This window comes from Heptranchias perlo, chromosome 23 (assembly GCF_035084215.1).
Source record: "Heptranchias perlo isolate sHepPer1 chromosome 23, sHepPer1.hap1, whole genome shotgun sequence".
In the NCBI taxonomy this organism is placed as follows: domain Eukaryota; kingdom Metazoa; phylum Chordata; class Chondrichthyes; order Hexanchiformes; family Hexanchidae; genus Heptranchias; species Heptranchias perlo.
The window spans coordinates 7,853,637-7,925,725 of record NC_090347.1 but is presented as its reverse complement, the minus strand read 5'-3'; the positions used below and the strand labels follow the sequence as shown (position 1 = coordinate 7,925,725).

Below are 72,089 nucleotides of genomic sequence, written 5' to 3'. Positions count from 1 at the left end.
AATGGGTTCCCAGCTTAGAGTGCAAGTGAGTCTCTAGTATTACTATTAATATTACTACTGTTATTAGAATCATAGAATGGTTACAGCACAGAAGGAGGTCATTCGGCCCATCGAGCCCGTGCCGGCTCTTTCCAAAAGCAGTCCAGTTAGTCCCATTCCCCTGCTCTTTCCCCACAGCCCTGCAAATTTTTTCCCTTCTAGAATTTATCCAATTCCTTTTTGAAAGCCATGAGTCAATCTGCTTCCACTGCTCTTTCAGGCAGCGCATTCCCGGCTATAGTGCTGAAGACATGTGCTCCAGAACTAGCCGCGCCTCTAGCCAAACTGTTCCAGTACAGCTACAACACTGGCATCTACCCGACAATGTGGAAAATTGCCCAGGTATGTCCTGTCCACAAAAAGCAGGACAAATCCAATCCGGCCAATTACCGTCCCATCAGTCTACTCTCAATCATCAGCAAAGTGATGGAAGGTGTCGTCGACAGTGCTATCAAGCGGCACTTACTCACCAATAACCTGCTTACCAATGCTCAGTTTAGGTTCTGCCAGGACCACTCGGCTCCAGACCGCATTACAGCCTTGGTCCAAACATGGAAAAAGAGCTGAATTCCAGAGGTGAGGTGAGAGTGACTGCCCTTGACATCAAGGCAGCATTTGACCGAGTGTGGCACCAAGGAGCCCTAGTAAAATTGAAGTCAATGGGAATCAGGGGGAAAACTCTCCAGTGGCTGGAGTCATACCTAGCACAAAGGAAGATGGTAGTGGTTGTTGGTGGCCAATCATCTTAGCCCCAGGACATTGCTGCAGGAGTTCCTCAAGGCAGTGTCCTCGGCCCAACCATCTTCAGCTGCTTCATCAATGACCTTCCCTCCATCATAAGGTCAGAAATGGGTAAGTTTGCTGATGATTGCACAGTGTTCAGTTCCATTCACAACCCCTCAGATAATGAAGCAGTCCGTGCCCGCATGCAGCAAGACCTGGACAACATCCAGGCTTGGGCTGATAAGTGGCAAGTAACATTCACACCAGACAAGTGCCAGGCAATGACCATCTCCAACAAGAGAGAGTCTAACCACCTCCCCTTGACATTCAACAGCATTACCATCACCGAATCCCCCACCAGCAACATACTGGGGGTCACCATTGACCAGAAATTTAACTGGATCAGCCACATAAATACTGTGGCTACGAGAGCAGGTCAGAGGCTGGGTATTCTGTGGCGAGTGACTCACCTCCTGACTCCCCAAAGACTTTCCACCATCTACAAGGCACAAGTCAGGAGTGTGATGGAATACTCTCCACTTGCCTGGATGAGTGCAGTACCAACAACACTCAAGAAGCTCGACACCATCCAGGACAAAGCAGCCCGCTTGATTGGCACCCCATCCACCACCCTAAACATTCACTCCCTTCACCACCGGCGCACTGTGGCTGCAGTGTGTACCATCCACAGGATGCACTGCAGCAACTCGCCAAGGCTTCTTCGACAGCTCCTCCCAAACCCGCAAACTCTACCACCTAGAAGGACAAGAGCAGCAGGTACATGGGAACAACACCACCTGCACGTTCCCCTTCAAGTCACGCACCATCCCGACTTGGAAATATATCGCCGTTCCTTCATCGTTGCTGGGTCAAAATCCTGGAACTCCCTTCCTAACAGCACTGTGGGAGAACCTTCACCACACGGACTGCAGCGGTTCAAGAAGGCGGCTCACCACCACCTTCTCAAGGGCAATTAGGGATGGGTAATAAATGCTGGCCTTGCCAGCAACGCCCACATCCCACGAACGAATAAAAAAAAATAGAAAAACAGAATATTTTTAAATAATGAGAAACTGTTAAATGTTGGTGTTCAGAGGGATTTGGGTGTCCTTGTACACAAAACAATGGAAGTTAACATGGAGGTACAGCAAGCTATTAGGAAGGCAAATGGTATGTTGGCCTTTGTTGCAAGGGGTTTGGAGTACAAGAGTAAGGAAGTCTTGCTGCAATTGTACAGGGCTTTGGTGAGACCTCACCTGGAGTACTGTGTACACTTTTGGTCTCCTTACCTAAGGGAGGATATACTTGCCTTAGAGGGGGTGCAACGAGGGTTCACTAGATTGATTCCTGGGATGAGAGGGTTGTCCTATGAGGAGAGATTACATACATACATGCTACAACTGTACAGGGTGCTGGTGAGACCACACCTGCAGTACTGTGTACAGTTCTGGTGCCCTTATTTAAGGAAGGATGTACTTGCATTGGAGGCAGTTCAGAGAAGGTTCGTTAGGTTGATTCTGGGTATAGAAGGGTTGTCTTATGAGGAAAGATTGAACAGGTTGGGTCTATACTCATTGGAGTTTAGAAGAATGAGAGGAGATCTTATTGAAACATACAAGATTCTGAGGAGACTCGATAGGGTAGATGCTGAGAGGATGTTACCCCTCATGGGGGAATCTAAAACTAGGGGGCATAGTCTCAGAATAAGGGGTCGCCCGATTAAGATGGAAATGAGGAGGAATTTCTTCTCCCAGAGGGTCGTGATTCTTTGGAATTCTTTACTCCAAAAAGCTGTGGAGGCTGAGTCATTGAATACATTCAAGGCTGTTAGACAAATTTTTGATCAGCAAGAGAGTCAAAGGATATGGGGAAAGGGCTGGAAAGTGGAGTTGAGGTAAAAATCAGATCAGCCATGATCTCGTTAAATGGTGGAGCAGGCTCGAGGGGCCGAATGGCCTACTCCTGCTCCTATCTCTTATATGCAAGGCTGAGATCGATAGATTTTTGGACTGTAAGGGAATCAAGGGATATGGGGGATCGGGTGGGAAAGTGGAGTTGAGGTAGAAGATCAGCCATGATCTTATTGAATGGCGGAGCAGGCTCGCGGGGCCGTATGGCCTACTCCTGCTCCGATTTCTTATATTCTTATGTTTTGCTGGCCATAAACGTCCCAAGTCTATGAGCTTATCCACCATTCCCATCCCCTCACCATCCTTCATTCTTTCTTCTGTCTCCCTTCATGTTTCTGCATGTCTCTTCCTCCTAATATAAATGCAATTCTGATCTTTGGGAGACTGATGTTGAAACCTTACTTTCTCTGCCTCCCTCCACACTTATCATTATGGAAGCAACCAAGGATGCAGTGAGAATGGGAAGTCACAAGTACAGTTCTGTCCCGGCCTGTTCTGAGACCTTCAGGCTCACAAACCCTAGAGGGCTAAAACACCAGGTGCAGTATACCCACTGTCAATGGTGGGTATGGGACGCTCCCACTTTTGGACTCTCGATCTTCTAAAGGCGTGCACTGTAACATGATGATTCCCAATCTCACTCCGAGCATCCAACACCCACCAACGTGCTTCATGGGGTCATTGGTCATGATGCTCTCCGGTTTGTGTGTGCCTGGCCGTGAAAATCCCGCAATTCTTAGGAACCCTATTTAGAAACTGGTCTCCAAAACACCTATCAGAGTAGCACAGAGTTCACACAATCATAGAATGTTACAGAACTGAAGGAGGCCATTCGGTCCATCGTGCCTGTGCTGGCTCTTTGAAAGAGCTATCCAATTAGTCCCACTCTGCTTCCCTTTCCCCATAGCCCTGCAAATTTCTCTCCTTCAAGTATTTATCTAAATTCCTTTTGAAAGTTACTACTGAATCTGCTTCCACCGCCCTTTCAGGCAGTGAATTCCAGATCATTACAACTCGCTGCGTAAAAACATTTCTCCTCATCTCCCCTCTGGTTCTTTTGTCAATTACCTTAAATCTGTGTCCTCTGGTTACCGACCCTCCTGCCCACTGGAAACAGTTTCTCCTTATTTACTCTGTCAAAACCCTTCATGATTTTGAACACCTCTATCAAATCTCCCCTTAACCTTCTCTGTTCTAAATAGATCAATCCCAGCCTCTACAGTCTCTCCACATAACTGAAGTCCCTCATCCCTGGCACCATTCTAGTAAATCTCCTCTAAACTCTCTCCAAGGCCTTGACATCCTTCCTAAAGTTCACAGTGAATTGCTGTCATTCAGATCAGGAATCAAAGAAGAAGAAGAAATCTTGCATTTATATAGCGCCTTTCACCACCTCAGGACATCCCAAAGCACTTTACAGGCAATTAAATGCTTTTGAAGAGCAGTCACTGTTGTAATGTAGGAAATGTGGCAGCCAATTTGCGCACAGCAAGATCCCACAAACAGCAATGTGATAAATGATCAGATCGTGTGTTTGTTAGGTGTCGGTTGAAGGATAAATATTGGCCAGGATCCGGGGAGAACTCCCCTGCTCTTCTTCAAATAGTGCCATGGGATCTTTTACGTTCACCTTTTACGTGACTTAGCTGGGGAGAGTGAGGATTGTCACCAAATGTCGCACTCTATGTCACAGCCTGTCACAACACAGACACACAGAGGTATCCTGCCAATAACACATTCCACGAAACCCGAACAGTAACTGCAACCATTTCTAAAATTCCCAAGCACAAAATAAACTAAATACTGAAATGAATCTCGCCCATGAATAGGCAGGTTAGAAAGCACATTAATTGTTTCAGGGTAAGTTCATGAGCAGGGCCTAAATTAACCTGACCCAGGAGGCTGATGCAATGAGCTTGTGATAAGCCGACGAGAACACAGGTCATGACCGACCGATACTGTGAACTTTACACCAACTTATATCACCCTTCACAAACCTTTCAGCAGATGTTGATCGTAAGATATGTCTGTGTGATAACGATCTCAGTTGGTGGGTTAATCACTGGAACAGTCCCACGTAAATAAATTATTGAAGCGTTAAATTAATGAAATAGAGGATGTGAGTGGGTCTCTTATTTCTCAGTAAATAAACGAATTAATATTCCACTTATGCTAATTGAAAAAACTTCCTCAGTTTGCTCTCCTCCTCTCTTGAAGCTTCATGGGCACCTGGTGCCCTGCTGTACCAACCAAATACCCATTCTTCATACAACAGTATAACTTAATATAATACATCGTGACACATTCACTGTCCATTGACGGCTGTGCCTTCAGCTGCCTGGGCCCTAAGCTCTGGAATTGCCTCCCAAACCTCTCCATCTCTCTACCACCCACTCTCCTCCTTTAAGACGTTCCTAAAAACCTATCTCTTTGACCAAGCTTTTGGTCGCCTGTCCTAACATCTCCTTATGTGGCTCGGTGTCAAATTTTGTTTGAAAATTGCTTTAAAGGGCACTATATAAATGCAAGTTGCTGTTGCTGTTATCCCAGTTAGAGCAGTCTGATATCCATCTATTTCTTGGGGAATTATTCCATGTAAACTCATTCTTCTAATTTTGCTCCCAGGTTTCTCCTCTCCTGAAGGGATCCATCTCAATAGCGATAGTCGCCCACTACTGCCTCCATTCTTGATGGACAAGTCTGAACAGTGAGCAGGCTATTTGACCATGAGGAACCTCAGATAGCAAGCCTGATTCTATCCTCCTCTTCTGCCCATGCACAGCAGGGGTAGGATCGCCAACCCTCCAGGATTGCCCTGGAGTCTCCAGGAATCGAAGACTAATCTCCAGGACACTGCTGCGAGCAAAACCCGGGAGAAAAATCAGAGGGGCAATAAAAAAAATTGTGTTTTTAAAGATTTTTCTTTCACCACATTTGCTTACTGGTTAGCAAAATATTGATGTGGAGATGCCGGTGATGGACTGGGGTTGACAATTGTAAACAATTTTACAACACCAAGTTATAGTCCAGCAATTTTATTTTAAATTCACAAGCTTTCGGAGGCTACCTCCTTCCTCAGGTGAACGATGTGGACCTGAGGAAGGAGGTAGCCTCCGAAAGCTTGTGAATTTAAAATAAAATTGCTGGACTATAACTTGGTGTTGTAAAATTGTTTACAATTAGCAAAATATTGGACATAGGGGAAAAAAGGCTGTTTGACTGACGGTCAAGAATTATCCAATCGGGGAATGAAGAGTCTGTTCACTTTCCGATTGGCGTAGGAAGGAGGTCTCCGTGAGGATGGGCGTGTCGGGCGACCAATGGCGGGAGTGTGGAGGCGGGCCGGTTGGCGGCAGGAGGTCATGTGATGAAACCTCCAGGAATACGTCCAACTGGAGTTGGCAACCCCAAGCCATGAGAATGAGAAGCCCTGCCGAGTCCGGGGGGGGCGACTGAGGACCAGTGTGGCACTTGTCCACACTTGTTCACCACTACCACACTAGTTACTGAGCTATGCTGTGGCTCAGTGGGTAGCACCCTTGCCTCTTAAAGCATGAAAGTTGTGGGTTCAAGTCCCACTCGAGAGACTTAAGCGCACACAAAAAATCTAGGCTGACACTCTAGTGAAATACAACACTGTCCCTATCCTACAGCAGAGCCTAATCTTGGATTTCCCCCCCCCCCACCACATTGGGCTGGGACTGTGTGATGGTTGGTGTGCAATGACCACCCCATGTTAAACAAATCCATACACAGTCATCCTCAACACTAAGATCAAGCTAATTCAACTGAAAACCTGGGACCTCCTGGGCCAGTCCATGTGAAGCACTGTGTTTACCCACTAGACCATCGGAGGGAGGGAGGGAGGGACGCTCTGCTGCGTTGGACCATTTTTGCCTGTTCTTCCTCCCGTGGTGCCTGAGGCTGAACACGAACTGCAACCGTGAAGGGAGCAGTGCCCCCTGCTGCCAGGCCGGTGCCAATGCCACTCCAGTGAGCAGCAGAGGCCTGTGGACAATGGCCCCGAAGATTTCTCTTCTGGTCAAATCCTTCAAACAGCAGAGTTAATGTAATCGCATACTCAGAGCCCGAGCTCCTCTGGTGTCAAGCTCGTTGCATCGGCCTCTGGTGGCTCAGTGAGTTTATCCACTGTAATATACAGTCCGCAAACACTATAATATACAGTCCGCAAACACTATAATATACAGTCCGCAAACACTATAATATACAGTCCACAAATACCATAATATACAGTCCGCAAACACTATGATATACAGTCCGCAAACACTATAATATACAGTCCGCAAACACCGTAATATACAGTCCGCAAACACTATAATATACAGTCCGCAAACACCATAACATACAGTCCGCAAACACTATAATATACAGTCCACAAATACCATAATATACAGTCCGCAAACACCGTAATATACAGTCCGCAAACACCATAACATACAGTCCGCAAACACCATAACATACAGTCCGCAAACACTATAATATACAGTCCGCAAACACCATAACATACAGTCCGCAAACACTATAATATACAGTCCACAAATACCATAATATACAGTCCGCAAACACTATAACATACAGTCCAGAAACACTATAACATACAGTCCGCAAACACTATAATATACAGTCCAGAAACACTGTAATATACAGTCCACAAACACCGTAATATACAGTCCAGAAACACTGTAATATACAGTCCGCAAACACTACAATATACAGTCCACAAACACTATAACATACAGTCTGCAAACCACTATAATATACAGTCCAGAAACACTGTAATATACAGTCCGCAAACACTATAATATACAGTCCGCAAACACTGTAATATACAGCCCAGAAACACTGTAATATACAGTCCGCAAACACTGTAATATACAGTCTGCAAACACTATAATATACAGTCCGCAAACACTATAACATACAGTCTGCAAACCACTATAACATACAGTCCAGAAACACTGTAATATACAGTCCGCAAACACTATAATATACAGTCCACAAACACTATAATATACAATCTGCAAACACTATAACATACAGTCCAGAAACACTGTAATATACAGTCCGCAAACACTATAATATACAGTCCACAAACACTATAATATACAATCTGCAAACACTATAATATACAGTCCGCAAACACTATAATAAACAGTCCACAAACACTATAATATACAATCTGCAAACACTATAATATATAATCTGCAAACACTATAATATACAGTCCACAAATACCATAATATACAGTCCGCAAACACCGTAATATACAGTCCGCAAACACCATAACATACAGTCCGCAAACACCATAACATACAGTCCGCAAACACTATAATATACAGTCCGCAAACACCATAACATACAGTCCGCAAACACTATAATATACAGTCCACAAATACCATAATATACAGTCCGCAAACACTATAACATACAGTCCAGAAACACTATAACATACAGTCCGCAAACACTATAATATACAGTCCAGAAACACTGTAATATACAGTCCACAAACACCGTAATATACAGTCCAGAAACACTGTAATATACAGTCCGCAAACACTACAATATACAGTCCACAAACACTATAACATACAGTCTGCAAACCACTGTAATATACAGCCCAGAAACACTGTAATATACAGTCCGCAAACACTGTAATATACAGTCTGCAAACACTATAATATACAGTCCGCAAACACTATAACATACAGTCTGCAAACCACTATAACATACAGTCCAGAAACACTGTAATATACAGTCCGCAAACACTATAATACACAGTCCACAAACACTATAATATACAATCTGCAAACACTATAATATACAGTCCGCAAACACTATAATAAACAGTCCACAAACACTATAATATACAATCTGCAAACACTATAATATATAATCTGCAAACACTATAACATACAGTCCACAAACACTATAATATACAATCTGCAAACACTATAATATACAGTCCACAAACACTATGACATACAGTCCGCAAACACTATAATATATAATCAGCAAACACTATAATATACAGTCCACAAACACTATAATATACAGTCCGCAAACACTATAATATACAGTCCGCAAACACTATAATATACAGTCCGCAAACACCATAAAATACAGTCCGCAAACACTATGACATACAGTCCGCAAACCACTATAATATACAGCCCACAAACACTATAATATACAGTCCACAAACACTACAGTATACAGTCCACAAACGCTATAAAATACAGTCCACAAACACTATAATATACAGTCCACAAACACTATAATATACAATCTGCAAACACTATAATATACAGTCCGCAAACACTATAATAAACAGTCCACAAACACTATAATATACAATCTGCAAACACTATAATATATAATCTGCAAACACTATAATATACAGTCCACAAATACCATAATATACAGTCCGCAAACACCGTAATATACAGTCCGCAAACACCATAACATACAGTCCGCAAACACCATAACATACAGTCCGCAAACACTATAATATACAGTCCGCAAACACCATAACATACAGTCCGCAAACACTATAATATACAGTCCACAAATACCATAATATACAGTCCGCAAACACTATAACATACAGTCCAGAAACACTATAACATACAGTCCGCAAACACTATAATATACAGTCCAGAAACACTGTAATATACAGTCCACAAACACCGTAATATACAGTCCAGAAACACTGTAATATACAGTCCGCAAACACTACAATATACAGTCCACAAACACTATAACATACAGTCTGCAAACCACTGTAATATACAGCCCAGAAACACTGTAATATACAGTCCGCAAACACTGTAATATACAGTCTGCAAACACTATAATATACAGTCCGCAAACACTATAACATACAGTCTGCAAACCACTATAACATACAGTCCAGAAACACTGTAATATACAGTCCGCAAACACTATAATACACAGTCCACAAACACTATAATATACAATCTGCAAACACTATAATATACAGTCCGCAAACACTATAATAAACAGTCCACAAACACTATAATATACAATCTGCAAACACTATAATATATAATCTGCAAACACTATAACATACAGTCCACAAACACTATAATATACAATCTGCAAACACTATAATATACAGTCCACAAACACTATGACATACAGTCCGCAAACACTATAATATATAATCAGCAAACACTATAATATACAGTCCACAAACACTATAATATACAGTCCGCAAACACTATAATATACAGTCCGCAAACACTATAATATACAGTCCGCAAACACCATAAAATACAGTCCGCAAACACTATGACATACAGTCCGCAAACCACTATAATATACAGCCCACAAACACTATAATATACAGTCCACAAACACTACAGTATACAGTCCACAAACGCTATAAAATACAGTCCACAAACACTATAATATACAGCTCACAAACACTATAATATACAATCTGCAAACACTATAACATACAGTCCACAAACCACAAAAATATGCAGTCCACAAACCACTAATATACAGTCCATAAACATTATAACATACGGTCCGCAATAAATAAATCATTACCTGTTTTTAGAGTTTATACCAAATTTACCTGTGAGGGTTTATGTGATAGAGTTGGGATTATGTGAGAGATGGGATCATATGATAGAGATGAGGTTATGTGATAGAGTGGGATGTTATGTGACAGAGTGGGATGTTATGTGACAGAGTGGGATGTTATGTGACGGAGTGGGATGTTATGTGACAGAGTGGGATGTTATGTGACGGAGTGGGATGTTATGTGACAGAGTGGGATGTTATGTGATAGAGTGGGATGTTATGTGATAGAGTGGGATGTTATGTGACAGAGTGGGATGTTATGTGACGGAGTGGGATGTTATGTGACAGAGTGGGATGTTATGTGACAGAGTGGGATGTTATGTGACAGAGTGGGATGTTATGTGACAGAGTGGGATGTTATGTGACGGAGTGGGATGTTATGTGACAGAGTGGGATGTTATGTGACAGAGTGGGATGTTATGTGACAGAGTGGGATGTTATGTGACAGAGTGGGATGTTATGTGACGGAGTGGGATGTTATGTGACAGAGTGGGATGTTATGTGATAGAGTGGGATGTTATGTGACAGAGTGGGATGTTATGTGACAGAGTGGGATGTTATGTGACAGAGTGGGATGTTATGTGACGGAGTGGGATGTTATGTGATAGAGTGGGATGTTATGTGACAGAGTGGGATGTTATGTGACAGAGTGGGATGTTATGTGACAGAGTGGGATGTTATGTGACGGAGTGGGATGTTATGTGATAGAGTGGGATGTTATGTGATAGAGTGGGATGTTATGTGACGGAGTGGGATGTTATGTGACGGAGTGGGATGTTATGTGATAGAGTGGGATGTTATGTGATAGAGTGGGATGTTATGTGACAGAGTGGGATGTTATGTGACAGAGTGGGCTGTTATGTGATAGAGTGGGATGTTATGTGACGGAGTGGGATGTTATGTGACGGAGTGGGATGTTATGTGACGGAGTGGGATGTTATGTGACGGAGTGGGATGTTATGTGACAGAGTGGGCTGTTATGTGACAGAGTGGGATGTTATGTGACAGAGTGGGATGTTATGTGATAGAGTGGGATGTTATGTGACAGAGTGGGATGTTATGTGATAGAGTGGGATGTTATGTGACAGAGTGGGATGTTATGTGATAGAGTGGGATGTTATGTGACAGAGTGGGATGTTATGTGATAGAGTGGGATGTTATGTGACAGAGTGGGATGTTATGTGATAGAGTGGGATGTTATGTGACAGAGTGGGATGTTATGTGATAGAGTGGGATGTTATGTGACAGAGTGGGATGTTATGTGATAGAGTGGGATGTTATGTGACAGAGTGGGATGTTATGTGATAGAGTGGGATGTTATGTGACAGAGTGGGATGTTATGTGATAGAGTGGGATGTTATGTGACAGAGTGGGATGTTATGTGATAGAGTGGGATGTTATGTGACAGAGTGGGATGTTATGTGATAGAGTGGGATGTTATGTGACAGAGTGGGATGTTATGTGATAGAGTGGGATGTTATGTGACGGAGTGGGATGTTATGTGACAGAGTAGGATGTTATGTGACAGAGTGGGCTGTTATGTGACAGAGTGGGATGTTATGTGATAGAGTGGGATGTTATGTGATAGAGTGGGATGTTATGTGACAGAGTGGGATGTTATGTGATAGAGTGGGATGTTATGTGACGGAGTGGGATGTTATGTGACAGAGTAGGATGTTATGTGACAGAGTGGGCTGTTATGTGACGGAGTGGGATGTTATGTGACAGAGTGGGATGTTATGTGATAGAGTGGGATGTTATGTGATAGAGTGGGATGTTATGTGATAGAGTGGGATGTTATGTGACAGAGTGGGATGTTATGTGACAGAGTGGGATGTTATGTGACAGAGTGGGATGTTATGTGACGGAGTGGGATGTTATGTGACAGAGTGGGATGTTATGTGACGGAGTGGGATGTTATGTGACAGAGTGGGATGTTATGTGACAGAGTAGGATGTTATGTGATAGAGTGGGATGTTATGTGACAGAGTGGGATGTTATGTGACAGAGTGGGATGTTATGTGACAGAGTGGGATGTTATGTGATAGAGTGGGATGTTATGTGACGGAGTGGGATGTTATGGTGATAGAGTGGGATGTTATGTGACGGAGTGGGATGTTATGTGATAGAGTGGGATGTTATGTGACAGAGTGGGATGTTATGTGACGGAGTGGGATGTTATGTGACAGAGTGGGATGTTATGTGATAGAGTGGGATGTTATGTGACAGAGTAGGATGTTATGTGACAGAGTGGGCTGTTATGTGACGGAGTGGGCTGTTATGTGACAGAGTGGGATGTTATGTGACAGAGTGGGATGTTATGTGATAGAGTGGGATGTTATGTGACAGAGTAGGATGTTATGTGACAGAGTGGGCTGTTATGTGACAGAGTGGGATGTTATGTGACAGAGTGGGATGTTATGTGATAGAGTGGGATGTTATGTGACAGAGTGGGATGTTATGTGATAGAGTGGGATGTTATGTGACAGAGTGGGATGTTATGTGATAGTGGGATGTTATGTGACAGAGTGGGATGTTATGTGACGGAGTGGGATGTTATGTGACAGAGTGGGATGTTATGTGACAGAGTGGGATGTTATGTGACGGAGTGGGATGTTATGTGACAGAGTGGGATGTTATGTGACAGAGTGGGATGTTATGTGACGGAGTGGGATGTTATGTGACAGAGTGGGATGTTATGTGACAGAGAAGGATGTTATGGTGATAGAGTGGGATGTTATGTGACGGAGTGGGATGTTATGTGACGGAGTGGGATGTTATGTGACGGAGTGGGATGTTATGTGACGGAGTGGGATGTTATGTGGCGGAGTGGGATGTTATGTGACAGAGTGGGCTGTTATGTGACAGAGAAGGATGTTATGTGACAGAGTGGGATGTTATGTGACGGAGTGGGATGTTATGTGACGGAGTGGGATGTTATGTGACGGAGTGGGATGTTATGTGACGGAGTGGGATGTTATGTGACGGAGTGGGATGTTATGTGACGGAGTGGGATGTTATGTGACGGAGTGGGATGTTATGTGACGGAGTAGGATGTTATGTGACGGAGTGGGATGTTATGTGACGGAGTGGAATGTTATGTGACGGAGTGGGATGTTATGTGACGGAGTAGGATGTTATGTGACGGAGTGGGATGTTATGTGACGGAGTAGGATGTTATGTGACGGAGTGGGATGTTATGTGACGGAGTGGGATGTTATGTGACGGAGTGGGATGTTATGTGACGGAGTAGGATGTTATGTGACGGAGTGGGATGTTATGTGACGGAGTGGGATGTTATGTGACGGAGTGGGATGTTATGTGACGGAGTAGGATGTTATGTGACGGAGTGGGATGTTATGTGACGGAGTGGGATGTTATGTGACGGAGTGGGATGTTATGTGACAGAGTGGGATGTTATGTGACGGAGTGGGATGTTATGTGACGGAGTGGGATGTTATGTGACGGAGTGGGATGTTATGTGACGGAGTGGGATGTTATGTGACGGAGTGGGATGTTATGTGAAGATGCTGGAGTTCTAACGTTATAAATTCTATCACACTGCCACCTACAGGTGTCACTGGTAATTGCGCTAAAATGTGGACACTTTTATAATGGGATTTTCCGTAAGAGAAAGTTTATGTTGGAGTTTTGAATGAAACACCTGCCCCAGGAACCAAATTTAATTGATTACAGATTATATATTTAAAATAAATTCTATTTGGTTTTCAGGCCAGTCATACTGCAAAGCAAGGAGGTCACCTACAGTTAAAGCTTCTCCACCACCAACAAGGCACAAGTCAGGAGTGTGATGGAATACTTTCCACTTGCCTGGATGGGCGCAGCTACAATGACCCTCGAGAAGCTGGAAAGAGAAAGGTCTGTGAAGAGGACGATGCAGGTGCTGAATGGTTTGACGGCTGAAGTGGACTGAGATTTAGAAACTGCTGCAGCTGAACCTCGTGCTGCAGCTTTGACTCATTCTCCCTCTTGTTTTGATGGCAATGCATTACCACATCTGGACCACTCAGAGCTAAGGGTGTCACGGACGCCAATCTTGTGACCACGAGCGTGCGGCAACAAACAGCTGTCAGCAGAGTGACCAGTTGCAATTTTATCGATGTTAGCATCACAAAGCAAAATTGACCAGTAAAAATTGGTTGGCCCGAATTGGTCCAGAATGGTCATTCCTCTCCACCTCTCTCACATACACAGTGGCAAAGAAAGACTCTTTTATAGAGCCTGTCACAGCCTCAGGACATCCAAAAGCACTTTACAAGCAATGAAGGACTTTTTGAAGTGTAGTCACTGTTCTAATGTAGGAAACGCGGCAGATAATTAGCGCACAGCAAGATCCCACAAACAGCAAGGTGATAAATGGCCAGATAATCTGTTCTCCTGCTGTTGGTTGAGGGATTAATGTTGACCAGGACAACTACCCTGCTCTTCTTCAAAATAGTGCCGTGGGGTCTTTTACGTCCACCTGAGAGGGCAGACGGGGCCTTGGTTTAATATTTCATCTGAAAGACGGCACCTCCAACAGTGCAGCACTCCCTCAGTACCGCACTGGGAGTGTCAGCCTGGATTTTGTGCTCAAGTCTCTGGAGTGGGTCTATGAACTCACAGCCCTCCGACTCAGAGGCAAGAGTGCTGCCACTGAGCCACGGCTGACAAATGGCAAAATCAGGGCAAATAAAAATATTGTGTGTGGTGTTCTCCAGTCACAGAAGACATTAGTGAGTCAGTGTTAGGCAGGATGTTGGTACTCAAGGGTCAACTGGGCTCAAAACGAGCAGCCAGAGGAATTCTGCTCAGTCTGATCAATAACATTATTAGGGGATCAGGCTTATTGGGTCTGAAATTCCTTAGACCAAAGCACCCATGACCTCTGCTCATGACCCTGCTGGACTATCAAGGGACCCAGCTGCTTTAACCAGCACGTGATCAGGTGTCACATGATTGGACATCACGCGATCGGATGTCACATGATCAGACGTCACCCGTCGGATGTCACGTTATCAGACGTCACGTGACCAAACTCCAGGAATATGTCCAACCAGAGTTGCCAGCCCTACCTCGATAGGGCCCTTACAGCCAAACGGAAGAAAAAAACTTTTCACCCCCCCATCGCTCTGGGGGAAGGAGACAAAAAAACAGACTGAAATGGTCTCCCGTGTGAGTGCATGTCTATCACACATATTGCAGGGGTTTGTAAAAAGGCGAGTTTTTGAAACTGTGATAGGACAAGGTCCCAGGTGTTTTGGTGACTCAGGTGTGGTTGCTTACAGGGAACTGAATGTAACAGCCTGCTAACCAGGTGTGGCAGCAGAGTAAGGTGGTGCCTGGTGTACAGACAAAGGAGGAGAAGCTTTGACGTGGAATGTGGAATGTCAGGTAACTGCAGAAAAAAATCTCCTTCCTCACCGTCGGCATGGTGATGTGCCAGAGAAGCTACCAACAGGAGCAAGAGGCTCGCTCATAAATCTTGATTGGCAGGCCAAGCAAGGAGGGGCAGTGTCCTTTGCCTCCTCCCGCCCCCCCACACCCAGACTTTAAGAGGGAGAAGCTGGCACCACGGCCCCAATATTAATGGGGAGCCTGCTGATGGCAGCAATCGGGAAGGGGGGTTGTGGAGGTCGGGTCTGGGGGAAGGCCAAAGTCTTCCTTGTGAGGCCTGGGGGAGATGGTGGAAGGGAGTCGGGGGGGTGGGGGGGGTACTCCTGCTCCTCCTGACCCCACAAGGAGCTTAAAACCAGGCGGAGTTGTAAAACTTACCTGGGACGCCTCTGGCCAGTTGGCTTCTCTGGCTATGTTGCTGTTGCCAGGCCGACAATGCGCGAGAGACTCCCCCCGTTGTCTTAATGTTAAAAATACATTTCGGTGCCAATGCTATCATCGGGCTGCGACTATCGCATGTTAATTAGCACCCACCCCCACTCCCGGCCTGCTTTTAGCGGGAGCCTCGTCCAGGGCCTGAATCATTGCTGTAAATATTATGGCAGCTGGGAATGGGGTTGGGTTGCACGATTCTGATATTTTAACCCCACACCTGACCCTCTCCTGCACGTCAGGGGTGGGGGTTAAAATCGAGGCCCAAGTATTAATGGTCGGTATCACTCAAGGTCAGCATAAGACTGAGGAGCAGGCATTCAGGGTAAGCAGATCTGCCAACTCCCCCACATTTCTAATCAGCACCCCCCCACCGCCCCTGCTTTTTTTATTAGACTTACATTTAACTGAGCAGCTTAGTTTATTGGTATATTATCAGACAGAATAAATGAAGGATTTCTCGTGAGGCAGTCAAAGCAGCTTTCAGTTTAAAGCCAGTCGTGTTATTTTGGTGGAGGATCTAACGATTAGTGTTGGAGAACACTGCAGCCTGTATTTAGAGTGCAGGTCATTTTTGGGTTTTTTTTAATGTTGAATTACTGCAATTTAGCAAAGTGCAAGCAGCGAGGCTACTTTGCTGCTCTCCTGATGGCTCGATGTGTAAAAGCATTGCCGATTGCTGAACTGGGCCAGCCGACTTAGGGTAGGGTGGCGTGGGGGGCAGCCACGAGAAAACTCAAGCAGGGCAACGGTCGGGACAGAAGATAGACTGATCCAGGGAGACGGGTAGGATGCTGCGAGGCCTAACAGAGGGTAGGGCAACCACGGAGGCATAACCGTGCATGCAAAGTACTTCATCCCTGGGTTTGCCGGCCCCCGGGAGGTCAAACATCAGTTCCGGGAGACTCATAGCAGTGGGTGAGCACAGGACGAGGCTGAGGTGTGATGCCTCCCTTACTCGAATGGCCAGCTGATACCCACTGTCTAGACTCCCACATGCAGAATGGCCATTAGGGAGAGGTACCAGAGACCGGCCGATGCTGGTAGAACCATCAATCAGTATATCCTGGTGTGGAAACACAGGAATTCACTAGTGCGAGTAACAATAAGCCAAAAAAAAAGGTTTACTGACAAAGTCCCTGTAATACCTGTACTACACCACTAGGTGGGTCAAGAACACCCTATGTTGCACTGGTTACAGCTTAATAAACATTAAAAAGAAATAAAAGTGGGGAAATGATATTTATTTTAATCAGGGTAAATGTTTATTTCTCCACTACGCATTTGTTCTTTTATTTCAGGCGCCAGTGCTGCTGTGACATCTTCTTCCTCATTAGGATTGTTTGCAAGCAATGTAACAGAGGACTCAGGCTCCTCACACCTGACCCCCTCCAAACCAGGGCTTCTACCAGACACCGTCCAGTTACAGGACTGATGTACACCCCCAGAACAAACTTTACTGACCGTGGTCATCGCTGGGCCAGGATTTTTGTGCTCCGAAGCCTTCCCAGCTGAGCTGACATGTACAATGGAATGTAAAATTCCAAGTGAACCTCCCTCCTGTAAGTGGCTTCCCGTTGTCTGTCATACACTGGGATACTGGAGCTATTTCCCAGTTCCTATGCCGACTCTCAGTGAAGTGCTGATGCTGGACCTCTGCTACCCATTTCAGGACCGAATCACAAGAGTTTTGTACAACTCCACCTCCCGTGGACAGTAGTTTTAGGCCTAACATTTTTCAATCTCCTCTCCTGGAAGGTTACTATCAGTTACAGAGTCTGCAGCACAGGAACAGGCCATTTGGTCCAACTTGTCCATGTCGGCATTTATGCTCCACATAGGCTGAGATGAAGTAAGGTGGGAGGATGCCTATCAGCATAGCTTTCTATTCCTTTCTCCCTCTTATCTAGCTTCCCCTTAAATGTATCTATGAACATAAGAACATAAGAAATTGGACCAGTAGGGCATACAGCCCGACGAGCCTGCTTCGCCATTCAATAAGATCATGGCTGATTCTTCCACCTCAACTCCACTTTCCCGCCCGATCCCCATATCCCTTGATTCCCTTACAGGCCAAAAGTCTATCGATCTCAACCTTGAACATACTCAATGACTGAGCATCCACAGCCCTCTGGGGTAGAGAATTCCAAAGATTCACAACCATCCGAGTGAAGGGTCTCCTAATCTCAATCCTAAATGTCCGACCCCTTATCCTGGGAATTTGTCCCCTAGTTCTAGACACTCCAGCCAGGGGAAACATCCTCTCAGCATCTACCCTGTCAAGCCCCCTTAGAATCTTATATGTTTCAATGAGATCACCTCTCATTCTTCTAAACTCATAAGCCCATTCTACTCAATCTTTCCTCATAGGACAACCCTCTCATCCCAGGAATCAATCTAGTAAACCTTCGTTGCACCGCCTCTAAGGCAAGAATATCCTTCCTTAGGCAAGACGACCAAAACTGTACACAGTACTTCAAGTGTGGTCTCACCAAAGCCCTGCACAATTGCAGCAAGACTGCCTTACTCTTGTACTCCAACCCTCTTGCAACAAAGGCCAACATACAATTTGCCTTCCTAATTGCTTGCTGTACCTGCATGTTAACTTTGTGTTTTGTGTACAAGGACACCCAAATCCCTCTGAACACTAATATAATAGTTTCTCACCATTTAAAAAATATTCAATTTTTCTAATTTTCCTACCAAAGTGAATCATCTCACCTATCCCCACATTATACTCCAGCTGCCATCTTCTTGCCCACTCACTTAACTTGTCTATATCCCTTTGCATCCTCCTCACAGCTTACTTTCCCACCTAGCTTTGTATTGTCAGCAAACTTGGACACATTACCCTCAGTCCCTTCATCTAAGTCATTAATATAGATTGTAAATAGCTGAGGCCCAAGCACTGATCCTTGCGGTATCCCACTAGTTACAACCTGCCAACCCAAAAATGACCTGTTTATTCTTTCGATTTTCTGTCTGTTAACCAATCCTCAAGCTATGCTAATATATTACCCCCAATCCCACGAGCCCTAATCTTGTGTAACCACCTCATGTGTGGCACCTTTTCAAATGCCTTTTGAAAATCCAATTATACTACATCCACTGGTTCCCCCTTATCTACCCTGCTAGTTACATCCTCAAAAAACAGATGTCAAACACGATTTCCCATTCATATGCTATTTACCTCAATTACTCCTTGTGGTAACACATTCCACGTTCTCACCATTCTTTTGGTAAAGAAGTTTCACCTGAGTTCCCTATTGGATTTTAGTGACTATCTTATATTTATGACCTCTAGTTTTGGACTCCCCCACAAGTAGAAACATTTGCCCAGATCGGTTAGCCTAGTGTAAGGGCAGGGTTTCAGTGCAGAGCCTGAATCCTTTATTCACCCAAAAGACACACTTTCCAACAGTCATCACACAATAGCAATCAGGAGCAGTAACTCTTGTTTCATTTTCCAACCACCTCTGTTTCCAACACAGGGACACTTAGTTTTAGGTGCTGCAGTTGACCTCTCACCCTGCCTGAGATCAGGAAACACAGCACAGACCAGGGTTTGAACCAAGGACCTTCGTGGGCTGTCTGACTCAGTATTGTTTCCGGCACAGAGCCATTGTGTGCTTAATCATAAAGCAGCAGGGTTGTTATTTATTCCTACTCTGTAGGAGAAAAAATAAGAAGTCATGGCCAGTTGGCTGTGGTCCAATGGAATATTCATAGGAACTAAATGAGGAGGCCCTGGCATTATTTCTCATTTTAACCATGCCCCCGGCATTGCTCGCAGGTTCGTTTGGGGACTGGAGCTCACATGTGACGTTCAGTTGCAAACCAGGCCTGTTCCTTTAATCTCATTGCTCCAAATAGGCAAGTTGAGGTAATTGAAGTTACTTATAAACTGCTGAGGGCACTTGTAACTGCTTATAAATTCCAGACTAGGTTTCTTTGTTACAGATACAGAATCATTTTTTTTTTAAAGTGTGAATCTGGATGTAACATGTTAAGATTATTGTATGTATAAAATAGAGGCTGAGGTCCTGTGGTATTAATTAGTGAGTCACAGATTTTAATAGGTTATTAAGTACTTGGTATTTAAAAGGGTCTGAGGAAAGGGATCAAGTGGATAGTTTTTTTAGTGAGCCAGCAGTCATGACAAGCCAACTGGCCTCCTGCGCTGTAAAATTCTATTCTATGAATTCAAATTCAGCTTCCAGCGAGGTTTATGTCACTTGGACAAACAATGAAATACTATTCAACCTTTCCATTGAGAAGAAATACATTTTCCAAAAGCAAAACAGATTGTTTTTTTTTTAAAAAGTTGAAAAGCTGCACAGGTGGTGTTAATTTGTATTCCTACTAGAAAAGGAGCAATTGTTACCATTTTAAACATGAAGCTGGGCTAAACAAAGCTTTGCAAGTTCAATTAGACATTGATCAGCAAAGATTTGGATCCTCACTAGGCAGAGGCTCTTCCAGAGACACCATGAACAGCACAGCTCCTAATTAATTGTTTAGTTACCTTATTAGCTTTATTTTTTTTTAAAAAGGGGCATTTGATGAAAAATATGCAAACTTTTTTTGGGGGGGGTGGTAGGTAAAGACCCTGAAAAGCTACATCCAAATGACGTATGAAGTTTGATGTAAACACCTTTAAATATTTGTAATCTTAAAAAGTTTCCAAATAAATTACCATTTTCACTTCACTTTTTGTTAGTAGGAACAGAAAGGCAAATTCCTTTTGCTGGAAAATTGGACTTGCTTTGTCAAAGGAACTGAATTACTGTTGTCAGCACACTCCAATACTGCAATGGACAGACGTGGTCTAGCTTTAAATCAGAAGTGACTGTTAACCCCAAGCAAGCAAAAAAAAAATACAAGAGGATTTATCCCAATCAGTGGTTGCTCTAAACTGCTAAAGCATTTTAGACTTGGGCCACGTAAATATACTTCTGATAACTCTAAGCAGAACCAGTGGATGAATTAGTGTATGCTATTCAATGAGACAGCTTAAATTTAGCTGTATGGTGGCTTAGTAATGACATGTTGAACTGTTTGGTGAAGCTGCTGCAAGTTGCATGCGGCACGGTTTGGAACGACATTCATACAATCCCTTTTAAAGGAAAAGACCAGAGTGCTCATTAAGGTGAAGGAGTTATTTCAGTGATGGGGAGTGGAATACTCATTTTTGTTGTCCAGTCTCAGCATAAGTTAGATACACATACCGTATCCCTCAATCTCAAAGCAGCATCCCCTGCTGCATCAGTCACGTGTAGACCAGATACAGGTGATGGCTTCCCTTCCCTGAAGGGCCATTTAGTGAACCAGTTGGGTTTTTACAACAGCCAGCTTTCTCTGTCATTTTATTTTTCTGCTGCCAGGCCAGAAATGACCAGATTTATTGAATTCACAACTTGCAATGGTGAGATTTGAAATCACGACTCAGGGTTGTTAGCCCAGTACCATAACCACAATACCACCAACCTCACCAAAATGTGCGTTTACATTGACAAAAAAAACCAACAAGTATTTAGTCTGAATATTTTATTATACTTGCTGCGAAAATGACGGCATTGTTCCTTAACCTGTTAATGTCCAGTCTACACAGGAGTCATGAAAACATTAAAAATCCATTATTGTAAAAGGAGAAGAGCAGGGGTATGGCAAGACAAACAGGTAAAATCACATTTGGTCCCAGTTCTAACCTCAATGGCTACAGATTTCCAATGATATATGCTTCGATCACCATTTCTCAAAAGGTGTCACAGGTTTCTGATTTTAATAATGGAGCTAGTCAAATAAAATTAGCTGGATAACAGAGCACTTATATGGAGAACACCCAGGAACAAAATACTGATGCAGATTGATGTGAGGCACAATATACAAAGAGGCATAAATGCTATTTTCCACCATCTCTTTCCAACACTCTGAAGGCAATTTAAAAAAAGAATATTTATAACAATGCTTCATTTTTTTTGCTGGCACTTCTCCCATCTACTGTTGAAATGGTGGTCAGGCAGCTCCATTTCGCAGCAGCTACTTCTAAGCCTGTACAGGGGTCCCTCCATTGTATTTCTACAACACACCAAGAGACAGCACCAAAAAAAAAATCCCTCTGAACTGTAGGCCTTCAATACTCAATTTTGCACACCTGAAATACTACTCTTAATAGGCGTGTATTCACTTCAGAAACGTCAGCACTGATCACACTAGCTCTAATGCAGCGCTATCTCACCCACACTTATCTAGTCAGACAAAATGGGTTCTGGATCCATGCTACTGATATAAAAGACTACTAAAATTCTAACATGATCTTTTTTTCCCTCTGCGATTATTTCCAAAAACAATTTTAGCATACGTAAGGCAACATGGTTACACAGAATAAAAATTACAGGATTTATTTAAATCTGAGAGAAAGAGAACTGCCTCTAAAGATTTATATTATATTCTTTAGCCTGGTTGAAACATTGTGATCACTTAGATTTCCAAGCTTAGCATTGCGCTTATGAAATAGACGAGATAAATGGTCAAATCCTCACCATGGGATATCAAGACGTCAAGCTGAGTCTGATTTACTCTTCGCTTCCTCTTTAAAAAAAAACTGCAGCCTGCTCTTTCCCCCCTCCAAAAGGCAGCTGTTGGCAGAACTGAAAGGGGACGAATTAAAGTGAGATTGGGGAATGAAACATGTAGCCATGCCTCTGACCTGTGTCTTACAAAAAAAAGGTTTGATTTTTTTTGTCGATGATCTCACTGTGCAGTATAAATCTAATAAATTTTTTGTTCCTTTTCAAAAAAAGATAACTTTGGTACAGGAGGTGTATTTTTTTTGTTCCCTCTATCGGATGGACTACGGCTGGTCTTGCATTGATTAATCCTTCCATTCCTTCTTGATGTTGAGCTGCCACTCCCAGTAGAGGTGCTTGTGCTGGTCATCATCGGTGAAAAGGGATTTGATAATATAGGAGCCCCTCGCCAACATTCCTTTGGGTGCTTCTTCCTGTGGTGTTAGGAACTCGTATTCGGTGTCACGGGGACCATAGCTCCCCACCATGTAATCAGTCTGGTCAACTGTTCAGAAATTCACAAGAAAAAGCAGAATTTTAATGAGTTATTTACTTTCTCACACCAGCAGATCTGCAACCACCAGCAGATCTGCAACCAAATCCAACACAAGTCTGCTTCTGATATGCAACTCCCACCTTCCAAGTGTGAAAAACAGTTACTTAAAACATGGGACAATTTCTTTCCACCCTCCAAGCTTGCACTCCAAGGCCCACTATTGGCCTGTTTCACTACCACCTCTGCTGCCTGAGTTAGTCTGTGTAAATTGCAAGCTCTTGGGCCTACGAATGCACTATGACACGTCAGAAATCCATCCCATTTGTCATACAACTTGCATTTGTATAGTGCCTTTAACATAGTGAAATGTCCCAAGGCACTTCACAGGAGCAATTAACAAAATTTGACTCAGCCAAATAAGGAGATATTAGGACAGGTGTTAGGGAGTGTCCTAAAAGGAGGAGAGGTAGAGAAGCAGAGAAGTTTATGCAGGGAATTCCAGAGCTTAGGACCCAGGCAGTTGAAGACACGGCCACTAATGGTGCAGCAAATAAAATTGAGGGTGCGTAAGAGGCCAGAATTGGAGGAGCCCAGAGATCGGAGGGTTGTAGGGCTGGAGGAGGTTAGAGAGATAGGAAGGGGCGAGGCCATGGAGGAAATTGAAAACAAGGATGAGAATTTTTAAAGGGAGGTTTTCCCAGACCGGGACCCATTGTAGGTCTGCGAGCACTAGGGTGATGGGTTAGCGGGACTGGATGCGAGTTAGGATACGGGCAGCAGAGTTTTGGATGAGCTCAAGTTTATAGAGGGTAGAAGATGGGAGGCTGACCAGGAGAGCATTGGAAGAGTCAAGTCTAGAGGTAACAAAGGCATGGATGAGAGTTTTAGCAGATGAGCTGAGGTGGGGAGGGGGGTGGAAAGACGAGTGATGTTAGAGGTGGAAGTAGGCGGTCTTGGTGCTGGAGTGGATATGGGGTCGGAAGGTCATCTCAGGGTCAAGTAGGACATCGCAGTTGCGAACAGTCTGGTTCAGCCTCGGACAGTGGCCTGGAAGAGGGAGGGAGTTGGTGGCTAGGAAACAGAGTTTGTGGCGGGGACCAAAGACAATAGCTTCAGTCTTCCCGATATTTGGTTATAGAACTAACAGAAGGCCTTAGAAAAGTCCATTGTATTTTGACCACTTTAATGGGTTTACTACAGACAGAATCCATACTTAACTAATGGAATGTAGCCTAGTAACCTTTTGAAGGGACAAAACCTATTACTGGAAAGCAAGCGCTCCTGTAGATACTGAGGGGACAGGCTTCCAACTTCATTCTGAAGTTGGTCAACTAGTGTAAAGGTGACTGCAATTAGATTTGAATGGATTGGGGTCCAGCATTTGAGGTGGTCAGGCTAAAGCTGGCCATTGTGTGTGAGTAGACCACAGCCTGTGACATTTGGACTCAAGGAATTCAGTGTGCATAGGAGGCTGCCCAGTCAGCACCAAATATTCATCAATTCTCTCCCAATTTTTCCAGATTCATCGAGAGACAAATTCCTGAAGACCCCCATGGTGACATGAAACTACATGTACAAGTTTTATGTTGCAGATGCTGGTCCAGGTTTAGTCTTATTGAATGTTAACAGAGAGTTGCAGATCTTATTTTTGTACTTCAGAGAAGCCGTAAAGTAAATGTGTAATCATATGAAGTCTTCTATACTGATTGCAATCTATGTTTAACTATAATAAATCCAATTTGCAATTTAGTCTAAATCTCACAATCTGACTGTTTATTCTTCCACTATTCATTAACAGAACATGATTGCACGTGCGTCAATCCGGTGAGTTAATTACAGTAACAAGGGTTTCTGGTCAACCCTTGGGTAATGCTACATTAACCAGATATCTCACACTGGTTCCTGGGTATTAAGGGTTCAGTTACAGTAGTGGTCTTTGACCCAGAATGAGAAATATCTAGTGAAAGTAAACAAGCAGTTAGGAAGGCAAATGGTATATTGGCCTTCATTGCAAAAGGATGCGAGTACAGGAGCAAGGATATCTTATTGCAGTTTTACAGGGCCTTGGTGAGACCACACCTGGAGTATTGTGTGTAGTTTTGATCTCCTTACTTAAGAAAGGATATTCTTGCCAGAGGGAGTGCAGCAAAGGTTCACCAGACTGATTCCTGGGATGGTAGGAGTGTCGTATGAGGAGAAATTGGGTCGACTCAGCCTGTATTCACTCGAGTTTAGAAGATTGTAAACAATTTTACAACACCAAGTTATAGTCCAACAATTTTATTTTTAATCCCACAAGCTTTCGGAGGCTTCCCCCTACCTCAGGTGGTGTGGAAATGACATTTTCGAATCCTTCGCATTTTAAAATCATAGAACAATGCCTGGTGATTACTGCCCGTTGCCAAGGCAATCACAGTGAGCAGACAGAAAGGTGTCACCTAAAAAGGCCACCGAATATACAAACCCCCAAAAAAAGGAGAGAGATAAGGAAGACAGTCAATGACCCGTTATATTAAAAACATAACATTTGTTCGCTGGTGGGGTTACGTGTAGTGTGACATGAACCCAAGATCCCGGTTGAGGCCGTCCTCATGGGTGTGGAACTTGGCTATCAATTTCTGCTCGACGATTTTGCGTTGTCGTGTGTCTCGAAGGCCGCCTTGGAGTATGCTTACCCAAAGGTCGGTGGCTGAATGTCAATGACTGCTGAAGTGTTCCCCGACAGGGAGAGAACCCTCCTGTTTGGCGATTGTTGCGCGGTGTCCGTTCATCCGTTGTCGCAGCGTCTGCATGGTCTCGCCAATGTACCATGCTCTGGGGCATCCTTTCCTGCAACGTATGAGGTAGACAACGTTGGCCGAGTCACAGGAGTATGAACCGTGCACCTGGTGGGTGGTGTCCTCTCGTGTGATGGTGGTATCTGTGTCGATGATCTGGCATGTCTTGCAGAGGTTACCGTGGCAGGGTTGTGTGGTGTCGTGGACGCTGTTCTCCTGAAGGCTGGGTAATTTGCTGCGAACGATGGTTTGTTTGAGGTTGGGTGGCTGTTTAAAGGCGAGTAGTGGAGGTGTGGGGATGGCCATAGCGAGGTGTTAGTCATCATTGATGACATGTTGAAGGCTGCGGAGAACATGGCGTAGTTTCTCCGCTCCGGGGAAGTACTGGACGACGAAGGGTACTCTGTTAGTTGCGTCCCGTGTTAGTCTTCTGAGGAGGTCTACGCGATTTTTCGCTGTGGCCCGTCGGAACTGTCGATCGATGAGTCGAGCGTCATATCCCGTTCTTATTAGGTGTCCATCGCGTTCCTCCTCGTCTGAGCAGACCCTGTGTATTCGTAGGGCCTGTCCATAGGGGATGGCCTCTTTGACATGGTTAGGGTGGAAGCTGGAAAAGTGGAGCATCGTGAGGTTGTCCGTGGGCTTGCGGTAGAGTGAGGTGCTGAGGTGCCCGTCTTTGATGGAGATTCGTGTGTCCAAGAAAGAAACTGATTCTGCGGAATAGTCCATGGTGAGCTTGATGGTGGGATGGAACTTGATGTTATCGTGTAGTCTCTTTAGTGATTCCTCGCCGTGGGTCCATAGAAAATGTCGTCGATGTATCTGGTGTATAGTGTTGGTTGGAGGTCCTGTGCAGTGAAGAAGTCGTGCTCGAACTTGTGCATGAAAATGTTGGCGTATTGGGGTGCGAATTTGGTCCCCATGGCTGTTCCGTGTTTGGGTAAAGAACTGGTTATTGAAGGTGAAGACATTGTGATCCAGGATGAAGCGGATGAGTTGTAGGATGGCGTCTGGAGATTGGCTGTTGTTGGTGTTGAGTATTGATGCTGTCGCAGCGATGCCGTCATCGTGGGGGATACTGGTGTAGAGTGCAGAGATGTCCATCGTGGTGAGAAGTGTTCCTGGTTCAACAGGTCCGTGGGTACTGAGTTTTTGTAGAAAGTCTGTAGTGTCGCGACAGAAGCTGGGGGTTCCCTGCACGATGGGTTTCAGGATGCCCTCGATGTATCCAGAGAGGTTCTCACACAGGGTTCCGTTGCCTGATACGATAGGACGTCCGGGTGTGTTGGCTTTGTGTATCTTTGGGAGGCAGTAGAAGTCTCCCACACGGGGAGTACGTGGGATGAGAGTGCGTAGGATGTTTTGAAGGTCTGGATTGAAGGTCTTGATCAGTTTGTTGAGCTGATGGGTGTGTTCTTTGGTCGGGTCTGCGGGTAACCGTCTGTAGTGTTCCTGGTTGTCCAGTTGTCGGTATGCTTCTTTGCAATAGTCTGTTCTGTTCTGTATGACGGTGGCTCCTCCTTTGTCCGCTGGTTTGATGACGATGTTGCGGTTGGTCTTGAGAGCTTTGATGGCGTTGCGTTGTGCTCGGGTGACATTCTGGACTGTCTTCCGAGTGCGGCTGATGAATCTGGCATAGACGCATTTCCTGACAGCTTGAGCATACATGTCAAGCTGAGGGCAGCGACCCTCTGGAGGAGTCCAGTGAGACTCTTTCCTCTTCGGTTGCTGTATCGCGAATCCCTGTCTGCTGTTCCGGATCGTTGATTGTCTCATTGGGTTCGCTGCTGAAATTTTGTGGTTTAGAAGAGTGAGAGGGGATCTCATTGAAACATAAAATTCTGACAGGGCCAGACAGACTGGATGCAGGGAGGATGTTTCCCCTGGCTGGGGGGTCCAGAACAAGGTCACAGTCTCAAGATACGGGGTAGAACATTTAGGACTGAGATGGAGAAATTTCTTCCCTCAGGGTGGTGAGCCTGTGGAATTCTCTACCACAGAAGGCTGTGGAGGCCAAGTCACTGAATATATTTAAAGGAGCTAGATAGATTTCTAGACACAAGCCATCAAGGAGTATGGGGAGAGTGCGAGAATATGGTATTAAGATACAGGATCAGCCATGATCATATCGAATGGCAGAGCAGGCTTGAAGGGCCGAATGGCCTAGTCCTGCTCCTATTTTCTATGTTTCTAAGCCTAAAAATATAACATGCACCTTCAGTTGGGATAGTTGGGACCCAGTTATACTCCTCTGAACTGACACCCAAACGCGCCACTGATTCCTCCGCATAGTACACATCATTGTGGCCGATATTTTGTTTTACGCATCATGAAAACCCCTAAAGAAAAATAAATATTGGGGGAAAAAAACAATGCTGGGAAAGATTTCTCTTTCCAGAGGCAGAGAGAGCTGGTGTATTTGCAGCATTCATTTTCATTTCAGATTTGCAGGAGTGTTTAAGTCTATCAGATATCCCAATTTTGTAAATCCAACCCTCGAGTAATCAGCACAAGATTCAAATCAGGGCAATATTAAGTGACTAGGAACTCTAGATGCATCAAAAAAGCCTGCTGGTCTGGTGAGATTTGGGTAACACTCAAAAGCCTTCAAACTACATACACAGGGGGTGGGGTTGAAAATGCAAACCAAGATGTATGAGTAAAGGAGTCTTTGCCAAAACATATGTATATTATTTAAGTTTTAAAAAGCATGACCTGCTTTACCTGAAATGACAAAGTTGTTGCATTTGAGATACATTATTTTGGGACAAGGAAGTAGAAAGTGTCTGTACCTAGTAGGGGAGGGGAGAGGAGGAAGAGACTGTTTTTTGGAAAGTGTACATGGACAACAAAAAGGAGTGGAGCTTTAAAAAAAATTGATTTTCATAGCAAGTACATTATAGACAGACCCTTAATTACACATTGAGAGCGTGTTTCACACTTTACTCACTTCTTATTCCTTTCCTCATTGTTGTTTGAACATATTTCAGCCCAGAGACGATTTCTTTATTAACCTGGAGAAATGGAGAGGTTTCAGTAAACACATGGCCCCTCAGCTACTGATGCAATGGATACTAATCCTTGCAGTGGTTTAACTCATCACAAGTCATGTACGTAAAACACGCACTCACTTCTGAGAAACGTTTGTGCCTAACAATCCACCTACTTTTCAACAAACTGTTGTAAGCTTCATTTGTCCACTGGCATGAAGCACAGCCATCCCAGTGCTGGTACAGAAATGGACTCTCAATTAAAACTGTACATTAAATAGTGGACACAGATGGATTTCGAAGTGGTAATCATCATCGCCCCTCCTCCCACCACAGGGATAACAACTTGTACTGGGCTACAATGGCACTGGGGCCAGCAACCCAACTGGCAGTTTCTTAAGTGAGTTTTGACAAGTGGCAGCAGGCTCAGAGCGTAAAGGGGCACCACTGCAAGATCTGATCCTGTCCGCACATTTCCACTTTGCAGCAGTGCTAAGTGGATAGTCATCAGAATCAGGAATCACGACTAGGGAGGAGAAAAATCAGCCAAGAGGCACCACACTGTCAATTGTAGCATCCCTATCGAGATGCAATAGAAATCACTCATACTTGGGTTTACTTATGAAACCATCTGAAACTCTTAACTGAATTACTGCCTTGTAACCAGAATACTCAGCCTTAGATTTATACAACAGCAGTTTACTAACCTGGACTATCAACATTACAAAAATCAAATACACCCTAGTAAGGGAATCACATGGTATACAGGCAAGGAACGCCCCAGTTCAGTCTCTGGTCTGCCACAACTTAGCAGAAGTCAGTTGGGGTACTACAATTGGCCTCAGCACCCCTGGGTTGGGGTCTTCTGTTGCTGACTGCTACCTAGTAATGCCTGTTGGATGTCAGCCAAGGGCATGATCAGGCTCAGCCATGATGCTGCCCATGGTTAAAATGCCTGCCAATATTCACCATCTTGATTTTCCACATGGTTTGCCTCTTTGGGCAATGCACCACAATGGTATTGGCAGCCACTGAATTGCAACACAGCATAAGTCACAACCTACAGGCAAGCAGCAAAAAAGGGTGTTTTTTTTTTGGGGGGGGGGGGGAAAGAAGAGGGGGTAAGAGAAAACCCACAGATGCTGCAAGCTGAGAATTTATACTCTGTCGGTCTGTTTAAGCCTACATGGGTGTGACCAGTACATATATTAAAGTAACCTACATGCCAACAGTAAACTGATTAGGTGGATTTCATTTATAGTAACTGCCTAAATTTCCTCACTGGGTTATTTTGATTTTTCTGCCAGTTTTCAGAGCTAGTCAATTTTCTTTCATACAGGAAGGATATATTAACAAAGGGAGAAGTCTAAAAATAGAACCAAGCAGTCATAATTCTGAATTCCAAACTTCCTTAGCACAAAATGGAGGCAACTCCACAAACATACAATGGAACCATTTGTTTAACTGACAAAGCTGACTTAACATTTGCAAATCTGTTCATTTTAAACCAAGGAACTGCTTGCCTGGTGGCTCCAGGCGTAAAGGTATTCCCAGTGTTGTACTAAGGGGGCAGGGGCTGCAGAGGGAGAGAAGTTGGAAGCTACAGGCGATAGCAAGTAAACATTTTCTTGAATTCACGAAGCCAGGTACAGCACAGCAACATTTGAAATACACGGTGATTTCAATATCGCACTAATGATTTCAAATACAGAAACAAACCTTGAAGCTGATTTTTATCTTGTATTCAACACCCTCTTTCAGTACAAAAGGCTGCTTTTTAAAGTTGTCAAGGTCACCTGAAAAAAGACATTTAGTCACACACAAAAGCAAAAGGATTCCCATTATTTAAAAGAAAGTAAATTTTAAAAATGTTTTATTTTACACTAGTACAATTTGGACGTATGTGTAAACAACTTGTACTTATATAGTGCCCCTGATGTAGTGAAAAGTCCCACGGCACTTTAAAGGCAGGTGCCAGAAACTAAGCAGAACATTGGAAAGGCATAATTGAAATATATATATTTTAAGGAGGCTTTTGAAAGTGGAAAGAGAAGTGGTCTGGCAGGGCACTTTGGGATGGGAGTTTCCAACAGGGTATGATGATTGAAGGCTTTGCCACAGAGTGGAGCTAAGGAGGAGAGACAGATGACCGATCAGAAGAGTAGACAGTGTGAGCTAGGACAGAACTGGAGATGGTTGCATAAGTGGGGCAAAGCCATGAAGGGATTTATAGATGAAAACAAGGATTGAGTGCCAGTGAGGGTGAGCACAGGCAATATTGCAGAGATAGAAGTAGATAGTCTTGGTGAATGATCAGATGTGAGCTTTGAAGCTCAGCACCAAACATGGATCTGTAGGTCTTTTGTACACATTCTAAACATCTCTTCTGTTATGGACTTCAGCAACTAGCTTCTGACTGATAGTGTTTGCTGAAAATACTGCAATCCATATCAATGTACCAGGTGACTGCTTAAAAGAAAGTACATTCTACTGAATTGTCCCACAATCCTGCATGTAATAAAGGTACCTATCTCTACACTTAACAGCTCTTTCCTTTTATTGCTACACAAAATGTATGCTCCCAAGCCACCTTGAACCAGCTAATCCAGGGAACGAGGCAACTTTCTGCATTAGTGGCTTGGATTCAGAAATTCAATGCTATCTGCTTAAATCACAGGCAACAAATGAAGTGGGCAATTGAATTTGATGAGGCAACTCAGGAGTACAAAATATGTTAATGAAAAGAACAATGACATGTCATTTAATATGAACAAGTGTAAAATACCATAGGAAAGAAAAATGGGTGGCACGATGCGGCCATGAACAGTGTTAAAATAGGTAAGGATGAAAAAGATCATGGGGTTTTACTAGACACGACATTCAACACCAATCATTGTGGAACCATAGACAAAGCTAACTGCTGATCTATATCTATATAGAATGATGATCTAAATAGCCAAAACAGTACACTGGAGTGGAGGAAATCATCCTAAAACTGTACAGTGCTCTGGTAAGACCACACCATGAGTACTGTACCCATTCTTGGTCACTAAGACACAAGGGAGATTTTCAAGCCCTAGAGGGAACGAGAGTGATCCCTATTGAGCTGTGAGGAAAGACTGGAGAAACGTACAATTGTCAGCCTTGAAAGATTGAAGGATGACCGTATATAAAACAGCAAATGATAAAAAGGTAGACCTGAAACACCCTTCAAATTAAATACGATAAGGGATCAAACTAGTAAAAGATAAATAATTTTTGACACTATTTTGAAACATACACATGGACAGTTGTGCACGTTTAATGAAGATCTCAAGTAGGAAGCTTTACTCACCTGTTAAATCCAGGACCAGGGCCTGAGGTGAACTTGCACACACCATTGTTAATCTAATCACCTGGACATTTGGAACATTGGGGTCTGCAAATAAAGAACATAATAGACAATTTAATAAAGACTGTGCTTTCCAAACACATTTCTGGAAAGAACAAAGCAAATTAAAAAAGGTCAGAATAGGACTAGTTAAGATTCAAATATTACCGTTTCTCTGATGTGGGTTTAAAGTTTTACTCTAAAGAGTGGTATTCTCATGGAATTTGTATTTTAAGTTGTTCTGCATTCAACTCCATATGAAAACATTCTGATCTTGTACTACTGAAGGCTACCTGATCTACAATGCAGAAGAGATTCCACTTGCATTCAGACGACTCCTCCACAAACATGACATTTCATCCTATATAAAAGTTCCACATATAAATGTTTGTGCCTTTGATCAACGGCTCTCTTTAAACTTGTGTTAAATAAAGAGGAAGCACAATGAAAAGCAATTACTCAGCCATTTCCAAACTAGTTAAAATAACAGGCTGTGGGATTTGAAATATAGTTTACAGAACTTATGGGAGATATTCTGAACATGAAATTCTATCACCGCTGTGACAACACAGCCACCTTACATCTGAACTATAATTTTACCATGAAAACATTCAGCTTTCATGTTCTAAATCATCTTCATACTAGCTTTTATAATGTTAAATCTCCCACTTCAATTAAAGTAGCAATTTTGGATCTCAAATTTGACGAACCAGTTGTGAAACTTAGTATTTCTTCAGTCGCCTCCCTAACCTTCCCCTTGAACTCCTGACCATTGTCTGATCGCACCACATCATGGGACATTTTGTTACTTTAGAAGCACTGCACAAGTGCAAATTGATGATGTAATGGTGAAAATCTCTCTTTAAAGCTGAGAACCAGAGTGCTGTGCACTGCGGCAAGACAGTTAGAAACTGTTGACCAATACAGTAATGCAAGCTGCCAGCTTTTAAAAAAAATTACATGCTCCACTTTCCTGTAACTGTAACTACTAAAAACAACCAAAAATGTGGTTTAAGCACATTAAGAATTCAGTTTGTATTAGGTCAAAGTTCATTTTTCTTGTTAATGGACAAGTTCCAGGAAATGCAACTAAAGGATTTTAGTCATATTTCTACACTCAGAAAATTTTAACCACTTGCTACAATGCTCAGTCACCAACATAAAGCTATAATGGAATTGCTATGTGCAGCTGAAAATAAATTTGCATATTAAAATTTTGTGCACACCCGTGTTGACGGAGGTCACCGGTTACAGTTACTGGCTTAGTACAAAGAGGACAAGTCAATTCTCAACTCGCTTTATTCGTGTCATTAGATCATATACATATAGCTTATACCTGGAGTACAGAGCAGTTAAAATTATTCTGGCTTCATGTCAAGTTAATACAATACAGACTACAGTTTATTCTAAGGTTGGTTCTCTTAACCCAAACCCTGCATATACTGTACCCAGATTGCATATATATATCGAACAGAATTTTCTACAAAATATTAAAGCTCTATATACATAATGGGATTTAATGCAATTGTTGAAAATATGAAACTCCAGAATCCATGTGCAAGATACCAAGAGTAAAACCACTTAGTAAACAATGCTACCTCAAGATACTCTTGTTTTCTGATTTTGTACATACTCCTAATTTGGGACTGTCACTAGGTGAGACAATAGCACTGATTGACTTAGTTACCACCGACCACCCTTTCCCTTCTGAATTCTGACTGACAAGAGCTCAGACGGGAGAAGTTGCACCATCATCCTTTATGTCCTAGTACTCTAAATCCAAGAACACATTGTTACAAGGCAAGATGGCAATCAAGCATGGGACAAGAAAATCATTGTCACTTAAATCTAACCCTTGCACAGACCATACAAAATGTGCTCCATTAAGGAACCTGCTCAATCTGTTTAATCCTGAGGAAAGTTACTGTGCTGTTTTCCCTTTCCTCCTCCCACTCGAATGTGATCAACTGTATTTCCCATCATATTGAAATATAACTGACAGTGACCTCAGCAGCTGACAGTGTTAAGCAAAAGCTCGAGACTGACATCATGTAATGTGCACAGCTCAAGTTGGAACGCATTCCAGCTCTGAACTGCCATCTAAAGAGTCTCTGGACTGTGCTCTATTCATGTTAATGTTAAAGCCAAGAATTTATTCAGGTCATTGTAACCTAATAAGGAAAAGATTTTAACTGTCCTTTCTCCCATCTCCCACCTGAAGAATCAGTGTTTCACTGCACATCAAACCACACACAATCCCACATGAATTTTATTTTGATGCAAGTGAGATTTCCATAAACAAATAGGTCACCCTACCCAATAGGACAACCTATTCCTTCCTATACTAAATTAAAAGGCAATTCCATTTTTACTGTTGCAACAGGATACTAGCTATAAAATCACTAGTGCATTTTCACAGCAAAGTTTACATCGCTTCATTTGAATGTCTCAGTATGCCTGTACTGCTGCAAAGAGGGGGCAAATATCTAGTAACATGAAGGGGTGTCAAAATAATTTGTCCAAAGATACAGCTGCTAACGTAGAATCATAGAAAGGTTACAGCATGGAAGGAGGCCATTCAGCCCATCGAGTCCATGCCGGCTCTATGCAAGAGCAATCCAGCTAGTCCCACTCTCCCGCCCTTTCCCCGTAGCCTTGCAAATTTTTTTTCCTTTCATGTACTTATCCAGTTCCCTTTTGAAGGCCATGATTGAATCTGCCTCCACCACCCCCTCGGGCAGTGCATTCCAGATCCTAACCACTCGCTGTGGAAAAATGTTTTTCCTCATGTCATCTTTGGCTCTTTTGCCAATCACCTTAAATCTATGTCCTCTGGTCCTTGACCCTTCCGCCAATGGGAACAGTTTCTCTATCGACTCTGTCTCGGCACGTCATGATTTTGAATACCTCTATCAAATCTCCTTGCAACCGTCTCTGTTCCAAGGAGAACCCCAGCTTCTCCAGTCTATCCACGTAACTAAAGTCCCTCATCCCTGGAATCATTCTAGTAAATCTCCTCTGCACCCTTTCTAAAGCCTTCACATCTTTCCTGAAGTGCAGTGCCCAGAACTGGACACAATACTCCAGTTGTGGCCAAACCAGTGGTCATAAAGGCTCATCATGACTTCCTTGCTTTTGTACTCTATGCCTCCATTTATAAAGCTCAGGATCCCGTATGCTTTTTTAACCACTTTCTCAACTTGCCCTGCCACCTTCAATGATTTGTGCACATATACCCCCAGATCTCTGTTCCTGTACCCCTTTTAGAGTTGTGGCCTCTAGTTTCTATTGCCTCTCCTCATTGATGAACCAATGAACCTCACATATTACTGCTTTATGGCAAAAAAAATGCAAACAGCGAGTGAAGACTATTCTCAATCCATGCCATTCTATTGAGGGGATCTATTTCAATCCAAACCATATTTCAACTTTAAGTCAAACAAATTAGGAGTTAAGGGATGGCTGGGTGTATAATGCTGAAGAAAATGTTGCACAGATCTAATTTAAAAAAAAACTGTATGGGGCTTGCACAGATAACTTGATTTTTATTTTCTCAAATTGAACAAAGTGCCGACAACCCTTCCTTTGCTTCATTTCTATGCAAATTCACTCCTGCGTTGAGGCCAACATTATGAAACCATATTTATTAGATGCTCTTGGCAAAAACACTACAGCTGGAGTCATGAAGAAACCACTACAAAAATAATTTAATAGAATTATTGTAAGGGCTGCGAAATTTGGCTGTTGCATTTATTTGTGGATTAATGCTTATGCTGTCACACCAACATCATGAGATTCGATATACAGGAGATACTTTTGTCCATGTCGGGCAAACATCACATCACATGCACCAACAGAAATACTCTAAACCTTTAATAAGAACACTGCAAAACAAACAGAAAATGAAAGAAATACATAACAGGTCCATCATCTGATATTGGTTTGGGGGGGGTGGACTTTTTATGTAACCCCTTCACCAGAACTAGTGATGGGCTTCATCCAAAACGTTTCACCCATCTTTCAGTTTTAGATACTATTCCACCTGCAATGAACATCCTGTGCTCCTAGTGTCTATTTTACACTTCTGTAAAACAATCGCAATTTCTTCAAAAATGTAACAAGATAAAATTTCACAACAGCTGAAAATGTGGACTACATTTTTGCGTCTTTTAATGATATTTAAGAATCACAATGTGAAAGAAAGACGGCACTGTTACTACAGCCACTTCTGCAAAGGAAGCAGTATTCGAGCCTGTCAAAGTGAGCCCATATTGTCTCAAGGTATTCCCAGCATCTATCACAATCACATGGAAGCTATAGAAACAGGCTACATTGACTATGAGCAGTGAGGACATATGTTGCAAAAAATTAGCATGCTGAAATACACATGCCCCAAGATGCACCCTGCTGTGAATAACAAATTCAAGGAAAATAGCTTAAATATTTAGATTTTATCGACTAGCTCAATGTTACAAAAATTCAGATCAGGTTTCCTAAGAAAAGCTATCACTCCAGGGACTTCCTTGATTGTGATCAACACGTTTTAAAAAAACCTCCCATCGACATTCTCTTTTAACAGTATATCAGTGAGATACTGGAAGTGCCAGAAGCTGCACTAAAAACCTGAATGAGCAACAGATTAAGAGACAGAATTTTAGATGCTCTTCAGGGCAATGTTTTTAGTTCTTATAATGAAACAATATCAAGATTTGATATAAATACTTGGTAAGCTTTGTAATAGAATTGAACCCAGATCTCAATGCAGGGATCAAGTAACAAATTGAAGTGAGTATATAAATCAAGTAAAGGTGCAATAATGCAGAAGTGCTGTCTGTTCTTTCATATTGCAATTCTGATATATTTAAACAGTAGTTATTTGATAATGGATTGCTAAACTGGAAAGCAGTCACACATTTCCAGCTGCAATATGAAATTTTATCTGGTTATTTCTACAAAGACATTAGCTTTGCACAGATGTAAAAAAGATGAAGCCACTGGGTAGGTCTATTCAGAGTGTATTGAAAAAACTCTAGGTAAGTGCGTACCGTAAATCTTTTGGGGGTGGGTTAGAGAGAGTACCTTTGGTATACTGATCCATAAACTGTCAACAAGCCCAGGAAAATCACATGTCTCCCTTATTCAGCCAGTTTTATAAGCTTTAAGCACAAACCTGAGAACAAATACTATTACAAAATGTTGGCCTTTATCTCAAGGGGGTTGGAATACAAAGGTGAGTAAGTGATGTTTCAGTTGTGCCCAGCCTTGGTCAGCCCCTATCTGGAGTACTGTATTCAGTTTTAGGTACCCAAAACTGGACGCCCAAAAATATATTGGCCATAGAAGGGGTACAGCACAGATTCATCAGCATATTAGGGATTTAAGGGTTAGATTTTGAGGACAGGTTGCATAAACTTGGTTTTGTATTCCCTTGAGTTTAGACGGTTGAGTGTAAAATGTTCTTTTCCCCCCCCCGCCCCATTTTGGAGCAAATTTACCTTCCTTCCCTGGAAAAAAAACTCTGCGTGTACTCAAAATTTAGTTGGGTCCTGGGACTGATTGGAAGGTAAAGGGGTGCCTTATACAAATATGACATTCTTGAATAAAAGCAGCTTGTGCAAAAATTGCAACCTACCAACAATTTTAGCACGGTTTCCCAGCAGTAAATCTTTGTATTTCCTGAGGCTCTCATCATCTTTGTCCAGTTCCTCAATCTCCTGAAGAGTTTTCTGCGCTGGTGGCTTGTAACTCACAACAGATTCATCTTCCTGATTCTCGGCAGCAATGGCAGCCAGCTGTTCTGCGGTTGGCTCCTGTTCTGCCATTTCTACTTTCTCACAGCTATAACAATACAATAAATATATGGGTTTTCAGTGCAATATTACTAAACATTTACATGCACAAATGAAACACTCGGCTTTAAGATCCAGCATGGACAATGAGTACAATTAAGTGATTATACACATGACACCCTGGGAGGTCCTAGCAACTTGGTTAACCAATTTGGATAAATGGCTTCTAACAATACTGCACTAAACAGGAATTCTGACATTTTGTTGAAAGCTACTTTAATTCCAAATCAATTGCTGTCTTCTGTGTAGTCAAATGTGATCAACTTTATGCATTGTTCTGCATTAAATATATTCCAATGCTGATTTTCTTTTTCTATAAAAAAAGTTTTTAAATTCCATCTTAAACAAGCACTGTCCTCCAATATTCATTTTTTTTTTAAAAAGTTAAACTTTAGGGAATTTTTTTTAAAAAAAAGACAAGGAAGCATTAAACATACAAGTTGTAAAGCATTATTAAGCATAACAGCGAGAGGGTTGTGTATTAGTAGTGATTAAGCCAGGGTGCTTAAATGAGGTTATTAAACTATGTATAATTCAGATGCTTAACACTTTGTGGTCAGTAACTCAGTCTTCCTTTCCCCTTCTTCCCACAACACACAAAAAATGGATCCAGTTTGAATTCTACAAGTATAGATGGAAAGGTCATTTAAAAAGGATTCTGCAAACATCTACTCTGAACAAGTACTGTAGAAAAAGGATTAGCTCATTTATGCAGGAAACCTCAGCTCTTTCACTACCTATATATGGCTGCAGATCTAACAAGGTTTCAAAAAGAGTTTCAAAATTGAGATGAACTTGACGCATAGAAACACAGAAAATAGGAGCAGGAGTAGGCCATTTGAGCCTGCTCCCCCATTCATTATGATCATGGCTGATCCTCTATCTCAATACCATATTCCTGCTCTCTCCCCATACCCCTTAATCTATCTAGCTCCTCAAATATATTCAGTGACTTGGCCTCCACAGCCTTCTGTGGTAGAGAATTCCACAGGTTCACCACCCTTAGCGAAGACATTTCTCATCTCAATCCTAAATGTCCTACCCCGTATCCTGAGACTGTGAACCCTCGTTCTGAATTCCCTAACCAGGGAAAACATCCTCCCTGCATCTAGTCTGTCTAGCCCTGTCAGAATTTTATATGTTTCAATGAGAGCCCCTCTCATTCTTCTAAACTCGAGTGAATACAGGCCGAGTCGACCCAATCTCTCCTCATACAACAGTCTTGCCATCCCAGGAAATCAGTCTGGTGAACCTTCACTGCACTCCTATGGCAGGTATATCTTTTCCTCCTCCCAAACCTTTCAAGCTAGGATTAGGATTGCTAAATTTCATACCTTTAATTACATTTTAAAAATAGCAAATGTAATGTTCCAACACAAAACACAAAGATCACTGCCTCCAGATGACAGATTCTAGCTATTTCTAATGGAGGTAGGGAAAACAGGTTAAAATTAAGACTCAGCAATCGGTGAGATTCTGCAAATCTGGACAGTTTAGGTTTTAATCCCTCACATCTGACAATCTATTGTTTCACCTATAAACCAGGTATTAACAACTCTTATTGTTGCATCATGAGACTACCAGAATGGTAGAGGGTGAACTAACTGGACCGTGGTGTTTTTATCAATCTAGCAATTCTTATGTTTCATTTTGACCAAAACAATGCACAATTTTGTAGTTCACCCTCTGTGATACAGCCAAGTCTATTGCAAGTTATGCTTCTAAAACACTTTCAATTTAACTTACATTTATATACCACCTTTAACATAGTAAAATGTCCCAAGGCGCTTCACAGAAGCACTAAACAAAATTTGTTAACAAGTTTAACTGATACAGGCTTGCAGTGAAAATGTATTGAGGATGGAATATTTTGCATTCAAGTTACAATGGATTTCTACAAATTAGGATTTTTTCAAAAAATGTATTTCAAACAAGGTTACACCATTGGGTTGAAAGTAATAGTTGGACAGTCACATAGCAACAGTGAGCAAGAAAGTGATTCAGCCAAGTAACAGGTGGCTTCACAATTCAGGATTTCAATACCTATAGGCTGGTAGAAAGAAAAAACAAAATCAAAATTTAACTTCAGAAATTTTGATTCGTTTAACTTTCATCTATCCTTCTGTTTAACATTTATATTGGTGAATTTTAGTGATGGATGTCACAACAGGGGGCACTTTTTCCAGTTTGGGTGTTTGGAATCAGCTAACTTTGAATGTCAGGTGTATCAGTCAGATAGAGTACAGTATGTGTTTTTACATTCCTATAGGGCCACTGACTGCCGACACAGTCCCACAGTCAATTACACTAGCAAATATAAACTTACTGGTCATAATACAATCAACTCCAGCAGAAACTTGCATTTTTATGTGTCTCCCAATCAACAGCCAGAACTCTAACCTTCCTCACTTGCCTTCTAAATGTGCTGAGGCAGTTCAGCACATCTGAATGCGATGCAAAATAGCATCACTATAAAAGTATACATGGCACATTGGGTGACTTTAAAAAATAAAAGCATATTATTCTTTGCTTCTGCTCCCCTACAGCCCTTGTTGGAAGCCAATTCTGAAAATGGAGAGCCAGGCTTCTGCACATGTAGGACTGTGGAGGCACAGGACACTATAGACTTACATTTATATAGCACCTTTCATGTTAACAATACATCCCATGGTGCTTTACACGAAAACCAGTGAACATTGAACAAATGACCTAAGACATGGTCAAAGAAGTGGGTTTTGACAAGGCTTTTTGAAGTGAGAGTAGCAAGGCAAAGGCAAAGACAAAGTCAATGACAATTAGAGAGCAAGTTCAAGAGGCTGCGCCATATGGTTGTAGATGATTGCAGAGATAGGATGCGGCAAGGTAGTGAATGGAGGTCAGTGAGCTCGGGGTGATAGACATGCAGGATAGGATATGAACGCAGAGTTCTGGATGAGTTGGAGTTTCTGTCGGCTGGCAGAAGAGCATTAGAGATATCAAGCCTTGAGAGGACAGGAACATACAAGGGCTTTGTGGTGGTAAAGGGTGTTAGCAGGCAATGTTCTGGTGATGGTAGTGCAAGAGTGATGCAGAGGATGATTCAGACTGGTGTAAAACCATCTTTACTCCAGCATATCAATGTGCCTTGATCCCCAAACTCAGAAGCGACTACCTACCACAGCAAAAGAGTGAATATGAATGTTTTTCCAACCTTGTGGCCACTGAATGAGATTGCTAATTCAGTTCTAATTTCTACTCTAATAGGAAATTTAGTGGCATGAAAATGACAAACTTGCATTTATGTAGCACCTCATCACATCTCCCAGAAACTTCTCAAAAGCACTTCAAATACAATGAATTAATTTGAAGTACAGAAAGTTATTCTGTGCACAAACACCAGAGTTCAATGTCATTTTTTGGATAGTGTTGGCTGAGAGAGAAAAGTTGGTCATAACATTAAACCTTCAGGCAGACAAAGATCCCATGGCACCATTGGGACAACTAGAATAAGCAGAAAGCACCCTCCAACTACTCGGTGCTGCACTGAAGTCTCAGCCTAAATTGCCTGCTCGGGTCCAGAAATGGGGCTCGAGCCCCACAACCTTCACACTCAAAGGCAAGAGTGCTACCAGCTAAGCCAAAATTCTTATTCACCAGGCAGTAGACAAACTGTCCAAATTCATTTCAAGCCCCTCAAAACTCTGAAAAAGAAACTTTCATCCAGTCTGGCCTAGATTCAAAACCTAGGTCCCAGAGGTGGAAAGACAATGCATAACACACTAAGCCACCCAGCCCCCTGAAATCTATTTCTCAAGAGCAGTCCAGTTACTTCTAACATTCTTGCTGACTGTTAACCTAGATCACCACAGCAACAGAAAGTAGGGTTGTATTATGCCCACAAGCATAAAGGCGTAAGCCAACAATAGGCTCTGCATAATGCTATCACTTATTTAATTCACAAAATGGTTCAGACAGTATAAATATACAACTCCAATGTCATTTTATGGAAGCTCAATTTCAAGTCAGCTAAATTAGAGTTTCTCATTCCTACTCATTGCCAAATTACAGTTTGTTTTAAGAGCAATGAAGTATAGACAAACCAGTCACAATATGACACTGCTTTCCTTAGTTTCTGAATACACTACAGAATATTCAATACTAAATTTCAGTTAACCTTATTGCAATTAATCAGTAGAAAGAATATTGTCAAATTTACCATCTTTTGCAACAGTAACCATTTTACCTTCAATTGATTACTGCAAGTCACACCAATGGACATGAAGCATTTCCAATAATGCTCTACTTGAATCCTTAAATAATTCTACGTCGAGGTAAACTGACCAAAACAAGTGATGTGTATAATCCGACTGGCAATACAGTACAGTATTGAGGTAATGTTACATTAAATAATTGAGAAGTTAGGGCTTTTTCACTAGAGCTGAGAAGGTTAAGGGATAGGGGTCTCAAGATTGTGAAGAATTATGATAGGGTTTAAAAAAAGTGTTTCCACTGGAGAGAGTGCTAGAAGGCACAAATTTAAGCTATTAGAAAAAAATCTTTTACACAGGTTAGTTAGGATATGGACTTCTTTGCTAGAAACTGTGTTCAAGCAGAGTCCCTAAATTCTTCTAAAAGGGAACTTGGGAATTGCTTTCAAGAGGAATATTAAAAGGACATGAGGAGCAAGTGGGATAACACCACCAGCACAGATTTGATTAGCTGAATGGCCTATTTCTGTGCTATAACATTCTATGAGATACCATCCTTCAGATGAGACCTTAAACAGAAGTCCTGTTTCTCTGTTTGGGTGGATGCTAATTCAGCTCATTGCTGTTTGTGGTGTTCTCGTGAGCAAAATGACAGCCAGTGAACTTTAAAGAGAGTATATGTGAAGCATTTGAAAGATTTCAAAGAGAATTGATAAGATACTATATATAAGCAAGTCTATTAATTTGAATTTCAATTCACTATGGCATAATAGAGCTCTAGTACACCTTAAGGGAAAAGAATACAATCCAAATGTTTTCAGCTATCAAATATACCAGTTTTAGACAACTATGATGGACAAAGCTACATATCATTAGTCTAAAGCTCCTAATGATGGCTTTCAATAGCTGAAAAATCAGATCTGCTGCTTTTCTTAATATGGTATAACTATTGATTTAACAGTTAATCAAAACAAAGCAGATTTCATTTTTAAACACCCCCCTTTTATGGATAGTTTATTTGTGCAAATATGCTGCATTAAAATGCTAGGATGCGGTTTTGTCTTCCACAATTCCCCAAATGGTAAGACCCAACATCTGCAAAGGTGTCTCAGAAAGGCATCAAACTGGAGGGGGCAGAGCTTATACAGAAGGAAAATTGGAGTGTTAGTACATCTATTAGCCAATTAAAGATGGCCACTGGCAGCCAGGAAAGGGTGCGTAACTACCATTGGAACAGGTGGAGATGGTGGAGGGAAGAAGGGACGAGAAAACTTTTCAATTTATAGATTCTAGCACAACAGAATATTAAATCAAGTGTATTCTGTGACACTTTCAGTCACGCAGCAATCCCAGACATTGAGCTCAAAACTGAAGCAGAGCAGTCTTTCCTGGCAACTATAAAAGACCTCTGTTGATACTTGGCTAGTCACCTGGAAATTTCTGCAGCTTCATAGTTTAATAAAGTATCAAAACACATTCTAGAGGAAAATCTCCACTCTCTAATTAATGGCCAGATATTCTCCAGTGACCAGCTTTATTCAATTTTTTTAAACCCAAAAAGATAAGCGGAATGAGAGCAGTTTGTGTCATGTAGCTAGTCCTTGTACATTGTAATATTATGGTGAGAGGGGTCACATTTCAGTATTGCAGGATATTTCAGGGATTGCCATCTTATGCTGTCAAAATGATAAATTCAGGAATCAGGAAAAATAATCTATCACCCTAAAACATTTTCATTGATGGAAAAACAGAGGCACAAGACTTACCATGACAGTAGAACCAGTCTTTAAAAGCTTAAAAAGAGGCTATTTGGGCCATTGTTTCTATGCCAGTTCTTTGCTAGAGCAATCCAAAACCAATCCCACTGAGCTACTTTCTTGTCATAGCAATGCATCTTTGCTTCAAATATTTATCCAATTTTCCCTTAAAAGATGCAATGGTCTGTAACTCAATCACTCCCGGTGGCAAAGTATTTCATGCTCCAACAACCTTCTGCAACCCTCTCCTAGCCTCCTTACTCTAATAATTTTTAGTTAATTACCCTTCATCACCGACTCAAGAGGAAATAGTCTTTCCTTATTCCTCTTTCTCCACCCCTCCAGCCCACCCCCTCCCCCCACAAGTACACAACACAAACATCCATTTTCCTTTACCTTATCATAATTGCCACCTTCTCTTCTGACACTGGGTATTGTTACTTGTGCACCAGAAATCCTCTGTCTCCTCACCCAAGGGTCAATCCATTATGTGTAGGTCTAAACGGTGAGCCTTTGGAGGCATCAGGGCTGGATTCTGACCTAAACCAACATCTATCCACGCTCAGACTTTCCAGCAAGGGTCACTGGATACTGATCAGCATTAGAAAGCATGGCTGATTTCTCTTCCCTCCACCCCTGTATAGCCTGGACACAACAAAGCCAATTGCAACATCTGCATCACCCTGGTTGAAATCTAGCTCACAACAGACTACTGATTGACTCTTAAGACCCTCCTGGCCTGCATGGTTCAGCACAACACCAACTGAACAGAACCAACATTCAAAGCGCTCACATACATAATGGCCAATTGTGCAAGGTGTTGCTGGCAGCTGATGGAACTCTAAAGCAGCAAGAAGTTAATGCTTTCAAGAGCGGAGGGGCAAAAACCAGTAGAGAATTAAAACTAAAATTGTGCAGTGTCACATTTGTCACCTTAACGCAAAATAGGAAATAAGTTATTTATGCTGAAAATCTAACCTGCATTTCATAAAGGGCCTGCTTCAAACTCAGTCATACTAATAAAGGGCAGTTAGAAAGATTATCTGTAATCACCAGGCATTGTTCGGACTATATATGCTGTGCCTTTATGCAACTCTTCACTTCACCCGACGAAGGAACAAAGCTCCGAAAGCTTGTGATTTCAAATAAAGCTGTTGGACTATAACCTGGTGTAGTTCAACTCCTTAAATTTGTCCACCCCAGTCCATCACCGGCATCTCCACATCATGGATACTAATAAAGGTTTGGTATTTGCTCCTCTTTGTTCTCCAATGTGGAAGTGTTTTAAGGGAATATGCAAAGGGAGATAGAAGGCAGACGTCTGATACAAATTTATGAATTTAGATTTTTGCATTTACCAGAAGGAATGCCACTAAAGGTCTAATTTCAGTCTACTACATTGTGACATTATCTGAAGCTGAACACATGACTTACAAATGTCCTAAAGCCAATGAAGTGTGGTGGGGAGGGGGCAACTTTTCTTTCACTCTAATCTCTAGCAATGCATTGCAATTTAGTCAAAAGTACACAACCACAGATAAAATTTAGGAACTTTTGAAAACACTATATCCTCTTTCATGTACACTTGAGCAACAGCCAATATGAAAATAAGTAGGAAATACTGTTAGATTATTGAAGTATGTTCAACAGATTGTTAACTTTTATTTGGTGGGAGGCTCATTATTGTGCCACTAAAAAGTTGAAATATATAAATTCCTGGTTGGCTCAAATTGAAATGTTTTCATTCACCTCTTTAAAAAAAAATTGACTGCCTACTCTGTTGGATAAGCATATAGAGCCCTTAAACTGAAGTCCCTCAGAACACTGTTCAGAAAGCCGAAATACACATTAGCCGCACAATGACTATAATAGGTTACTTGTCAACGCTGCAAAAAAACAGAAATCCAATTGTCTTTCATGCTCACAAAAGGATTTCCACAATAGTGTAATTTACTTACTAAATCACATTGTATAGCAATTTCAGAGCTGTCCTGGTCCGCAGTTCCATTTCATCCTTCACTTAAAAAACTTTTTGTCTTCCTTTCAGGTATCAAGGACCACAAGCTTCAACAACTCTTAGATACCAACACCCCTCTTGATCCTTCTTCCCCTTCACTTTCCTCTCATCTCACCCTTTGTCGTGTTTTCACTATCCCCTCTCTGACGCTGAACGATCAGTCCTCAGCAAAGGCTTTAACTTCATCTGCTTACGCCCTCACCTCAATGAATTTTGAGCTCAACATGATGCTGAGCTCTTCCTTCACCTCCGTGCCCACTTCTTTGGCCAGGAGTCTTTTCCCCCACCCCCCCCAACACAGCGGACCCTTTCTCCCGTGTTCAGAATTCTCATTCCATCTGGACCCCCCTCTCTGGCCTCTTACCCTCTTGATCTTTCATTGCGAACTGCTGGCATGACATCGGCCAACTCAATTTTTCTACTCCCCTCACTCACTCTAACCTACCTCCCTCTGAACTCACAGGACTCCGTTCTCTCAGGTCCAACCCTTTAATAGTCACTAAACCTGCTGACAAGGGCAGCGCTGTTATGTGGTGAACAGACCTCTACCTTGCAGAGGCTGAACAACTCTCCGACACCTCCTCCTGGACCATGACCCCACCGCCGAACATCAAGCCATAGTTTCCCAGACCATCACTTACCTCATCTCCTCCGGAGATTTCCCTCTATGGCCTCCAACCTCACTCCCCCAAACCTGCTTCTACCTCCTTTCCAAGATCCACAAACAGGACTGCCCTGGGAGACCCATCATTTCAGCCTGTTCTCACCCCACAGAACTTATTTCCTCCTATCTTGACAAGGGGAGAAAAAAAATCCAGTCTCTTCCAACCTACATCCGCAACTCTCCCGACACCCTCCGCCACTTTAACAGTTTCCAGTTCCCCGGCCCTAACAGTCTCCTTTTCACCATGCATCCAGTGTCTCTACACCTCCATCCCCCACCAGGACAGCCTATGGCCCTCCACTTCTTCCTTGAACGGAGGCCCAACCAGTCCCCATCCACCACCACCCCCATCCGCCTGGCTGAACTAGTTATGTTGAACAACTTCTCCTTTGACTCCACTCACTTCCTCCAAATAAAAGGTGTCGCTATGGGAACCCGTACGGGTCCCAGCTATGCCTGCCTTTTTGTGGAATACGTGGAACATTCCTTGTTCCAGTCCTACCCAGGTCCCCTCCTTCACCTCTTTCTGGTACACTGATGACTGCTCTCGCCCCGAACTGAAAAATTTAATCAGCTTTGCTTCCAATTTCCACCCTTCCCATGTCCATCTCCGACTATTCCCTTCCTTGACTTCTTTATCTCCATAGCTACATTGATTACACTTCCTCCCACCCTGCTTCCTGTAAGGACTATTCCCTTCTCCCAGTTTCTCCGTCTCATCTGTTCTGACGATACCATGCATCAGTACTTCCGATAGGTCTTCCTTTTTCCTCAACCAAGGAGTCCCCTCCACTGTAGTTGGCAGGGCCCTCAACTGTGTCCATCCTATTTCCCGCACTTCTGCCCTCACCCCTTCCCTTCCAGATCCATGATAAGGGTCCCCCTTGTCCTCACCTTCCACCCCACCAGCCTCAACATTGAACGTATCATCCTCCGCCATTTCCATCACCTCTAGTCTGATCCCAAACACATCTTCCCTGCCCCTTTCAGCATTCCGAAGGGACCGCTCCCTCCGCGACACCCTAGTCCACTCTTTCATCACCCCCAACACCTGCTCTCCTCCCCACGGCACTTTCCTGTGCAAGCATAGGAGATGCAACACCTGCCCCTTTACACCATCCAGGGCTCCAAACACTCCTTCCAGGTGAAATAGTGGTTTACTTTACTTCCCAATGTAGAGGAGACCAAACGCAGACTGGGTGATTGCTTTGCTGAACACCTGTGCTCTGTCCGCAAGCGTGACTCGGGCCTGCCGGTCGTTTGCCATTTTAATTCCCCTTCCCACTCCTACTCTGACCTCAGCCTCTTACACTGTTCCAATGAAGCCCAATGTAAGCTCGAGGAACAGCACCTCATCTTTGTTCTAGGCACTTTACGACCTTCCGGATTCATCGATTTCAATAACTTCAGATCATAACCACTGCTCCCATTTTTTCGGTCAGCTAGTGCTGGTAATGGTTCTGCTGCAGCCATTTACAGCTACTCCTGATCAATCTTTTATTTCTTAAAATGTCCTATTACCACCTTCCTTGCCTTGTACCATCATCCCTTGTCATTTAATCACTCATGCCCTCCACCCCATCACAGACCTTTCCTTTTGTTCTTTCTTCCCCTCCCCCCTCCTTTTCCCTGGCTCTGTACTTGCTCAAAAAACTAACTCTTAACATCTTCCAGTTCTGACAAAAGGTCTTCGACCTGAAATGTTAACTGTTTCTTTCTCAGCTTTTCCAGCATTTTGATTTTATTTCGTATAGCAATGCAGATTTTGAGAAAGCTGAACTATTAACTTTAAGGGAATTCACTGGAACAGGCCTTTTTTTATATTATACATATAAGAGGCTAGTCTTCTGTTACCCATCGATTTGCTGCTAGCAGACAGCGTTACAGCTTGTTCAAACTTGGTCTGGTAGTATACCAAATTAATTTATCTTACAAGTTGGAATGGACAAAGGGAAATAAAGGCAAATACATTCAAAATGTCTCTGCAATCCTTTTCAAAACTCCTGATCCATTAAAACTGACTGTGTACAGTATAATTCTCTTCAGTGGCAAGTTGCAACTGAATGTCGGTAGAGCACAAAAGATGCAATTAATGCTCAAATGCTAAAAAGCCTCATGTTTCTTCTCTCCATCTAACAGTACTTAAATACAATCCTTAAAGCATTTAAATCCATCTCCACTCCACAAAACAATCTCTCGAACATTAACAGGGGTGAGAAAAGCACAGAATTTTTCCACACTTAATGTAATGAAAAGGTTTTTCAAAACCTGGGCAAGCAAGACTCTTGTATGGATTGCTCTGGCTGTGTGCCATTTGCTATTAGCTTTTGGTTCCAAAGTGTATCTTTTGTTCAGTTAATCTATTAAAAATTGCAGCTGGATCTCTCCGTTATTGGGTTTAATGGGCTTGGTGAGCTATTTGAAATGTTCTGATTGGCTAATTTTATGATGGGGACAAAAAAAGAAATGCCAGCCTGCTACTGGGGATTAACAATTCAAACTCATTCATCTGAATTCAATCTGCGTTTAATTAGTGAACTCTAGTGTACAATTCTATCATTCGAGCCCTCCTTTGACAATTGACAAGCTGTAATTACTTCAGATGAAAACCTTAAATAAGAGGAAACTGTCACATTGGTGACAATTTGTTAAGAGTGCAGAAGACTTCCTACATATTCCTGGAATGCAATCCAGTCAAAGAAAAAAGGATAATGCACCGTTGACATTTGAAGCACATGGCTACCTCAGCAAATAACATCACTATTTCCTTTTTACTTCATTAGTTCTAATTTCAAATACTGGCCCATTTAAAAAGTTTTGAAGATTAACATGCATCAGTTTACTTTGTTTAATCAATCATATTGTTTCTCAGCAACAACGTATTGGAAAACCAATGCACGGCACCATAGAATGGTGGGATGTATGCATCCCATCTCATTATGTTGACTCTCATTATGCCGTACTGATGTGACAGAAGAAAATCAGTGTTTACACATCAGGGCACTTATATAAGCCTTCCTAAAGTAGAGGCCTGCAACGTTACCCTTTTGGGTGCTGTGTGGCACTGGTGACCACAAAAGGGAGAAAATGAAAATCTTTAATTTCTCACTGTGCTCCCAAACACTTTTTCTTCAAAAATAGCATTTATTAGCCATAAAGATCAGGAAGGTCCTAGGTTTGGTAGCTGGAATATGCTGAGTCAACTGGAGCAGCAGTGGGGCACTTTGATTAGCGTGGCATGCTGAAACCAGAGAACGGATGGGGAGGGAGGGAGGGAGGGAGAATTAACTAAGAACGCCTGCTCATCCCTGCTTTGTGACACTTGCTGATGGTGTTTGGGGACATCAAGTGGACAGGAACAAGTTCCATTGTGATAGTTCCCACAATCAATCAGCCTCTTGACATTTACCATCTAGACTTAAAGATACAGAATGGTTACAGGGTAAAGGTACCAGAGGGCTGCCATGGAACTAGAAAACACAACATGAATAACCAAATACAGAATCAAACAATGCTATGTACAACAATCCCACAGCAACATCTGGCAGCAGATGCTTCCCTTTTTAAAATCCAGTGTTCTAAAGATAAAAATCCTGAACACAAATTTTGCCAACATTAAAATTACTCCCTTCCACTGATTCCTTAATGGTCGAACAGATAATGCAAAAATCAAATTCAAAACAGTCAGCAATAAGATAAACATAAATGACTTCCACAGAAATTAGTAAAATATATTTTACAAACACATTCAACTCTGAATAAATTGGAAAAGAATACTTGATCCTAATCTGACTAGGCTTCAATAGCCTCCTCTGCATCCCTTCAGTTCCCCCCACTGACCACTGGCTCATGTCCCATTTTGTGTCCTGCTTGCAAAGATACTGGTAAGCAGAACAGCTACATTGTTCAGCAAGATAAAGCAATCCTGTGGGATCATTTCACGCCAGCAAAATATTCCCTCATCCCAAAAAACAGAAAACGCTAGAAATATTCAGCAGGTCAGGCATCTTATGGAGAAGACAAGTCAGGATTGTAGGTTTAATCCTTCCTCAGAACTGGAAGATATTACAGATTTAAGTAGGAACAGAACAAGGAAAAGAGAAAAAACACAAGGAAACAATGAACTGTAAAATATTTAGGTGGGAACAGGAGATGGTTAAATGGCAGACGTAATATTAGCATGGGACAAAAAGAGACAATGAAGTCAAAGAAATAAAAGACATCCACAATAGAGTTTGTGAATAGCTAAAGGAGGATTGGTAGGTGAAAAGGGAAACACTGGCAAAGTGGAGTAGGCGCAAGTTCCCAGGAGTCTGAAAGAAAAAAGCAGGTGGATACAAAGGGTGCAAACCAACCTGTTAGTGTCCTAATGGTAGGTCCCTACCACAAACATCAACCTGCGACTTGCCCCCATCCTGTTTCCTTATCCCCATGCTTAGCCATGCTCATGTTTTGTTTTCATTTTATTCCCTAAAGATGAGACACAGTATTTGGTATATAAAGCACTTATGGCTTGATGTTAGGTGACTATTTACCAATCATTTTCTGATGAGGCAGTTGACCTGGCAAATCAGAAAACCATTTACTTTGTTAGGAAGATGGATACACCCTGGTGAGTCACGGTGATGCACTTGAAGCAAATGCAAGCACCGCTGGAATAGCCAGTCCATTCTTATGGTTTTTTGCTCAACTACCTTTGGAGATCAGGCAGTATTTATACAGAACATCCCCTGGAACTTGCACATTCGTTACCCACCAAAAGTTATTCCCTCAGAAGATTAAATGGATGGCTTAAGAAGTCTAATGAAAGGGTAAATTAGTGCAGTCCGTGGAAATAGCATAATGTCCTTTTCCAGTTCCATGCCTTATGTTCTTAAAATGAACAATCTTGATTTTTTAAGAATTCCTTCCATTGTGATGCAGTTAAAATATTTAAAATCAAAGCAATACCATAGATGATTACAAGTGGCAGCACATCACTTTACTGAGGCATGCATTATTCCATAGCCATTGAACAAGCACCCAAAACAAATCTGAGTATAAAAGTGCACTCAAGCCCACCTGAAACTAGAAAGTCTATTTCTACCACTAGGTGCCACTAATTTATAGTATTTATATATTTTTTTTCCCCTAAGATTTTCAAAGGCAAACCAACAACCCATGATCTAAATGATCAGTAACATTTTTCCCCCTTTGTATTAGTCATCCAAAAGGTTCCCCAGTGAAGGTGAAAATGTCAAGTTTTCAGAGTTAATGATTAGATACAATGTATTAAATCAGAACCTCTTAGCAGGTGCATGTCATTAACAAGAAAAGTGAATTACTCAAACAAAAGCTTCTCTTGAAAGTGTTTGCAATAATACTTGTGGAATGTATTCTTGAATTAGAGATAATCATCTGTATGTCTACTGTCTCACATTCAAATAGATCACTGAATATTCCATGGTAGGTTTGTGCACATTTTACTTTGAATACACTTCAGAACTTTTGTTTTTCCATTGGAGAGAATACTGAGTGAGAATACTGAGTGAGAGACATGATCGATGAATTCAAATTAAGGCCCAGGAATGTAGAGGATTAGTAAGTGGTATTTGGTATAGCATGGCAGAACCAGAGAACAGAAAGATAAGATGAAATGGGAGAGATTCAGGTGGGACACATGAAAGCATTACCAAGAGGATAGCTTATCAAGGGGTTGGGGGGCTTATGGGCAAGTAACTTAGATCTCTTCAAATCAAATTCGACAATTATCTTGGAGAAAAACAAACAATTTATAACTCCAAGGACAGCAGGAAGGTGGACTAGGTAGACTTATGATCTTTTCAGCTTTGAGATTTTCCATGTTTCTCTTTCAGTAAGACAGCACAACAGGCAATCGCAGATGTATAACTAAAGCTTACCACTAAGTAAGAAAAATGATGGGCTGTACCACCGTGACCACACAGCATAGATATCTGCAAATGTATTATAAAGCAGTAATTCAATTGAGAAGCTCACATCAATCAAAAAGTAAAACTCGATAGGCTAACCCCCAATTTTGCTTTACTGCCCTGCCACTTGTATCTATTTACAATGTAAAGTGTCATCTTAACTTGTCAATAGTTCAATTCCAACCAGTGTGAACTTTTTAAAAGAAAAAAAATGCAACAGTAAAGTGCATTCCTACTGTAATCCATCCTCAGTGTATATTTTTAGACTTTGTTCTCAATTCCATTGTTAGCTAGATTGTTCAGGGTGCTTGCCCTTCAATGGGAACAGTTCTAAATTTCCTTACAAGCTCCTAGCTATTCTGTGAAGGGAAACAAGATGATCAGGTTTTTGAATTCTTGTCTGCACACGTGGAATGCTTCTATCACCAGTCTCTTGTATTCTCTTCTGTGACTGGCTTTGCTGCACTAGTACCGTGCAATTGATTAAAATGACATGTCTGTTCTTAACTCCAGACTTGTCAATGCCTGATTCCAGCCCAGTTTCTTAAGCAGACTTCTAAAAAAACATACACCAGTGAATGCTTTAAATTATTTTCCTGACATTTATTTTACGAGAACATTTTCCAGTGTCTAAAAGATAAAAACTGCGCAGTGAGATGTAGGTCACTTGACAATCTTCAGTATTCTGGGGATCATGGAAAAAGTTCACTGGTGTATATTTACATTAGAATTATTACACTACAGTGATTAACCATTTCATCATTACTGAAGAGTTCTGGATGTGATGTAAATGAATAAGGACCAGCTCCCAAGTATAAAAGTATGAAACTTTGTGGTACAGAAACAAGATTTAATTAGCAACACAAAGTTTGGTAAAGCTGAAAATACATCTTCATTCGCCAAACTACTGGGCTAGAAACATTAAAATCAGTCACAGCCTGCAAAAAGGACTACAGGCTCTTGAAATGGCAATTGCAAATCAAGCTAAAGCTGTAAATGCTGCATTTACCAGACTAGAGTAACTGATTTCCTTGGATTTAATATACTTCCAGAATCAAATAAAATAACAATATGACCAAGTTCTCAAAAGGATAATTCAAGGATTACAGACACTCAGTTTACAGCATGTAAATCAAAGTAAATCAATAGAACTCCTAATTTTATCCTCTTAAACCAAACAAATTCTCATTTTAGATCCGGTAATATTGATATCTGGTCCTGAAAGGACAGGCTCTTCAGCAAAAAACAGTAAAAACTATGGAGAGGATTATTTAGAAACATGCAAGCTGAGCTATTTTAGTGCACGTAAAGATGGGAAAATATTTGAAAAACTGCACTGTGCACAACAGAAGTACAATGATGTCTGGATGAATGACAACAGCTAAGGAAAATCACATACAATTCTCAAAATAGCCACTCCTTATGTATATCACATGGCTGCTAGTGGGGATGAATAAAATTAAGTGCCCTATTTAAATTAATGGAAGACTAATTTTACATCCAGAATGCTAAAGGAACATGGGTAAATTTTGGTTGTATGCATTAAAGTTCAATTTTCTTGTATTTTCCTTCACTGGTAACAATTTTCTCCCTTCTCCTTAGGGCATCGACTCCTACCTCAGTATACTGAAGGCATCATAGCATGAACCGGTCCTCATGCAACTGGACTTCCAACAGTGGTCACCAGATAATATTCAGCAGTCTAGACATTTTCCTTCCCTAGTTCAGCTTTTCAGTGTTAACAGAGAGCCATCAAGAGGGTCACTTCTCATTTTCATTTTGGAGGGGGAAAAAGTGACTAGTGATGAAGTCAGCATTGTAATTAACTTTCTATTCCCTTTCAATTAGCCAAACAAAAGTAACTTTTATAAACAATACACCATTGATCATATATACACAATACAATCCATTTCAAAGCAGATTCTTCCACACTAGTTACAACTTTATGAAGAAACCATACTGCACTTTCCTAATAGTTTTAGTATTAGCACAGGGCGAACAGATTTACTTAACAGGTGGGCACCAATTCATGTGTAGATTCATAAATGCAGCATAATTATGTTGATGCATTATATCAATTTGAATGTTGCATCTCCCTATCAACAATAATTCACCCTTTACAGTCTATGGCCTGAGGTTATTTATTTAAAAATAGCTTCTGTGAACACATCCCAAGGATAAGACATAAAAGCGAAATTAAAGCCTCATCACTAAAAATACAGGGCTCGTTATAGGCTTAAGTTAAGGTGACAAATTCATTTCAAGGGCAAAGCACTAGCAGACATGATGTAACCCACTCAGCTTAGTTCTCAGCAGCAACCTAGGGTCCAATTGAGATGCCAAATGACCCTCAATCTGAAGGTGAATCTGCACAATTTGCTGTCAGCCATGACGATCTCAGAAAAAAAACCCACCATACCAAAGGATGCCCTCCCACCCCAAGAGACTTCCCTTTATTTTCATACTCAGTAAACCAAGTGATATTTATATACACATATTTACACATTTATTGTGGTAAAAGTGGCATAATCTTTCAAGCCTTGAAAAATCTGGCATCTATACACTGCAACCCCTCAACATTTGTAAACAGGAAAGGAATTACATGGAACTCAGGTGTTTCAAAGTTAGATATGAAGTTTGAAAAGCGCGGTATTTAGATAGATTTTACACATGGAAAATGAGCCTGCAATATTTATCCATCATCTTAAACAGAAATATAAAGGTAGATACAGGTGGCTCAAAATGAGAGTGCAGAGCTTTTGATCAGTGAGACTGAAAAATGTTCACGTTAATAAATCTTTAACGGTGGTTATCGAAACTGAGAAAATCAGGACCAGCTGGGGACTACTGCTGTGATTCACAATATAAATGACAGCCAATTACTTAATGAGCATCTCAAGAGCAGAATCAATGACAATTTTGATTTAATTAAAATCAATTACCTTTTATAAAATGTATTCAATAATCCCCAAGGTGACAAGAGAAAGCAAGCACCCCATCCTATTTGTACATTTAATGAACATTGAGAGCCTTCCCACACTAGATACGCCAGCTAACATCACACTGTTGCCATGCCAGCACAAGTTATAGTCAGAACATTTGTAATAAAGTAAACTGGACAATACTATGTTTCAATTTATTGTGCTTCAATGTAATTTGTTCTAAAACATGTATAATTATTGGTAGGAAACAATGCATCAATTTTAATTACATATCACCCCTGAAATTCTAAGACGCACACATTAATTAGAAGCTCCTGCTTACGTATGCTGGTCAGTAATGATAGAATTAGTCAAATAGGAACATGCTTGTATTTAGCACAAAGAATGCTTTAACCTTAATCAAGATTTATACACAAGCAAATTGATACAAATTGTGAAATGGTATAATACTCCAAACCTGCCACCAAATTTAATTTAAAGCACCTGATTTAACTTCATCCAATACAGTCATAAATGCTCAAAAAGACACTAATTGATGTTGCAGTCAAATTAGTTCTCATTATTTGGCACAAAAAGATGACTGAAGCTACTTAAGTAATACAATTGTCTTGGGATACACTTCAGGTGGTCACTACAGAAAGAAATCAACTTTAGAAAAGACACTACTTTCTCCTCCTACTAAGGGTCCTGACATCACAAATTATATACCCAGAGACAGGCAAGATCAGAGCCATTTGCCAACTCTTGTTCTCACTGCTATAAAGGTGCTGAAACCAGTGGATTGGTGTTATTCAATCCCTTGAATGGGAAAAGCCTGCCTCTACACAGCACTTGTCCTGGGCTGAGGTTGGGAAATTCATTATATGAGGATCCACAGGTACACAAAGCCTCTCAAATGAATTCAAAACATAAACCAGAAACTGGCCACCTTAGAACAATCGGCATTCAGGGAATCGGTGACTGCACAAAAAGTACAGAAGGCACAGCAAACAAAAGTGAAAAAAATACAATACAAAAGAACCCTACATGTAGTTCTAATTGTCCACCTTCCTCTGTGACATACCATACTAAACACTCATTTTCAGTTGTTAAAAGATAAATGGACAACAGGAGACAAAATACAAAACTTTCAGAATCAGATTAGAAGGGGACTATCACTATAGTTTTCTCTTTAGCAGGAAAATAGCTACAACTACCCACTCTCAACTGGGAGACTGGAGTTTGAACAAGTTGCATCCAGGGGGAGGTTAGTAGGGAAAGAAGGAAAAAAATGAATGAGAATGAATTGCAGTCTCTTCTCATAATTCCAGTGTCCCTGCTGGTTGGCAAGGAAAGAGCATAATCAACAGAAGTGTCATGGTATAAAACTCATTACAGAATTCCATTAATTATAGGCTTTCCCAGGAAACAAACTGATTTGTATTTCATTAAATCACAAGATTTGCAGAAACAATAAAATTACCATGGACTATTACAGTATAATTTTTTTTTAAATAGAGAGCTCCTAAACATTTGCTAAAAAGCTACAACACTGGAGAGATACATGCAAAACCCAAGCAGTTTGTCATACAAACCCCTCGTGTTCCAACCTTCGCACTTCCAGATTCAAGTGGTTTCTTCTGCTTTCCCTTCTCAATGCCCAAAAAGAGTTTTCATTTCTCGAGATTGTACATAAGAGGCGGAGAGTGATAATCAGTCCCAATTTCTTTAAATTCCTGCCACCTTATTTACATGCTGAATTCCATCTCCCCACTTGTCTTGTTGGTTCCATAACCATAAAATGAAGGGGGGGGGGGGGGAATTGCACAAAAAATATACAAAGGTTGACATGAAATGAAAAAGGTGAAAGCAAACAAGGCAAAAGCTGTCAAGAATAAAAGGCAAGTAAATCTAAAATGCAAACATAAAACTGATCTAAAGGATTTAAAAGGAAGTTAAAAATGGAAATTAAGCAAAAAAAACATGGATGTAATGTAATAGGCTGCAGTACAAAGGAGTTGCAAGTGGTAGACATGAATATTGCTTCTGTTCAGTATCAGGTTTTTGAATTACAGAAAATTATGGCTAGTAACTCCAATATAAGGTGATCTTATTGGAGCTCCCCTGCAAGGTCAAAAATAAATCTTGCTAGCTTTGACAGCAGAAAAGCAAAAGGATGTTTCTGTACCCAACTCATCCTGCATATCTAAGGGATACGGGAAGGTACAGAACTAGTTTTTGAAAAACAAGTTCTAGATGCTCAATAAAATTAGCATTTTTAAAAAAAATTTAGGCTTCCAATGGGCTCAGCTTTTAAACCGAAGATTGAGCACTGTTCTCGGTTAATCATTTATTTGCTACCATACATATATTAGTGTTATTGCACTCACATTGGTCACTCAGTAATTTAAGAACTGGCCCTGGTAAGTTTATTCACAGGCTCAAAGCCTCATTGCAGTCAAGTGACTGAGGAACACCTTGGATCACTGATATGGTTACAAATCTTTCTTTGGCAGCATTTTCCATTTTCAAGACAACAGGACCCAAACTGCTAATTTAAAAATCAACATGAATAGTGAGAGTTACATAAGGAAATGATACACACCAGTCAATGGTTTTTAAAAAAGCTTTTAAAAGCTGATGTATGTGTGATGTGACAGATGGATCCAAACAACCAAACTAGAAAAATTCTTCATACCCAGCAGCTATTGACAAGTTTATCAAAGTAGCTTATGAAATGCACGCAAGCAGCTTCCTCTGTATCTAAACCAAAAAGACCAGCCATGTTGCAGTGCTTTCACTGATCCATCAGACCAAACCTATTATGTTGCTTAATTTACTGGTCTTGGCTACCTATTAACTTTGACATAAAACATTTCAACTGAAGTAGCCCAGTCTCAGATTACAACTGCTACAATAACCACTCCTATGACTTCGCCATTGACTTTGTATCTATCAACTTAAATGACACACACCATTTAAACATTGATTTTATTGTAACTGCCTTCCACTGCATCTGGCTCCTGTTCAAATACAACCTTAGTGTAATGTGTTTATGTATATACAAGGGGAAGCTAGGTAAGTACAAGAGGGAGAAATGAACAGAAGGATATCCTGATAAGTTTGATGAGTAGGGTTGAGGGGAGACTCATGTGGAGCATAAATGCCAGCATAGACCAGTTGGACCAAATGGCCTGTTTCTGTGCTGTAGTTTGATACAATTCGAGGTAACAAGTCCATGCCAGTGTTTATGCTCCACACGAGCCTCCTTCATCTTGTAGTGCTCTGCTGGTTCACCTGGAAGTATCAATATATGACAGCACTGAAATGTTAAGGAAATTTTCACTTGATATCTGCAGTACAAGAACAGTTTCTGGAGCATGTCTGTTAAAATGTTACCACCCCATGGAGACAATGTCACAGTGTTACAAAGCAAAATTACTGAACTATACGAGTGGCAATTTTAGTGGTGGGTATACTGTACAGGATATTTGTAGATTTATTTTCCTGTGTTTTGGGGGAGGGGAAATCCTCTCCCCAGAAAATTGATTTGACAATATTTGGTGCTTTTTCCAGCATTTTCAGAAATACATGACATGTATACTATTTCATATGAGATTATGTTTACTGCTTCATAGCGCTGAACAGAAAACTTTAATGAATACTGGACATTGAGATAATTAACATAATATACTTGTTTCAGTTGTTCCTCATTGTATTATTTCAAGCCCAGAAATTACTGGTGATAGCAAAAAATACTTACATTTAAACAATATTCCTTTGTCTGCTATTTTGACGCAGGTAAGCATTCGTCCACTAATGTTAACAGTAAATTTCAGGCTTTGGTCTCAAAATGAATCAACACCATAAAAAAAAACTTAAAGTAAATGCTGTGGAACCATATGATATTCAACAGAAGATGGCTGCCGCTTCATTTGACATTCTCTCATTTGTTGCATTGTGCTTTTGGAGCCCATACTGGTCCAATCTGGTTCACAATGTGACATGTTTGAGACACAGACTACAGCTCTATTATAATTTCTCTAAGTTTCATTATATCATAATTATTCTGCACCTTCATTAATATGCAACTCTTCAAATTAGGGTCTAATTCAGTGAGCAATGCTATATAGTTTTACCTGAAAACAATCAATTAGAACCTTGCCTTCTGAAGAGGCTGATAGAGGCAAAGACTATTTGAACAATTGGTGGAGATACACCGTTTATGTACCAAGAACCATCTGTAATTATCTTTATCTACCTACATTAGTAATACTTATTTATAATCTATAATATGGAATATGTATGAATGCAGATTAAGTCTAGTATGATAGGGTTTAGGTATAAAGGATAACATTCAGCATGTATATGCATGTGGTAGATATGTTTGAGGAATAAATATTACATCCTCAGTCATACCTGAGCTGCCAAAAATACACCTATTTTGGTAATTACGATTCAAATATATTTCCAATCTCAACTATACAACACGCGCGGGGTGGGGGGGGGAAAGAGAGGAGAAAGAGAGAAAAGTAAAGCAGAGATTGTGAGCAAAATAGAACAGTTCTCAGCAGCCAGTTCAGGAACAGCAAGGCAAAGCTGGAAGCAGGTCATCTGCCTGACATCAAGTCCTGGTTTGTTACCTCTGTTGGAAAACCATTCTTCATAACGCAGCATGGTCTCCCCAAACAATAGGTTAAACTTACCAAGTTCTTTCATGATCCAATGTATTTCTAACAGCACTAGATTATTAGGAGCTACTGCCACTATTTCCTGGTTACACCCACCCAGCTTAGCAGATATATCTCAAAGAAATAGTTCACATTTGGCATCACTTAAGTTTCTTAGTTAAAAAAAGTACAATGTTGGGGCTAATATTTTAGCTCCCAAGTCGACCAATATTGGTGAATTCCACTACTGCCCAAAATTTGAAGCTTAAATATCAAATTGCAAGCTAGAAATATACATATTTAATACATTAAAAGTTTGGCACATCACACACTGTCAGTGCCACACTTTCCCCCTCACTTTGTTAACACCCCTATTACTACAAGACAGCAGGCAACCCCACACCAGATCTGCTAGTACAAGAAAGACTACTTCCTCTGGTTGCGGATTCAGTGACAAGGGGTCAATAAAACTGTTCTAGAAGTATTGGAAGACAGGTTAAGACAAACTTCTTTAGAGTTGATGGAGCATGGAATGCTTTTCCAGAGGAAGTAGTTGATGCAGACACCATTACATCTTTGTAGGGAAAAATGTGTAAATATTTGAAGGTGATACAGGGCCATGGGGAAAAAAGGACAGTGGGAATTAGAGATAACTTTGGGATAGCCAGCAAACACCATGGGCTGAATGGCCTCCTTCTGTGGTTATATATTAACACTTAATCAATTAGCGTGTACAGTGGCTTCCTGGAAGGTACCAGAAATGTGAATGGCGGGGAGAAATGGCATATGATCTGAAAGAAGGAAATCACCACATTGATAGCTAGATGCCCCTGTTCCAAAGCAGTGCTTTGAGTAGATTATGGGAGAACAAAAATAAACGGTATATCAAAACGTACGCTGTAAAACCAGGACCCGTCACGGCGGCCTGCAAATCATTTAACCTTATTTGCAAATTATGGCAAAGAATATGCATGAACAATATGGCCGGCTATCCTAGCATGCTGCAACCCGCTTTCTTTAGCAGCTGAAAAAAGAAAAATTGAATAGCACGAGCCCGATACCTAAAGTCATGCGGCATGTGTTATATGGGGCAAAGCTTATGCTCCGTTCTGTGATGTACAACAAAGCACTGCTCTCATTTTTTGCCCTCGCTCTCGTGATCGATGAAGCTTATGCAAAGGTAACTTTCGAGCTCCGTTTAGCGGAGACGGAAAAATGAATTAGGAACAGGCGGCAAATCGCTGCTATTAAAGAAAAGAGCAATATCACATTTCCTGGTCGCTGCAAAAGCTGCATAGCCGAGGAGCGGGCGCCAAGACACCGCCCTGCCATGAGAAAGGGTTAGAGACGGGGCAGTAAATGGGGCCATCAGTCACACAAGGTTTATTGCCCGTACAGGTTAAAAAGCAAAAAAAAATGCAACTAATTAAAAGTGCATTCATGCCACTTACAGTTAACAAAAAAAATTGCTAATTGAATCCGTGTTTAATCACACAGCCCGGGTGGCACTACCCAGAGGATTGGTGCAGGCCCCAATTATTAATTGATCCTAACCTCGCCGCGATAATTACACATTTTACATTTTTTCCTTAAATTCTCCCAAAAAAATTTGCAAACTAGGAAGTGACCCGCCATATTCCTGATTCATCAATCAGTTGAAAAAAAAAACTCTCCACCGTGCAAGTCATCTTCCGGGGTCTATTTTTCTATCCCCAGGCATTTATTTGAATTTAAAAAGGGATTATTCCCTATCTCCACCCAATCTCTTCCCTCCCCCGCCCAAATCAGGTGCAAATTCGATTGAAGCGGCAGAGGCGGCTCGCGCGCGCTCAGGGCTCCGGATTATGGGCGCCGGGCCGCGCGCTCAGGGCTCCGGATTATGGGCGCCGGGCCGCGCGCTCTGGGCTCCGGATTATGGGCGCCGGGCCGCGCGCTCTGGGCTCCGGATTATGGGCGCCGGGCCGCGCGCTCTGGGCTCCGGATTATGGGCGCCGGGCCGCGCGCTCTGGGCTCCGGATTATGGGCGCCGGGCCGCGCGCTCTGGGCTCCGGATTATGGGCGCCGGGCCGCGCGCTCTGGGCTCCGGATTATGGTCGCCGGGCCGCGCGCTCTGGGCTCCGGATTATGGGCGCCGGGCCGCGCGCTCTGGGCTCCGGATTATGGGCTGCCGAGCCGTTGGACGCCGGGCCGCGCGAGCCCACACGCTATTAACGGTCACTACACCTCTCTACAAACAAAAACCCCACAGTCGCCGGGCGATGTCACCGAAACAGATTTCCGCCGCTTCCCCCTTCCTTACCGTGCTCTATATATATATATTTTTTAAAAAGAAGCCTTTGGGCTGCAGCACAAACCTCGCCTCACACCAACGCTCTGCCGACACCCAAATGAACGGATCGGACCGACTCTGAATGGGTGGGGAGGGGGCGGAGATTCGGAGCCAGCACTTCCGGCGGGGTGGGGACTTCCGCTCGGAGTGGCGACACCTGCCGGCGCCTTCAGGGTAACGCGCCCGGCCCGGGCCGCAGTCAGTGGCCTCAGTGCTCCTGAGGTAAGAGAGGTTGGCAGGAATTGGGGAGACTGGGGATGGGAAGGGTGGAATAGGTTTTTTTTTAAAAAAAAACAAATTGCACTCCCCCCCCCCCCTCTGTAACATCAGCCCGTCTTCTGCTTAAAGCCGCAGCCATACATTTAACCCCCTCCAGACTTGATTATTTCAGTGTTTTCCAGGCTGGCCTCCCATCCTCCACACTTTTACTAGAAAGTGTAGAAGTCTTTTGAGGGCAGGATCGGGCTAGGCTCTAAAGAAAAGATAAATGTGGATGAGAAAGGTCATTTGGCCCTTCTTAACCATCCAGAAATAAAACTACAATATCACAGCATCCAAATGTCCTTTGCCTCCACTAACCCAACCCAGGATTTCGTCCTAAGCCTTGACCCCTGTTTGTGTGAAGAACCTCCTGCAACCAGTCCTAAATTTCCCCCTTTCATCAGCATGGACCTGTGTTCCTTGTTCTTTTGTCAACCTTGGCTTAGTGGTGGCACTCTCACCTCTGAGTTCAGAAGGCCATAGGTTCAAGCCCCATTCCAGAGTCTTGAGCACATAACCTAGGCTGACACTTCAGTGCAGTACTGAGGAAGTGCTGCACTGTTGGAGGGTCAGTACTGAGGGAGTCCTGCACTGTTGGAGCTTGCTGTCTTTCAGATGAGATGTTAAAATTGCAGTTCTGGCTGCTTTCCCAGATGAACATTAAAAAAAATCTCATGGCATTATTCAAAGAAGAGCAGGAAGATCTCCCAGGTCCTGGCTAACATTTATCCCTCAACCAAAACAGATTATCTGGTCATTTATCTCATTGCTATTTGTGGGTCCTTGTGTGCAAATGCAGTTGCCTACATTACTAAACCTCAAAAGTACTTCATTGGTTGTGAAGTGCTTTGGGATGTCCTGAGGTTGTGAAAGGTGCTACATAAATTTAAGTTATTTCTTTTATTATATACCTCTGGGAACCCCTCCTGTCTCATGCCTGTAGAAGTTTATTCATTATGTCTTCATAACTAGGTTGTCTGACACTGGGAATCATCCTTGTGATGGAATTGCCTCCTGATATTGTCTTGATTTTTCACATCAAGAACCATCTTTTGGCTACTAGTTGCAAGAAAGGAAAACTGGAAAAAAGTTTCCCAAACAATGAGGTCCTGTTGTCAACCTGGGGATGAGACGCATCGGGTGGACAGGAAATATTTCTCACCAGATGTGAGGGAAAATCAGAACTAGTCAACCCGAGAATGGTCCTGTATGCATCTTAGTAGCAGACTATAGACAGGCACTGGAAGAAACCTGGGAGCAGTTATCCAACCTGTCCTCAATTTCAGGATGAGCAACTGTTATAAACAATTAAAACACACATCACCTGGACCCCTTGATTGAATTCCGGCCTTACATCCATTCCTGCGTATTCACCTGTGCTGACATCACTGTAACATCTGGATCAATGTAATTTTCGCACTACTGTGAAATGGCATTAGCACTGCTTTTATTTTATTGAGAACACGGTTTATGAATGAAAGGAAATGCAGAAAAAAATGGAATTTAGAAACCACACTCCTGGTGTGGAACCTTTCCTGCTAGAAGCACATATTTAGAATTAAGTCGCATGGTGAAGTTCCCGATAGGCGCTCCAGGCGGGGAAGGCTCCACAGCCAGAGTACAATTTAGTAAAAATTCCTCTTTATTCTCAGGAGTTCAAGTGATGGCCATGAACTATTTGAACTTTGAATTTTGTTTCCGTAATATATTCATCATATTTGCTCATTACTCACTTGTTACTCATTCCTGACTATGTGATATGATATTCAGCTAGCAAACAACTAGCTGATCCTAACAAGCCCAGACTAATGACTCACCCCAGCTCACACTCAACCCTGGTCTAGGCGGTATTTCTCATTCTAAATTCAGCCATTTATAAACAATATATTACGAAAACAGAACATTTTAGTAATTTAGGTCATTTTGCCCAACAAGCTCCCGATTTTTTGTTGCTTTCTCTCTTGCCGTCCCACCTTCTCACCAGGTCCCTCAGGCTCCTCTTTCTCCACATATGCATCCAGTTGCCTCTTGAACCTAATTATATTATTTGCCTCAGTGGCTTTCCTTGGTGAGTTAGTCCACATATTTATCACCTTTTGTGTGAATAATTGGTCCCAAAATTGGCTGGAATCATTTTCCTAAATTTGAATTAAAAATTGCAGCTCCCCTTTGAGATGTTGTTCCAGTGTTTTAAATCCTGCAGCAGCACAATGGGAGCTATTCTTCATGTTGGAAGCGTACTGCAGTTATGAAAATGAGGTTGACCTTGGAAGTTCCACTAGGGACAGTCCTCTTTCATTCCAGTAGTTGGACATCCCTCCCTCATCCGCCACTGGACCAGGCTCTCACATCCAAGCCAAATTCTGACCTCACCCGACAGCCACACTTTTCAGCAGTGGTCACTGGATAGTGACCAGGATATAGAAACCATGGCTGACCTGGTTTTAAAACTTTGGCAGGAAAAATCAGAGAGCAAGTTATTATCTTAATGGCGAGAAACTGGAAAGTACTGCAGTACAAAGGGATCTGGGGGTCCTAGTGCAAGAAAATCAAAAAGTTAGCATGCAGGTGCAGCAGGTGATCAAGAAGGCCAACGGAATGTTGGCTTTTATTGCTCGGGGGATAGAATATAAAAACAGGGAGGTATTTCTGCAGTTATATAAGGTATTGGTGAGACCGCACCTGGAATACTGCATACAGTTTTGGTGCCCATACTTAAGAAAAGACATACTTGCTCTCGAGGCAGTACAAAGAAGGTTCACTCGGTTAATCCCGGGGATGAGGGGGCGGACATATGAGGAGAGGTTGAGTAGATTGGGACTCTACTCATTGGAGTTCAGAAGAATGAGAGACGATCTTATTGAAACATATAAGATTGTGAAGGGGCTTGATCGGGTGGATGCGGTAAGGATGTTCCCAAGGATGGGTGAAACTAGAACTAGGGGGCATAATCTTAGAATAAGGGGCTGCTCTTTCAAAACTGAGATGAGGAGAAACTTCTTCACTCAGAGCGTAGTAGGTCTGTGGAATTTGCTGCCCCAGGAAGCTGTGGAAGCTACATCATTAAATAAATTTAAAACAGAAATAGACAGTTTCCTAGAAGTAAAGGGAATTAGGGGTTACGGGGAGCGGGCAGGAAATTGGACATGAACTTAGATTTGAGGTTAGGATCAGATCAGCCATGATCTTATTGAATGGCGGAGCAGGCTCGAGGGGCCGATTGGCCTACTCCTGCTCCTATTTCTTATGTTCTTATAAAATAAAACTTATTTGTGAATCCACAAGGTACTCAACCCTATCACAGTGGAGTTCTGATGAAAGGCCATCGACCTGAAATGTTAACTGTTTCTTTCTCCACAGATGCTGCCTGACCTGCTGAGTAATTTCCTATCTCAGTTTTAATTGGTTTAGTGAGGATGGTTTAACTGTACCATAACTAAATTGTTTGTTTTCGAAAAAGGCTTAAACTGTCTGGAAGAAACAGCTATTTTGGGGGGTTTTATACTGTCTTATTAAATTCATCCATTTCTAAAAGAGCTCTGACTTCCAGTTCATCAGTGTAGTGCACTGAGTCTTTTGTTTCCTACTACTAATGAATCTCCTGTGGCATTGCTTACTGTAAATTGGATGATTTGCTGTTTTAGAAAAGAAAGACTTGCATTTATATAGCGCCTTTCACGACCTCAGGACATCCCAAAGTGCTTTATAGCCAATGAAGTATTTTTCTAGTATACTCACTGCTGTAATGTATGAAACACAGCAGCCAATTTGCACACAGCAAGGTCCTACAAACAGCAATGTGATAATGACCAGATAATCTCTTGCAGTGATGTTTATTGAGGGATAAATATTGGCCAGGACACCCAGCTCTTCTTCAAAATAATGCCATGGGATCTTTCACGTCCATCTGAGAGGGCAGATAGGAGCTTAGTTTAATGTCTCAACTGAAAGACAGCATCTCTGACAGTGCAGTACTCCCTCAGCCTGGATTTTAGGCTTAAGTCTCTAGAGTGGGACTTGAACCCACAGATCTCCATATCTCAGAGGCAAGAGTGATATCACTGAGCCACAGCTGACACAAGGGCAGGAATGTCATGATACAGGCTTCTTCACATCTTTTTCCAACACAAAAGCCGGTTCCCATAGGCAAGCCTGCACCTCCTATGAACTGAAGTAAGACCACGTGCACAAAGTAATCTGGGATAGTGTGAACAATAAACCTATTTATTGTTTCTGGGTTACATATGGGATTTTCACTATATGCCAGCATCATTTCACAAGATGATTAATAACAGATAATTTTGGAACAGGCTAAACTACAAAACAGGTTTATTCATGGACTGAGTCATTTACTTCAGTAAACAGTAACAGTGAATTGTTGAAGTCAGTCCAAATAACAGAGCAGCTTTGAATCACTTGATGGAAGGATTAAACAGACAATCAGTTTAGTTCCTCTGACTGGCTTTCTTTGATGCTCTTTCAAACAAAAGATAAATACTTCTCAGGATGTCCAATCCCTACCGGTTACAGTTTTTCTTAGAATTGCATACATGTTCCTACCTACTGAGTCATGTCATGCCTCTGTATCTGATGTGAATCGATGAAACCCATAGCTATCCAGTTTATCAAAAGTCTATGATCTTTATACTCATAACACATTTTGAAATACAGACTTGCCTTTGAGAAGTCAATCTGTGATGTCGAGATACTTCACTCAAACAATGAAAAAAAAAATAAGGTACCTAACACAAACACAGGGTTATGCAAACAACACCTGTAGCATCTGACAAGTGATGTTTATATTTGGGTATCCTCATTAGATTTTGTTGTTCCTTAATTGCCCAATGATACACTTCAATTATTTCTAGCGCTTGTATGCGCTCAGGAATTGTTTTCTCAGACGCTTACATCTGTTTGTAATCAACAGTATTAACTTCTTTCAGGCATACTTCATGCAGAGCCAAAAAAAAGCTAGTGCTTAGAATGCACTATAGAAACTATTTTAAGGGTGGTTTCTTTCTTAAAAGAACCTGTCTTTAAGCTACAAAACACATTACAAAGAGGAAGCCAAAAACTATTGACAAAAATACCCTATTTTTGTTACAGTGTGTTACATCATGTAATGCATGATTTATTAATCTGTTGCTAGGATGGAACTTTGTCCCTTTAAGGCTACAAGTCTAAATGTTGTTAAGTAAACAGAGCTTCAGGGCAATCAGAGTTTAATTGTTTGGTGAAAGAATTCTGCAGATTAGAAAATACTTGCAAGTTTCTGGTTCCAAGTTAGAAGCACCAGCACTTTTTTTTTCTGATGTTTGACAGACAAAACACATACTAAAAGCAACATTTTTAATTGTACAATAGGTGTTTGAGAAATCCAGGTAAATGGGTAAGGATTTAAAATGAAGGTTGCTCTTTTTTATAGTTGTGGACTGCAAATTTTCCACACATTAGCTGATAAAGAAAATTCCCTTTGGTGTCAGGGCAGTATGTTTAAATATTAATGAATGCCAGTTGTTGTCAGACAGATATATAACAGATATAATTTGTAATTATGATCATGTGTGTAAACAGACTGAGGGAACCGAAATGGCTTTATATCAAAGATACTTTGCTGAATAAATGTCCTGGTTCTGGTTGCCAGAAAGAAGGTAATACTGTTCATTACTAACAGATGCACTGTACACACCTGGGAAAACAATCACTGAGTGCACCCAAGTGTTAGAAATAATTAAAGTGTATTACTGGGCAATTAAGGAGCAACAATCATACTGGAGAGGGAGCATCTTCTCTTGAAGGATACGTTTTGAGACTATGGACTGTGTTCCTTTAGATTGGAAAATTGCACATGACACTCCGCTATTTAAGAAAGGTGAGAGAGGGAAACAGGGAATTACAGACCAGTTAGCCTAACATCTGTTGTCAGGAAATTACTAGACCCTATAATTAAGGATTGAGTGACAGAACACCTTGAAAATTTTCAGCTGATCAGAGAGAGCCAGCATGGATTTGTAAAGGGTAGGTCATGCCTGATGAACCTGATTGAATTTTTTGAAGGGGTGACTAAAGTAGTGGACAGGGGAATGTCTATGGATGTTATTTATATAGACTTCCAGAAGGCATTCAATAAAGTCCCTCGTAAGAGACTGTTAGCTAAAATTGAAGCTCATGGAATTGAGGGCAAATTATTGAGCTGGTTAGGAAATTGGCTGAACGGCAGAAGACAGAGAGTAGGAATAATGAGCAGGTACTCAAATTGGCAGGATGTGACTAGTGGTGTCCCATAGGGATCTGTGTTGGGGCCTCAACTAGTCATTGTATTTATTAATGACTTCGATGACGGGATGGACAGCCACATATCCAAGTTTGCCGATGACACAAAGATAGGCACCATTATAAGCAGTGTAGATGGAAGCATCAAATTAGAGAGATATTAATAGATTAAGTGAATGGATTTCAATGTAGGCAAGTGTGAGGTCATTCACTTTGGACTTAAAAAGGATAGATCAGAGTACTTTCTAAATGGTGAAAATCTCAAAAAGTGGAGGTCCAAAGAGACTTAGGGGTCCATGTACATAGATCATTAAAATGTCATGGACAGGTACAGAAAATAATCAAAAAGGCTAATGGAATGCTGGCCTTTATATCTAAAGGACTAGAATACAACTGGGTAGAAGTTATGCTACAGCTATTCAAAGCCCTGGTTAGGCCACACCCGGAGTACTGTGTTCAGTTCTAGGAACCACACCTTAGGAAGGATATATTGGCCTTGGAGGGAGTGCAGTGTAGATTTACTAGAATAATACCTGGAATCCAAGGGTTAATTTACGAGGCCAGATTACACAAACTAGGGTTGTATTCCCTGGAATTTAGAAGATTAAGGGGTGATTTAATCAAAGTTTTCAAGATATTAAGGGGAACTGATAGGGTAGATAGTGAGAAGCTATTTCCACAATTTGGGGAGTCTAGGACTAGGGGACATAGCCTAAAAATTAGAGCCAGATCTTTGAGGAGCAAAGTTAGGAAACATTTCTACACCCAAAGTGTGGTAGGAATTTGGAACTCTCTTCCGCAAATGGCAGTTGATGCTAGCTCAATTGTTAATTTTAAATCTGAGATTGATAGATTTTTGTTAACCAAAGGTATTAAGGGATATGTGGCTAAGGCAGGTATATAGGGCTCGATTTTAGGGTCGGGTTTCCTGCGGGTTTCCAGCGGGGGGGCCCCGAAAATCCCGATATGAGGTCACGTGACCGGATCGCACCGCGATCCCGACCACTTCCGGGTTCCCCGATGACGTGCGGGGCTGCATGCGTGGCCCCCGCTGGTGGGAATCCCGCAGGCAATTAAAGCCAGCGGGGTTCCACTTGAGAGTACTTACCTTGCTTGTTGAGGTCAGTTAATGAGCTGAATCAGCTGTCAAAAGAGGAAGTGTGGGATTTTACCTGCATGGCAGCGTGTTTCCCACACTGGGGGAAACAGTCTCTCTCCAACCAGGCGTGTTGCAGCCAGCAGCCTGTGGCAGGTGCCAAGGTGCACCCCACGGGGGAGAGCCCTCACCCACGCAGGAGGCCACCGCGTCACATAGGGCAACCCCTGCCCCCCACCACCCCCCGCCAAGCCAGAGGACAGACCGACACGAAACTGCAGCCCCAGTCCGAGGAACCACCCACCTACCCTGCACAACCCCTCAGACCAACAACGGCCAGATGGGTGGTGCGTGGACACCCTCGGAGGACGAACAGCATGACCAGCCCCAGCAGCCTCGCAGTCCACGCCGTCCGCCGCAGAGACGTGGAGCCCCCCAACACAGGGTTGTTGCACGCCCACCTGCACAGCAGGAGGGAGGGCTACCGCAGAGAGAGACGCATCGCAGAGGGCACTACCCTTGCCACATGGTCCACAGACCGAGGCGAAGCTCCCCGGACCTCTCCGAGCAGCAGTGCACACGTGCTTACCTGTCGCTGCCAAAGTCACCACTGCCCTCCACAACTTCTCCTCCGCATCCTTCCAGGGTGCAGCCGGCTACACCGCCGATGTCTCTCAGTGGTCTGCGCGGAAGAGCCCTGCAAATACACCTGCACCTACTCTGCAGTAACACGATGGGTGGCATCAGTGGTGGGTCCTCATAGTGATACCCAGGAGCGGGCATTATTGGACACAACAGACAGTATTCGCGGAGACATGGCAGTGGTGGTGCCAATATAATGTGTGCTGTTTGTTGCTCTGAAATTCAATATAGGTACCACCCATGGCAAACCCTCCGACACCCTTGTGCACCCCCTTCATGCTCACGAAATATTTGCCTTACGCTGCCTACTGCACATATGTGATGCATGCCCTGTGGCTGCAGCACAGGTGGTGGCAGGTTGAGTGGGGCTGGCCGTGAGGGAGATGCACGAGAGGGTGAGTATGGGATAGAGCCATGAGATTGTATGAGGATTGGGTCGCGTGTTAGTGGCAGGATGAGTACTGGCGAGGTGAGTAGGTGGAGGTAAGATGAGGATGGGGTTTGAGTGGGTATGAGGGGTGATGTGACAGAGTAGTGTTGGCGGTGCCGAAGGAGATGTGGGGTTGGGGCAGTGTTGTGGCAGATGGAGTGTAGGGGAAAGACTTCGTGTTCTCACTGTGGCTGACCTACTGAGGTCATTGCAGCGCCTCCTGCACTGTATGTAGGTGGGCGATATGTTGGTTGCGCAGGTGACCCCCTCTGCCACCTCGAGCCAGGCCTTCTTGGTGGCAGAGGCAGGCCGCTTCCTCCAGCCCGCCGGGTGGAAGATCTCTGTCTTCGCCCTCCTCCTCACCCCATCTGATGATACCTGGGGTGAGGCATCATTAGACTGGGAGCAGCCTTCCCCCTGGGCTGCTCCATGCTGAAATTTGTTCCATTGGTTGCAGCATCTGTCAGTGGAGGACTGCCCCTTTAACTAGAGAGCCTCCAGCTGACAGATCGTACTGCGCATGCGCAGCCCGCCCGACGCGCAGACCAGCAGCGTGGACCCCGGAGGAGCAGGTAATTGATTCCTATTAGTGTGTTGCCTGCTACGATCGCGCGGGCAACCCACTAATTTCACCGAGCGTGTTGACCACGCTCCCGAAACCCAACCCGCCGGAAACCCGCAGGCCTGGTAAAATCGAGCCCATAGAGTCAGGTCACAGATCAGACATG

The 72,089-nt window shown here is 42.3% G+C and overlaps 1 protein-coding gene across 2 annotated transcripts; it reads right to left on the bottom strand.

Annotated features, from left to right (window-relative positions):
- Positions 1-21,665: 21,665 nt before the first annotated feature.
- On the bottom strand, positions 21,666-62,785 carry arhgdia (Rho GDP dissociation inhibitor (GDI) alpha). Of its 2 annotated transcripts, none has more exons than XM_068003933.1 (6): positions 62,685-62,785; positions 37,968-38,173; positions 32,300-32,383; positions 30,685-30,761; positions 28,926-28,989; positions 21,666-23,207 (listed from the first exon to the last, which is right to left on the bottom strand). In XM_068003933.1, the coding sequence occupies exons 2-6, from the start codon at positions 38,155-38,157 to the stop codon at positions 23,008-23,010; spliced, it is 615 nt and encodes a 204-aa protein (XP_067860034.1). In that variant the 5' UTR covers positions 38,158-38,173; positions 62,685-62,785; the 3' UTR covers positions 21,666-23,007. The 2 variants fall into 2 exon arrangements, with proteins under 2 accessions (XP_067860034.1, XP_067860035.1); XM_068003934.1 differs by having other exon boundaries at positions 62,630-62,722.
- Positions 62,786-72,089: the final 9,304 nt, after the last annotated feature.

What these genes read in the sequence shown, in the direction of transcription:
- arhgdia (XM_068003933.1), bottom strand. Translation starts at nt 38,157, where the DNA reads ATGGCAGAACAGGAGCCAACCGCAGAACAGCTGGCTGCCATTGCTGCC. An exon ending in AGATAAAAATCAGCTTCAAG is followed by an intron (nt 28,990 to 30,684) that starts GTTTGTTTCTGT and finishes CCATTTCTCCAG; the next exon opens with GTTAATAAAGAAATCGTCTC. An exon ending in AATGAGGAAAGGAATAAGAA is followed by an intron (nt 23,208 to 28,925) that starts GTGAGTAAAGTG and finishes ATTTCTGAACAG; the next exon opens with TTGACCAGACTGATTACATG.